We start from the raw sequence: 71,207 nt of genomic DNA, 5'->3' as shown, positions 1-71,207 counted from the left end.
ATTCGGAAAGTATTCAGACCCCACATTTTGGTATTCAGACCCCAGCCTAATTCTAAAATGGATTAAATTGTTTTTTCCCTCAACAATCTACACACAATAACAAAGCAAAAACAGGTAATTAGAAATGTTTGCAAATACAAATCTGAAATTTCACATTTACATAAGTATTCAGACCCTTTACTCAATACTTTGTTGAAGCACCTTTGGCAGCGATTACAGCCTCAAGTCTTCTCGGGTATGACGCTACAAGCTTGGCACACCTGTATTTGCAGAGTTTCTCCCATTCTTCTCTGCAGATCCTCTTAAGCTCTGTCAGGTTGGATGGGAGCGCCGCTGCACAGCTATTTTCAGGTCTCTCTGTAACACTCTGATCGGTTTCACCTGTCTTTGTGCTTGTCTCCACCCACTCCAGGTGTCGCCAATTTTCCACATTATTATAAACCTCTGCCTGCCCTGACTCCGAGCCTGCCTGCCGTCCTGTACCTGCCTGACTCTGACCTGATCATGAACCTCTGCCTGTCCTCAACCTTCCCTTTACTGCCAATGCCTTATGGAGGGACTCCATACCCTGGCAGAACGCCATGACCATGCATTCGATACATTGCTGGAGCAATTCCGTGGATTCCCTACAAGGCAGCAAGCCACACCAGTAATTTCCCAGACTCTCAGCAACTCCGCCACTAGCGACATTTATTCCCAGTCTACCCGTGTCCTGAGAACCCCGCTTACCTCCTCCGGAGCGCTACGCTGGAGATTTTGGATCCTGCCGGGCCTTTCTCTCCCAGTGCTCCCTCATCTTCGAGCTGCAGCCTTCATCGTTCCCCTTGGACCACTCGAGGATAGCGTACCTCATAACGCTGATGTCTGGGAGGGCACTCGCCTGGGCTACGGCGGTGTGGGAGCAACAGTCCGCCGTCTGCCTCAGTCTGAAGGAGTTTGTGTCGGAAGTACGGACGGTGTTCTATTCTCCGTTGTCCGGGAGAGAGGCTGCTCGTAAACTGCTCCAGCTACACCAAAACTCCCGTAGCGTGGCAGACTACGTGGTGGATTTTTGCATGTTGGTGGCTGAGAGTGCCTGGAACCCAGAAGCATTGTTCGACATATACCTTCACGGATTATCGGAGGTGACCAAAGATGAGCTCGCAGCCCAGGAGCTGCCCATGGACCTCAACCCCCTCACGCCTTGACCATCCAGATCGATGGGCGGCTACGAGAACGTAGGAGGGAGAGGGAAGCTGTTAACTGTCACCCTCACTCTCCCTCGATTCCCAACTCGCCTCAGAGGAATCCCGAAAACCCCCAAAGTACTTTCAGAGAGAATCCAATGTCACCCGAGTGCTCACGGGTACCACCGAGGGCGGTCGACTCGCCTCCTCTAGAGCCCAAGCTACTGGAAAAGGCTTTATTGTCTCCGGATGAATGTTTACACAGACTGAACACCAGGAGCTGTCTGTATTGCAGGACTGCAGGACATTGTATTTTCACCTGTCCATTAAAAAGACCAGGCTCATTAGTACGTATGACTACTCTGGTCAGCCATACAGGGATTTTCCAATCTCCCATTACTCGCACCCCTCTTCATGCCACCCTGTTGTGGGGTGACCAGTCCAAATCACTCCGGGTGCTCATTGACTCTGGGGCCGATGAGAACTTTATGTACACTACCATGGTGTTGGAGCTGGGCAACTCCTCTCAACCCCTCTCCATTCCTATGGACGTCAGAGCGCTGGATGGGCGCTCTATCGGCAGAGTCACCTGCACTAGGATTCCAATCGACCTACGAGTATCAGGAAATCACAGTGTGTGTATGCAGTTCCTGCTCATAGAATCTCCCTATGTCTCCGTAGTTTTGGGGAAATTCATGGCTCCAGAAGCACATCCCCTGGTCGACTGGGCTACTGGTTCTATCATGGATTGGAGCCCTTTCTGCCCTGCCTGCCCCGGGACGTCTTCCTGCAGGATTGAGAAACGCCACGGATCTCTCCGCCATTCACGCAGAATACCTGGACCTCCGGGTCTACGTCTCTCCCTCTGCATCGACCCTACGACTGCGCCATTGACCTTCTCCCGGGCACCACACCCTTTCGGGGGCGGCTTTCCTCCCTGTCGGTTCCGGTGACCAAGGCTATGGAGGAGTACATTGAGATATCTCTCACTGCAGGTAGTATTCATCCATCAGCCATTCCTGCCAGTGCAGGGTTCTTCTTTGTGGAGAAGAAGAACAAAACTCTGCGCCTGTGTATCGACTACAAGGCCATTAATGACATCACAGTTAAAAACAGTTTCCCTCTACCACTCATCTCCTCGGCTTTCGAACCTCTTCTGGGAGCGACCATCTTCTCTAAATTGTACCTTTGGAACGCCAACCATCTGGCTCAGATACGTGAGGAAGTTGAGTGGAAAACAGACTTTAACACGGCTAGCGGGCACTATGAGTACTTAGTTATGGCATTCGGACTGACCAATACTCCGGCGGTGTTCCAACCAGTTCGTGTTTGTCTACCTCTACGACATCCTTGTCTTTTCTCTTTCAGCTCAAGAACACGTCCTTCAGCGTCTCCTGGAGAACCAGCTTTTCATTAAAGCGGAGAAGTGTAAATTCTATCGCTCCACCATCTCCTTCCTATGATACGTCATCGCTGCAGGACATATACAGATGGATCCAGACAAGGTGGGAACGGTGGTGGATTGGACTCAACCCTCATCCAGAGTGCAGCTGCAATGTTTCCTGGGGTTTGCTAATTTCTACCGGATGAAGCGGGGGTTACAGCATCCTGGCTTCCTCCCTCTCAGCACTCACCTCTCCCAGGGTTCCCTTCACGTGGTTTCCAGCAGCTGACCAGGCGTTCTCGGACCTCAAATGTCGATTTACTACAGCCCCCATCTTAATCCAGCCCAGGACCAGAAGCTGCACCTCTGTGCTTTCCTCTCCCATCGTCTTACCCCTGCTGAGAGGAACTATGATGTGGGAAATCGAGAACTTCTCACTGTCAAGATGGCTTGGAGAAGTGGAGGCACTGGTTGGAGGGGGCGGAACACCCATTCTTAGTGTGAACAGACCATAAGAATCTGGAATATCTCCACACCGCCAAGCGCCTCAACTCTAAGGCAGGCTCGTTGACCCTGTTATTCACCCGTTTCAATTTCACTATCTCCTACCGCCAGGGGTCCAAGAACGTGAAGCCTGACGCACTCTCACAGTTGTATTGCCCCGCTGCTACTCCGTCTGACCCCAAGACCATCCTCCCTACCTCCTGTCTAGCGGCTGCAGCGACTGGGGTATAGAGAGCCTGGTCCAAAAGGCGCAGCGTTCCCAGCCGAAAACCGAAGGGGGTCCGGCTAACCAGATGTTTGTCCCGGTGCTGGAATGGGCACATTCCTCAAGACGGACCTGCCATCCAGGCTTTCGTCCGACTACGCTTTTGGTGGCCTTCCATGGTGCCGGATGTCTCCTAATTCGTCGCTGCCTGCACTGTGTGTGCACAAAATAAGACTCCACGGCAAGCTCCGGCTAGCCATCTTCAACCACTCCCTGTTCCTCACCGCCCCTGGTCCCATATATCCCTGGACTTTGTTACAGGGTTTCCCCCGTCAGACAGCAACACTACTATCCTGACGGTGGTGGATAGGTTTTCTAAAGCCACCCATTTTATGCCCCTTCCCATGTCTTCCGGATCCATGGACTTCCGGTCGACAAGGTCTCTAATCATGGTCCCCAGTTCTCGTCCCGGTTCTGGAAGGCGTTCTGCACCCTCATTGGGTCGTCAGCTAGCCTGTCCTCTGGTTTCCACCCCCAATCTAACGGCCAGGTGGAGGAAGCCAACCAGGACCTGGAGACGGCCCTTCGTTGCCTCGTCTCTACCACCCCACCAACTGGAAACATTAACTCGTGTCGGTGGAATACGTCTGTAACACCCTTCCCTGCTTGGCCACTGGTCTCTCGCCCTTTGAGTGTTCCTTGTGATATCAGCCCCCGCTCTTCCCTGAGCAAGAAGAAGTCAGCATACCCTCTGCCTCTGTTCATCCACCGCTGTCGCCGTACCTGGAAGAGAGCCCAGGACACTCTTTTGAAGACCATATCCAGGTATCGGCGACAAGCGGATCGCCACCAGACCCCTGCTCCCCACTATCGGCTCGGGCAGAGGGTATGGCTGTCCTCTCGGGACCAACCCCTCCGGGTGGAGTCCCATAAACTGACTAGTCTCCCAGTCCCTGCTGCTGAAAAATATCCCTACAGCATGATGCTGCTGCCACCATGCTTCACCGTAGGAATGGTATTGGCCAGGTGATGAGCGGTGCCTGGTTTCCTCCAGATATGAAGCTTGGCATTCAGGCCAAAGAGTTTAATGTTGGTTTCATCTGACCAGAGAATCTTGTTTCTCATGGTCTGAGAGTCCTTTAGGTGCCTTTTGGCAAACTCTGTGCCTCGACAGAATCCTGTCTCGGAGCTCTATGGACAATTCCTTCGAACTCATGGCTTGGTTTTTGATCTGACATGCACTGTCAAATGTGGGACCGTAGACAGGTGTGTGCCCATCCAAATCATGTCCTATCAGGTAAATTTACCACAATCATGTTGTAGAAACATCCCAATGATGATCAATGGAAACAGGATGGACCTGAGCTCAATTTCTCATAGCAAAGGGTCTGAATACTTTTTTTCTTCTGTTTTCACTTTGGAATTATGGGGTATTGTGTGTAGGTTGATGAGGGGAACAAATAATTTAATCAATTTTAGAATAAGGCTGTAACATAACAAAATGTGGAAAAAAGTCAAGAGTCCTGAATACTTTCGAAATGCACTGTGTAAATAAATATATATTTTAAATTATTTAAAAATAAAACAAATAAAATAAAATCTAAAGTTAAATTCGGTAGTTGGGGAAGTCCAAGGGCCCTGAGGCTGGGTTTCTATTAAGCTAGCCTTTTCGAGTACCAGGCTTCCCTAATATGGGTAAGCCTGGGAACGTTCATGGCAGAAAAATAACTAAATAGGGGTGTAGACCCAGTGTAAATCAGTGACGCCTCGCAACATGTTAAACCAATCAAATTCCTTGCTTGTCCGGCGCGCTAATAGTGCTCACTAGATTAGTATGTAGGTGCAACAGTGCGTGACGATTCATTTTACAGTCAATTTTTTTTCTTCACCTTTATTTAACCAGGTAGGCCAGATGAGAAAAAGTTCTCCTTTACAACTGCAACCTGGCCAAGATAAATCAAAGCAGTGCGGCAAAAACAACACAGATTTACACATGGGATAAACAAACGTACAGTCAATAACACATAATAACACCATAGAAAAAAAACACTATAGAAAAATCTATAAACAGTGTGTGCAAATGTAGTAAGATTAGGGAGGTAAGGCAATAAATAGGCCATAGTGGCGAAATAATCACAATTTAGCATTAACACTGGAGTGATAGATGTGCAGATGATGATGTGCAAGTAGAGATACTGGGGTGCAAAAGAGCAAAAATAAATAACAATTTGGGGAAGGAGGTCGTTGGGTGGGCTATGTACAGGTGCAGTGATCGGTAGACTGCTCTGACAGCTGATGCTTAAAGTTAGTGAGGGAGATATAAGTCTCCAGCTTCAGTGATTTTTGCAATTCGTTCCAGTCATTAGCAGCAGAGTACTGGAAGGAAAGGCAGCCAAAGGAGGAGTTGGCTTTGGGGGTGACCAGTGAAATATACCTGCTGGAGCGCGTGCTACGGGTGGGTGTTGCTATGGTGACCAGTGAGCTGAGATAAGGCGGGGCTTTACCTAGCAAAGACTTATAGATGACCTGGAGCCAGTGGGTTTGGCGACGAATATGAAGCGAGGGCCAGCCAACGAGAGCATACAGGTCGCAGTGGTGGGTAGTATATGGGGCTTTGGTGACAAAACGGATGGCACTGTGATAGACTACATCTAATTTGCTGAGTAGAGTGTTGGAGGCTATTTTGTAAATGACATCGCCGAAGTCAAGGATCTGTAGGATAGTCAGTTTTACGAGGGTATGTTTGTCAGCATGAGTGAAGGATGCTTTGTTGCGAAATAGGAAACGGATTCTAGATTTAATTTTGGATTGGAGATGTCTAATGTGAGTCTGGAAGGAGAGTTTACAGTCTAACCAGACACCTAGGTATATGTAGTTGTCCACATATTCTAAGTCAGAACCGTCCAGAGTAGTGATGCTAGTCAGGCGGGCGAGTGCGGGCAGCGATCGGTTGAAAAGCATGCATTTAGTTTTACTAGCATTTAAGAGCAGTTGGAGGCCACGGAAGGAGTGTTGTATGGCATTGAAGCTCGTCTGGAGGTTTGTTAACTCTATACACAGTGTCCAAAGAAGGACCAGAAGTATACTGAATGGAGTTGTCTGCGTAGAGGTGGATCAGAGAATCACCAGCAGCAAGAGCAACATGTACAGTATGTGGAATGTGTGTATAGAGCACACGTCTGACGAAACACAATTACGGTTTTCCTTCAGGTTTTCTTCAATTTTCTGCAATGTTGCAAACTAGAATATGGACCAACTCTCTGCAAACTGTGTCCTTCCCAGTCTGACAACAATGACGAACATATCGTAGCACCAACGGGCGTGTGTGGGGGAGGGTTCTTTAAATGTAACATCCAATCATAATCTTGCTGCTGGGAGCCTGTGTACCATTCAAAGGCGTGAGAGCGACATGATTTTGGAGGTATGGCAACGTGGGACTACTAATAAGATAACATATGGAATTGTTTTAAGATGGTCATACCAAGGATCATTTTGCTATTTGATTTAGAATTGTAGGACCCCTGTAGATATTTAAAAGAAATATTCAAAAAAAGTATTGGACGAAACATTGAATTTGGTCTTACTGCTATTAGCCCATAGAAATACACTTAATAACAGATTCACACATGGAAAAACAGATATTCAAACATATATCAAAAGGAAGAATGTTTTGAAGTGTCTTTCCTATATTTGAGAAAGATAAGAACGCTCAGGGAAAAAAAGTACAATCATTTTTATCCTGGAATTATCTGTATACCTAAATGCCCTTTCACATCCATTCATTTTTCGGCCCAGGATTTTTATTTTTATTTGTTTATTATGCCTCGAATGGACCATGGGGGAACCTCAAGCGGAGAAATTATTTTATTTTATGCCCAGCTCAAGAGGCCCCTTGATGATGTGAAGCCTGAGGCAATTGCCTCGTCTGCCAAATGGTAAATCTGCCAGTGTGAATGGGACACATTGGTAGAAGGCAACGAATTAAATTGCATTTTTACTTTAGATCAGAGAGACTTGAATCAGATTAAATCAAATAAGGGCATATGGTATAGCTCAGTTAGTCTCCATTGTCTAGTCAGGGTCATAGTGAACATCCCAGATGGCACCCTATTCCCTATAGTGCACTACTTTTGACCAGAGCCCTCAAAAGTAGTGCAGTATATAGGGGATAGGGTGCCATTTGGGATGGCAGAGTCATCGAGTCAGAGCGGTTGATTCATGTACCCCACATCCCATTTCAATCCCCAGCAGTGTCAGATTAAGTGTCCTCATTAACACAGCTAGCGACTGTACGTGACAATGTGAAGGCTAAGCCACATAGGATTTATTACACCTCCCGCTGAATTTATGATACACTCTCATCTATGATATTAACCAGCGAGAAAGAGGGGAGAGAGACAGACAGAGGGAGAGAGAGAGAGCGAGAAAGGGGGGAGATAGAGAGAGAGGAAAGAGGGGGTGGGGAGAAAGAGACCGAGAGGGGATTAGAGAGAGCAAGAGATGCAGAGAGAGCGAGAGAATGGCTTAGCCATTCAGTGCCATCTAGTGGACTTGCTAGGGCAGTTCAGTGTCCTACTCGGAAAGCACCAACTCAAGGTCGGATTTATATCTCACTGTAAATGTCAACTATAACAGTTTCATTTGTAAAATAGGTAATAAACACCTCTGAGCATAGTAACCTTGGACTGTGCAAAATGAAGGCTATGAGGTCTTATGAACCACTTTATATGGTAAAGAGTGTTTCAGGGGTATAGAAAACTAGATGGAAGTCTGTATTTGGAGGTAACCTAAACACATGGTATGAGTTAAGTAGGTGGAGTAGACTATTAAGGTAACACCCAAAATCGTATTGGACTGGTAATTCAAATGAGATGTGCAGGCTGAGGCTTGAACAGAGATCAAACGTAAAATGACGTTCAACATATCAAGGACCTTCCACTGGATCCTGGCAGACCTTATCAGTCTGACAGGATCCAGTGGAAAATGTTAGACATGGCTTAAAACCTGAATCATAAACAGATATGTGGAGAGAGACTGCGTCACACTGACCCTGTTGGTTGGCCTGTGAGATAAATCAGCCTTGAGCTAGGTAAACATACTTTGACAGACAGACATAGATAGTGAGAGAAAAAGACAGAAAGAGAGGAATACAGAGATAGCAAGAGAGTAGCAAGGGCGCAGTGCCTCTGGTGACTCATTCTGATCCACATTCCACGCCAGCCGTTTCAACTTCAAACTCCCACTGTGTGCAATTCCACAAAGCCCTGTGTTCTCTGAAGACCTCCAACTCTCTCTCTCTACTGTCTGGGCTCTAATCGCCTGGGATACGTCCCAAATGGAACCTTACTCCCTCCCACTCCTCTTTCTACTCTGGTTAGAGCCAGTTTGCGCTGTTCTGTGAAGGGAGTAGTATACAGCATTGTACGAGATCTTCTGTTTCTTGGAAATTTCTCGCATGAAATAGCCTTCATTCTCAGAACAAGAATAGACTGACGAGTTTGAGAAGAAAGAGTCTTTGTTTCTGGCCCTTTTGAGCCTGTAATCAAACCCACAAATGCTGATGCTCCAGATACTCAACTAGTCTAAAGGCCAGTTTTATTGCTTCTTTAATCAGCACAACAGTTTCCAGCTGTGCTAACATCATTGAAAAAAGGGTTTTCGAATGATCAATTAGCCTTTTAAAAATGATCAACTTGGATTAGCTAACACAATGTGCCATTGAAACACAGGAGTGATGGTTGCTGATAATGGGCTTCTATATGCCTATGTAGATGTTCATTTTTTTTTTTTAATCAGCCGTTTCCAGCTACAATAGCCGTTCACAACATTAACAATGTCTACACAGTATTTCTGATCAACAATGGTATTTTAATGGACAAAAAATAAATAATTTTCTTTCAAAAACATGGACATTTCTAAGTGACCCCAAACTTTAGAACGGTAGTATATATATATATATATATATATATATATATATATATATATATATATATATATATATATAGATATAGATATAGATATAGATAAATAAATAAGTGCATTCAGGCACCTTGACTTTTTCCAGATTTTGTTCATTACAGACTTATTCTAAAATTGATTAAATCGTTTTCCCTTCATCAATCTACACACAATTCCCCATAATGACAAAGCAAAAACAGGTTTTTAGAAATGTTTGCAAAAGTATTACAAATAAAAACCTGAAATAGCACATTTATAGAAGTATTCAGAGCCTTTACTCAGTACTTTGTTGAAGCACCTTTGTCAGCGTTGAGTCTTCTTGTGTATGACGCTACAAGCTTGCCACACCTGTATTTGGGGAGTTTCTCCCATTCTTCTCTGCAAATCCTCTCAAGCCCTGTCAGGTCTGATGTGGAGTGTTGCTACACAGCTATTTTCAGGTTTCCAAATGATAAAAATGCAAACCACACAATCTTTAGCTTTGCATACATTATTGAAGACAGAGTATTGAACATAGACCTAAAACGATTGTGAGGTGTCAGATTTTGTATGTTAACATTCTTTTGTTTGATAATCGAAACGAGGGCTATAAAATAATATAATGTACAGACAGACAAGAGAAACACGGTTCCAGCCCTTTGAATATCATAATTAGCAGCAGGTGGTTGATTTAAAAATATAAAGAAATTGCATAATAAAAAAGGTAAGAGCTAATTTTGCAAGACTACAAAACTGTACAATAAAATCAAGTAGCAAAATCAGATGTAAACTATGTAGCATTACTGTAGGCTATTCAGCAATAAAAACCATTGACTGAGAAAACATTACATTCCCCAAAAACAGTTCATGCCATAAGTACTATGCCTTAAATCTAACCTAGACAAACAATTAGACTAATACATGTGAGACAATGATTTGCTAAATATGTAAAAATATACACTCCAGTTATATTAGCAAAAAACAAAAGTGCAGGGTAAAAAAAAGTGTTAGAATATAGTGCAACATTGCATAAAAACAAATACTTTTGCCTGCACTGGCACTGCAGAAGGCTATATCAGTCTGCTAATATAGGACTATTAAAGGCCAAGTGCACTTCTGTGAAGAATACATTTTTCTTCAAAAAATTATATTTTAAAATGATTATTTAACATTTTTATTCCGATTTTTTCAGGGGGTGCTGCAGCACCTTTACTTCCCACGGCTATGAGGGAACCTATTGGTAGATGCGTAAAAATAAAACAGCAGACATTGAATATCCCTTTGAGCATGGTGCAGTTATTAATTACACTTTGGATGGTGTATCAAGACAACCAGTCGCTACAAAGATACCTTCCTAACTCAGTTGCCGGAGAGGAAGGAAACTCAGGGATTACGCCATGAGGCCAATGGTGAATTTAAAATGGTTAAAGAGTTGGTAGGAGAAAACTGAGCATGGATCAAAAACATTGTAGATACTCCACAATACTAACCTAATTTACAGTCTAAAAAGGAAGCCTGTACAGAATAAAGATTATTCCAAAACATGCATCCTGTTTATAAACAAGGTACTAAAGTAATACTGCAAAAAATGGCTAAGCAATTAACATTTTGTCCTGAATACAAAGTGTTATTGGTTTTGCCTGAAACATAACACATTACTGAGTACCACTCACCATATTTTCAAGCATAGTTGTGGCTGCACCATGTTATGGGTATGCTTATAATCATTAAGGACTGGCAATTTTTTCAGGATAATTTTTTTAAATTAAAATGAATGGAATGGCACTAAGCACAGGCAAAATCCTAGAGGAAAACCTGGTTCAGTCAGCTTTCCACCAGACACTGGGAGATGAATTCACCTTTCAGCAGGACAATAACCTCCCGAGTGGTACAGCGGTCTAAGGCACTGTATCTCAGTGCTAGAGACGTCACTACAGACCCTGGTTCGTTTCCAGGCTGTATCACAACCGGCCGTGATTGGAAGTCCCATAGGGCGGCGCACAACTGGCCCAGCGTCGTCCGGGTTAGGCCTTCATTGAAATAAGAATTTGATCTTAACCGACTTACCTAGTTAAATAAAGGTTTTAAAAAAACTTGAACACAAGGCCATATCTACACTGGAGTTTCTTACCAAGATGACAGTGGATGTTCCAGAGTGGCCGAGTTAGTTTTTCAAGTAGATTTAAGTCAAAACTATGGCAAGACCTTAAAATGGTTGTCTAGCAATGATCAACAACCAATTTGAACAGAGCTTGAATAATTTAGATAAGAATAAAATGGGCAAATGTTGCACAATCCAGGTCTGGAAAGCTCTTTAGAGATTTATCCAGAAAGACTCACAGCTGTAATCGCAGCCAAAGGTGCTTCTACAAAGTATTGACTCAGGGGTGTGAATACTTTTGTCATTGAGATATTTATGCATTTAAATTTTCAATATATTTGCAAACATTTCTAAAAACAAGTTTTCACATTCTCATTATGGGGTATTGTGTGTAGAGGCTCTCCTGGGTCAGCAAGCTGGAGCTTGTTGATATAAAACCACTGGTGCGTAACAGATCAGAGGGTAGCCTACAACTTCATACCAGACAACTGCAACCTTAGACAACTCAAAATAAGGAGCTATGATCAGAAGGTCATAAAGTGAGTATAACTGCATAGCATAATTCAAGGTGGACTGTGAATAGTTATGAGACCTGATCTTTCATCATAGCACTACACACAGCAGGCCTACCATACACTCAACAACAGCGTACCTTGTGACACATAAAGCTCCCCTACTGATCCTGATTACAGACTTAAAGGACCAGAGGCCTTTTCATTGGCCTCCAATCCTCCACTTGAACACAAAGAGGAAGTAAATTCCCATCTCAAGTCTTTCAGGTGGACTGAATGGCATCCACCGCAGGAAAGCTGGATCAATAACCGTTTAAAATCAAAGTGCTTAAAGCAACTCAAATATAAAGGGAGAATAAATTCATAGCATCACTAACAGTCTGACAGTAATACGATAGAATTGCTCCCAAGCATTGTGAAATCAATTACATTGTTTCTACCATGTGGTCAAATAACTTGAGTTTAAACACTTCCCACTTGGCAAAAACAGGTTGAGTCAACCTTGTTTCAATGCCATTTCAACCCCAAAAAATGTAATATGAAGACGTCAAATCAACGTGGAAAACTGATTGGATATGAAAAAAAAGTAATGGAAGATCATTTCATATTTTTAAAATCACCCAAATTTGAACCCAAATCCAATGACATGGTGTCATCTTTTGTCGATTTCACATTGAATTCACATTAGTTAAAAACTCTACGAAATGTAAATCAAAACTAGACATTAAACTGACATCTTTGCCCAGTGGGTTGCAGGCAGCTTTACATGTACATTAAGGGTTAAAGCAGACAAACTGTAAAACCTCCTTGGCTACTTCGGCATGATAAGAGGATTAAGACAGAAATATTTAGCCTAACCAGGGGTAGCAATCTGGCCAGTTACTCAATAGATCATGTAATACCATATTCTGTTAGTTCAGCATATTCATATAATGCCTGGGGTAAAAACCCTTAAGTATGTGTAACACCAGACTTGGCCTATGCCACAAAAAAAAAAAAACACTTGTAACATCAGACTATACCGCATTGTGTCAGTCATCCTGCACTGTAGTAGTTTATTTGCTCTTTGTCGAGTGTACTTAAGAGGCCATTCTTCAGCCAAACAGATTTGACATGGGTCTGGATTTAAATGAGCTTTTCCTGGACCCGTTAAGCTCCTCTGTCTCACAGTGTTCTGGGAACGAAGTGCTGTGAACTATCTGCGAAGATCTGAAGCGGATCTTCTGAAGTTTGGGCCTCATCTTGCTAAGGGATGATTTCCTTCGCAAGGGTTGCTGTCTGGCCTGCCCTGCTCCATCACCTGTGTCCTCCTCACAGTGACTGTGCAGTTTGAGGGGCATCAGATTAGACTGGAGAACTTTAGACAACCTCCAATGCCCCCCAGAGTCTGTGTTCTCTGAGTCCGAGTCGGCGACACCACCCGCCCCGATGATGTCACGGATATCGACGGCCACGCTGCTCGTAAGATACTGACACGCCCTTTTCCCATTGTAATCTCTGGCCTCGACGTCTGCGTCGTAGGCTCCTACCAGTAACTTCACCACTTCAACATGGTTGTGCATTGCTGCCAGATGTAGTGGTGTGTAGCCGGCACTTGACCGGGCGTTGATGTTGATGGGCACCGTGTGTTGTTTGGAAAAGTTCACGATAAGTGCCAGCAGTTCTTGTTTGCCTTGCTTGGCAGCCCAGTGCAGGCAGGTGAATCCAGTCACAAAATCCTTCTTCATGGCAAGGTTCGGTTCACAGGAAAGGAGGCGGTGGAGACTCTCCCATTGGCCGTCGGATGCACACATCATCCATTCGTGTTCCAATGGGTCCAGAGTGACTGAAGCCACAGAGGCAGAGTCACTGTCGCTCCGGGTACAGTCCCTGTACTTTGCAGACAGGTAGACGGAGTTCCTCAACACCATGCTGCGTCGCACCTGGGGGGAGCTGTTCATCATGAGCTCAATAACGTTATTATGGCTACCTTTAGGTGTGTTGCTGTCACTCCCTGATTTGCTCAGTAGCGAATCATAATTATGGCCTTCATCTGCCCCGTGCTCTGATGAAGGGTGATTGGACAGCAGGCTGTACTGTGCATTATTTGGGAATGGACGTCCGGGTAAGTGGAACATAGAGCCATCCGCGGCTGTAGGTAAAGGTGACGTCTCAATCACTGCAATTTGCGGTATGTCGTGCGGTTGCAATGTCTGTATGTCCTCCTTGGTCAATTTCTGCTCTCCATTGCCACCAAGGCCTAACGCATTTCCCATAATGTCTGATAAACTATTATTCTGAACTACAAACCTTGTTGACGCAGCTCTTTCTAAAATGTTACCTTCCAATATAATTCCTGAAATGTCAGGCGGTCTCACTCCTGCGGCATTGTCAGTTCCGTAACCCGAGCCAGGTGAAATGTCTTGTTGTGCGTCGTTTGCTGTGGTTTCCCAAGAGCGCACACCCCCAGCAGAAGATGCTGACAGATGCAGTTGTGGTGCACAATCTTCTATCAAGTTCTTATATGATTTGGATAGGACAGGGGTGCTGCTATCTTGTTCCAAAAAGGTGCCTGTCCCGTTGCCATTGCACGCGCTGTCTTTCTCCACTCGATACTTATTTTTTAAACATACACATTTAACTCCATTCTCCAATTTTACAAATGCGACGTTGTCCACGTATCCCTTGAATTTCTCCCGAACAATTGCTTTCTGTTCAGGGTCTTCCGGGAAAACAGCTTTGAAATAGTCAATTAATTCCTGTTTTTTCACTCTCCCTCCTCGATCGGTCAGAAATTGTACGACCACTTCTTGGGTGCACTCGGTCGCCATTACATTAGATTAGCTGATTAAAAAAAATACATACAAGTAGCCTTCGATATACCAAAAAAAATATATAAATTAGCTAGAGTTAAATCAGCCCGTACAATTACGGTTTTCACCTGCCCTGGTTGGTGTTGTCCCATCACATCATCCTCACAGAGCTTGTTGTGCTTCTTTGATACAGAATATAAATTAATAGAACCGTCACCACACCCAGAGTTGAGTCGGGAAGGACCCTCTTTTGCAAGACCTGTCTATCCGTTTTATTTATATGGTCACAGCGATCCACCCCAGAGATATTAGAGAAAGGAGGAGATAGAAATCATGTTGGACAATGAATGGAGGAACGTATAACTAACCCAAGAGCCTGTCGTTTCCAATGGGAACAAATTAATCATGGTGGGCAGAACAAGCAAGGAGGTGGGCAGAGGCAATCACGAGCTAGTGAGGTCCTATTGGCGCGTTCTAGCATATATTTGCTATTTTCGTTAGAAAACGCATACTTTGAAGTGCGCGTGTGCAATAACTCAATTCGCACTCCTTCTAAACAACGCTCTTTTTTTTGTACTTTGACAAAGGGTAAAGTCTGCAAAACGCAGTCCACTCTGTTTGTTACAGATTATAGTTTGAGAAACATACAACTGTATGAAGATCAAAAGTTTAATCGATTAGAAAATTAGCAGAATGTTGGCCAAAATCCATCTTCTCACACTGCCGGCCACGGTGCTTCCTCGCATCACCATATTTGGTAGTGCTTGGAAACGCCAACCGGATGCTTCACATTTATACATCCGGTTTAATATCTGTCTCATTGTTCTGTGGTATAATGCAGCGTTCAAAACACCTGGGAACTCGGAAAAATACGCGGTCAAATAGTTTTTACATTTTTTATTTAACTAGGCAAGTCAGTTAAGAACAAATTCTTATTTACAATAACGGCATAGGAACATTGGGTTAACTGCCTTGTTCAGGGGCAGAATGACAGATGTTTACATTGTCAGCTCGGGGATTCGATCTAGCAACATTTCGGTTACTGGCCCAAAGGCTCTAACTACAAGGCTACCTGCCGCCTCAAATCATGAAGTCAGAGATTTTAAGTTCGGAAAGTCAAAGCTCTAAGAGTTGGAATTCCGAGTTGAATGGCTGTTCAAATACATTTCCCCAGTCTGAGCTCGTTTTTTCCCGAGTTCCCAGTTATCTTGAACGCGGCATAACGCCCCAACAGCAGACTGTCAAACGATCGCATTCACTTGTAATGCGGCATATCGTGCAAACTAATCTTCTCAAAATCAGGGTATAAGTCGAGATACCTGCCTATTTTCCTTGAAAGTACGTAATGTCACGATTCCAAAGCTGTACGATATTTCAGAGAACAAGTTAATTATCTCACATATCGGAAAATACTTATGTTGTACTTATTGTTCACTAAATTCCTGCTAATGTTGTGTTATTGAGCTAGCGCCCAGTCGACTCCCATTCACTGTTTGTCCCAGAATTCCAGGAATGTACCGCGCGGCCCATAGACGATACATGGGCAACGTACACAGTGAACGTTATACGATTCCAATGGCGTTTTCCATCTCCTCAAAAGTATCTCTGTCCACGCCTCTTAGCAACCACTACATTGGGAAACTGTGACCCTTGAAACGCCATTTTGGAATCTAAATTAGCGGCCCTTCAGTCAAAGTCGCCCAAAGAACCAAAATGTCTATTTAGTTTCACACTATGTATGTCCAACGAATTTCCGGAAAATTGGTTTATACCATTCATTCTATGGGGGTCGCTATATGGTAACAAACAATCTTGCAGTTCAAAATAACTACTCTGTACTCAGAATTTGATAAATACATATCACAAAATCAGAACATGTAGTACCTCATATGTTTGTAAGATATGTCGTTTCTATTGTTAAACACAAACAAAGCTGTCACTCGTCTATCCCCAGCCATGGAAAAAGTTTGCAAGCCTACATTCCTTTCATGGCTACGTAGGGAGTCGATTTTTCAAAGTTTTTAGTTGAGGCTATTTTATTTACAACCTGCTAGTATTTGTAGCTATTAGCTCCTGTATTCTGAGATGACTACGTCGGATATTGCTCAGGGGGTAATTGTTGTGTTTGATTTAATCGCTAAATAATGTATGTTTACAGTTGTAAAACTTACGGCACGTTTAGCTTGCTAGTTAGCATGGTTATGTTCCAGGTCGTCTTTATTGCTGTTGCGCTGCGTGATCCTGAAAGGTAAAAACGTATCTAGGCGTTGTGAGATCTGACCGCCTGTACAGCAGGATTGCAATAAGACAACCTGGAACTGATTCAGTAACTTTTTTACTATCCAGCTAGCTATGTGGCTAACAGCGTAACTCCAACCAGAGTTTCTAAAAAGCAGGATTTTACTGCCGGAGATGGTTTACGCCCTATGAGCAAGAATGAATATATGAAATACATATAGAACACAATTAGCCATGATCTGTCTAGCTAGTTTGCCAACGCATGGGTTAGTTTGCCGATGTGGCAGCCAGTGAAAGTTAACTTTGTGTGCTAGCTACAAAATCTAGCCAAATGTATGCTGCTTAAACTGATCTGCCATCTATCTCCAGCCTTTCCAGGTCTATCCACAATCTGTGCCACAATCAGTATCAGTAAAGAAAGGGACAGGTCAGGTAGGGTGTCATTCATAGAAATAGGTAAATGTGTGTGTGTACTGTAGACAAATTTACATTTAGCCTTGTGTGGGTAAGTCGTGTACAGACAATGAAAACAGGAATATAAGATTATCTACCTAGGTTAACCAGTCCAAGCTGTAGGCAGTCAGATATAATCATATACTGAGTTGGCCTAATGTTAGGCTATGTCTCCCTATAACAGGACAAAAATGCCCGGCCCCTGTCCTTGTCTGGCCATGTTGGCTTTGACAGCCTACCTCACCAGCTGGTCAACAAATCAACATGTCAAGGTTTCTGCTTCAATATCCTCTGTATTGGTGAGTAACGTTGTGATGTTACATTAAAAGTTCAGCCAGCAGACTAGTATCCCTTTTTTAGATGGGAAAAAAATGTTGGCCCATTTCCTCTAAATTCATTTCTAAAATTTATTCTGGACCTCAGCCCAGATTCCTCAATGTCGTTCTTTGGAACTCTCTAAAATGTTTTTTTTTTCTTCATTTTCCTCAAGTTTGACCCTAATTTTACAACGCAATGTTATCACTAAGATTAGCAAACAATATTTCCCTCACTATCCAGGCGAAACTGGTATTGGCAAATCCACCCTAATGGACACACTGTTCAACACTAACTTTGAGAACTTTGAGTCGTCTCACTTCGAGCCCAAGGTGAAGCTGCGAGCGCAGACCTATGACCTGCAGGAGAGCAACGTGCGACTCAAGCTGACCATCGTCAACACAGTGGGCTTTGGGGACCAGATGAACAAGCAGGAGAGGTGAGAGAAGTGCAGTCATGATATACCTGGGTCGTATTCATTAGGCACCAACCCTAATAGCCTACCTGAACTTGTCCAATAACTTAATTAAGAAACCCTTGTTTTAGTGTTCCGTTTCAAAACGTTTTGCTACGGTAGCCTATGCCCTAATGAATATGACGCTGATGCTGAATGACAAAACAAAGCACATTATTATGTCTTTCTATCTAACAAAAATCACTTGTTTTACCACATATGCTACACAACTTCTGATGGAATTATGTCCTCTCTGAATGTTTCCTTTGGCAGCTACCAGCATGTTGTGGACTACATTGACACCCAGTTCGAGTCGTATCTACAGGAGGAGTTGAAGATCAAGCGGTCCCTTCACAACTACCACGACTCCCGTATCCATGCCTGTCTCTACTTCATCGCCCCTTCAGGACACTCTCTCAAGTCCCTAGACCTGGTCACCATGAAGAAACTGGACAGCAAGGTGAGGGCCTAAAACTAAAACTGTCACTATTGAATTTTGTTCTCTCTTTTGATTTTGTTTCTGGCACAGTTATACAGCATTAGTCTATAAATATAAACTTTCATAATTGTTGTTGTGTTTAAATGTAGAATTAAGGGGGTGTTTTACATTTTATTTAGTGTTATGGAGTATTTGGGCAGTTTAGGAAGTGTCATGGCGGTTGGTTAAAAACTGGGAGTTGCATGATGAGTAATTACTACTGTGTTACTGTGACAGGACTGAACAAGGCTGACAAAGCATAATGTTGACATTGGGCAATCACAGAAGTCTGTCCTGACTGTGCTTTAGTTGTATGTATTTTTATTTTATTTTTTTTACCTTTGTTTAACTAGGCAAGTCAGTTAAGAACAAATTCTTATTTACAATGACAGCCTACCCCGGGCAAACCCGGACGACACTCGGCCAATTGTGCGCCGCCCTATGGGACTCCCAATCACGGCCAGTTTGTGATACAGCCGAACCAGGGTCTGTAGGGATGCCTCTAGCACTGAGATGCAGTGCCTTAGACCGCTGCGCCACTCGGGAGCCCCAAAGTTGTGTTTTACAGTACTGTTCTTTCACAAAAGGTTTCTGTTTCTTCTTGAAAAATGAATTTCATGTCCTGTTTGATTCTTGAGGGAATAATGTCAATTTAGAAAGAACATGTATTATTTATAAGACAAACTGTATCTTTTTGTAGGTCAACATCATTCCTGTCATCGCCAAAGCAGACACCATCTCCAAGAGCGAGCTCCACAAGTTTAAGATCAAGATCATGAGTGAGTTGGTCAGTAACGGTGTCCAGATCTACCAGTTCCCTACCGACGACGAGACCGTCTCCAAGATCAACACGGCCATGAATGTGAGTTGTAGAACACTCCCTTCGTATTTTTCAGGATCTCTGCCCAATTCCATTCCTCACAGTGGTGAATTTGACTGTGCTAGACAGTGCACCTCAGTGAGTGGCTACATGCACACAGTAACACGATTATTGTGGGTAACATTTACATGCTTCGCAAGAAGAACGATTTCCCTAATAATCCTGTTTACACGGGACTACCTGATAGGACTTTGACCAATACAGAAAATATGCAATAAAAATAATGTTCTACGACAGCGACATGTTGTTGTTTTTTTAGAAAGAGTTTGGACTTCTAAAGTTTGTATGAGAACTACTTCAAATATTCCTACTTTCCTTTTTTCCCCAAACTCACTTCACTCACGCTAAAGAGGGAGGCTCGTTCGGCTGGTGCTAGCACATGCGCAGATAACTTATTCATACCTCGCCTATTCCTCTCTGATTTAGAAGATACTGTTGCACAAACTACATGCTGATTTAGGCCTACCACAGCCCTGGTATCAGGGTGTATTAGCTAGCTATGTTTGCTCTGACTCAGTACATTTATTAGCTAGCCAGCGGCTAACAATTAAAAACATTTGCTAAGTAAAGGCAAACTATCTGTTTGCAGACAGTAATATACACAAACTAATAGTGTCATTTTATAGAATGCTTGTGGATGTGACAAATACAATTGTGTTTTATTTTGATTTATATTAAGAAGCAAAGCAGCATCGTTATCATCAACATATTGATGAGAGAGAGAGAGATGAGTCGCATATCACATTTAACAAACCAAACATTGAAATAACACTATAGAAGAAAAAACAGTCCATGCATCAATACCGGTATATAGTAAATAAGAATATACCGCACAACCCCAGAGTAGGCTTTCTTCAATTTTGACCGTACTCCGATTTAAGATATGCCGAGTAAGGTGTTTACATTACTAATGCCATACTTATCCTACTGCCAAAATCTGTTTAACATTATCTTAGTGTGCATGTAAATGTACTCAGTGTCTTCTATGCCTATGATCTATTTGCTAATGTCAGGGTATCCTGCCTTTTGCTGTTGTGGGGAGCTCAGAGGAGGTGAAGATTGGAAATAAGATGGTCAAAGCTCGGCAGTATCCCTGGGGTGTGGTGCAAGGTTGGTAAACCTGTTTTACCGTGTAGGCTTCAGGCTTACGGCTTGCTTTCTTTGAAGTGAAGTGTCTATGGCTCTGCAGTACAAATGCCAGGAGGTAAAGGTATGTCTGCCTGTCTTGTTTCAGTGGAGAATGAGAACCACTGTGACTTTGTGAAGCTGAGGGAGATGCTGATTTGTGTGAACATGGAGGACCTGAGGGAGCAGACCCACACGCGCCACTACGAGCTCTACCGCCGCTGCAAACTGGAGGAGATGGGATTCACAGACACGAACCCAGAGAGCAAGCCAGTCAGGTACGGAGAGAGCAGTGTGTGCGCACACAGTTATCATCATTTGGGGCCTGTGATAACTAGATAAGCTGCATAGATTAAAAGGTCTGTGAAAAACCATTTAACGTTATACAGCGAGAGGAGGCTGTATATTTGTATTAAACTGTTGTCTGCAGCCTGCAGGAGACCTATGAAGCCAAGCGTCACGAGTTCCTGGGAGATTTGCAGCGGAGAGAGGAGGAGATGAGGCAGATGTTTGTCCAGAGAGTCAAGGAAAAGGAGACTGAGCTGAAGGAAGCCGAGAGAGAGGTACTGAACACACACACACAGGGTGACCTACTGTGACAGCATGCTATACAGGTCAGCAAGAGACATATAGGCCTAGACGTGGCTTTCAGACTCATGATTTGTAACAAAAAAAATTGTAGGGGAAATCATCACAGAAAACCCATCTTCAATGATCTTTCATATTAAATGCATGTATTTTTGGTTGAAGAGAAGCGTCTTTGGGTTTTAGAAAAGCACTAGAAATTTGAGGTATTAAAAACACTGACGTTTGATGTTTTCCCTCAGTTGCAAGGGAAGTTTGAGCAGCTGAAGAGACTGCACTCTGAGGAGAAGAGCAAGCTGGATGAGAAGAGACGGTCTCTGGAGGACGAGATCAACACCTTCAGCAAGAAGAAAGCAGCTGCCGAGCTGCTCCAAGGCCAGTCCTTCAACACTAACGCCAACCTCAAGAAGGACAAAGACCGTAAAAAGTAAGATGAAAGTTTTTGATACTTAATCACAGGCCTAAAGGGTTGCAAACAGGACAAAGACCGCAAGAAGTATGACGCATGTTCTTGTAAAATACCTTTCAGGACGGCTATTTAATTCCCTTCAAGATGTTTATTGCTGAAATGTTTTGGGACAGCTCAAAGCTCTATTACACATTGTTAATCACATTCAATCTATCCTAATTCAATCATAACTTATTTCCCCTATTCAAACTTTATTTCCCCTCTCAATTTCATGATGCATGTGCAGAGACTAACAAAAATGTATGTACACCAGAATGATATATTTTGTGTGTGGACTGCAGGCGTTATACAGCCATTTTAGTTAATCAGTGTGATTGCATTTCTGATTGACAGGAGTCCAGAAATGGAAGCTAAGGATGTTAACTTGTGACGAGGCTACTAACCAAAACCACAACTGTTGCTTCAGAAACCTGTGAAGTCAGTGAGATGATAGGGAGGGAAGTAGGGTATAAAGAAAACGTCAGTTTGTTTTTAGATGAGGAAACTATTGATTTGACAGTTGATAGGAAAGCTTAGTTAAGGAGTGTAGCTGTGTTGACATATTTTCTCTTTTTCGTTGGTTCTTTAGCTCTGGGTTCATGTGAAGAAATAAATGGACAAAGACCCCCTCCCACCATCAGTCAGAAGACATAAATACAAAATGGAATACATTCACCGATAGTCGTCATTGTTTGCCTTAGTCAAAGCACAAATGTTAGTCAAATACCAGCCAGAGTATTGATAAGGCTCTTTAAGACTGGTAACCCTTTGTATTACTTTTCACTTCTACAGCTAGAGGGCACCAAATGAGCAAGGTCTGGTTAGGGTTATCCTTTGAAAATACTGTACTTTACACTAAACAGAAATACAATTTGTTTGACATTCAAGATGTATTTAATTGTCCAATCTCGGAATTCGTTTTCTTACCGGGTTGTCTTGAGTATTCATTTTAAATGGGATATCAGATGTTTGTAAACCTTCACTTAATTCTGCAGATAGCAGAATATATTTGCATGTCTTTTAAATATGCTATTCACCAGTAGTGTGTATTATATATAGCTTGATATTTATTCCATGCATTATTATTGTAGACTCGTGGGTTTCTGGATGGATTCCATGTTTAGAAATACCTAGCTCTGATCCAGGACATTAGTGCACGTTCCTCATGTTACATTAGTGGAGGAACGTGGACCAGAGCTAAGTTCTACCCACCGCATGTGTTACATTCCAATCACAGGTATTATTGATATTACTTTTTAAAAACACTTATTTTATGTGCCTTACTGCCACATGCCTTCCTGGTATTTGATTCAAATGCTAAAGAATGAAGCAGCTGCTGACATGGGAATTCATTTTTGAAGAGTGAAACCATGTTTTTTTGTTGCTCAATGATCTTTCTAAATAGAGGTCTAGGTCAAGTGGTTTTGACGTTGTAAAGAACCGTCGTGCATCTAACGTCGTGTGTGTGTGGAATGATACTTGCCAAATTTCCCCCCCCTCTCAGAAGGGATAGCTTTGAAAATAACTTACCTGCAATATTTTTTGTACACAACATTTTTCTTAACTCATATGAACTGAGGTTTGTTCTTAGGTGTGGAGAAAGGGTTTATCACAAAATAAAACATATGTATGTCATGTTATTTTACTGTACTAATGAATTGAGATCTTGTTGTTGGAAGAGGTATTAATTCATGTTTATTTACATATCAAAAGTAGAACGCCATAAAATCACTCCAGCAAATACACAAAACATAAAAGCATTGTTACATAATTACAAGGCACCGGTGTTACTCTGCTCTTGACTCTAGTGACCTCAGAACGGGCATGATGTCATCCAGACAGTCAACATCTGTAAGATCAACCAAAATAGACGTACTAATAACCACATGATCAGTAAACGATTTCAAACAAATGCATTATTGGATGGTAATAACATTTCCCCACCTAGAGTCTGGAGCAGCTCCTGAACCAAAAAGTAGAATGCAGGGGGAAAAAACTCATGTTCCTTTACCTTCAAAATAATACTGACAAGCACACATATTTAACCCCAGGCAATAGGCAAATTTCATGACATTAACAACATTACTCAGAATAAAACAAAATAAATTCTGCTGCTTGTACCTGTCAATATCACTGGTTCCCAGGAGGACGTGGCCAACCGTGGCCTCTGGGGAGTCGACCAGACTGGCTACTTGGTTTACCACCTCACTAAGGGGTGCTCTGTCATCTGAAATTAAATTGTTAGAAGTGGGAAAGGAATTACATCCCTCAACCAAGTATACTGAACAAAAATATAAACAACATGTCAAGAGTTGGTTTCATGAGCTGAAATAAAATATCCCAGAAATGTTCCATACACACAATTCTTATCTCTCAAATGTTGTGCACAAATTTGTTTACATCCCTGTTAGTGAGCATTTCTCCTTTGCCAAGATAATCCATCTACCTAACAGGTGTGGCATATCAAGAAGCTGATTAAACAGCATGATCATTACACAGGTGCACCTTAAAATGTGCACCTAAGGTATCTGTGACCACCAGATGCATATCTATATTCCCCGTCATGTGAAATCCAGAGATTAAGGCTTAATTCATTTATTTCAATTGAATGATTTCCTTAAATTGTTGCATTTTTATTTTTGTTCAGTATTATGTTCTGGAGAACATGAATTGACCAGTACAGTATGTGCTAATGGTGCTGTAGAATAGCTCAAATGAGTTGTAGACAGACAGTCCTACCCAGGGCCAGGATGTCCCTGAGGTTCCTCATAGCGTTGGTCATCTCCCCAAGCCTGGTGTAGACCTCGTTCATACGTGGATACACCCCGCTGAGGGAGGTTATATCAAACAGCTTCTGGAAGTGGGACACCATGGACTGGAGAGTGTTCCTAGTGGGGCTCCTCAGCACCTGGTTAGAGTTGGTTTCACAAAGAGTTCGGCTTTCACCTATACGCAACTTTTCATAAATTTTTTTTGAAAGAAAAATAATGAGAATATCGCTGTATCACAAACATTGTACATGAGAAATGATCTGCGGTATAATGTTTTGCCTCAACTAAAAGTCTAAATTTCCATGGTTACTCCATCCACTGCTGTAAGCCAGGACTACTAACCTTATCCTCCCCAGAGTTGGTCTCCTCTAGCAGAGTGTCCACCAGTAGCATAAGGTCCTCCACTCGAACACTTTCCATGAGACTAGTAGCACCTGCTGGCTGCCATGGTAACAGTCTCAGCATCAACTTACTCAGGGCACAGTGCAGGTCCTAAGCACTCAGAGAGAGAGAGAGAGAGACAGACAAGTAAAGACTTGGGTCTCTAGACAAGAGACAATGATAAACAGACGTGGTTAAAGAAGCCTATTCTAGCCATACATATCACAGACAACTGAGATGTTGTAGATATGAAGAGTTCTTAAACTCTGGCTTTCAGTGACAGGGCAAGTTGACACTGGACTGTTGGACCTGGCTGCATACATGTTAGATGCGCTTTATAGACAGTCAGTGAGCTCTCACCTTCAGTGAAGCCAGTTGGTCAGCCCACATCTCCAGAGTGGAGAGGAGTTCGTCAAACTCGACCATCTCTGAGGCCCTGTTGGACAGCGGATGGCTGGTTGATGGCCTCGCTCTATGGAGCCTCAGTGGAGCCCCGGAAGTAGTCAAAACCGCTCTGATGTCATTCAGAACCTGAAAGTCAGGCAAGGCAAATAGTCCAGCAAAGTCTGATTCAAAAACATAAAGTAAAGTGAGTTGATACTCGCTCCCGCTTTAGACAAGGGGAGATAAACGGAGTACCTTCTCGTGTCTGGCAGCCAAGGCCCTTGCCTTCGCCACCTCCTGGTTACTTAAAGCAGCCCTCCCCTCTTCTTTAAACTCCTGAGCAGACCTGGGGTGGAGGTAAAGGAGATATGACTACCAATAGGACAGGCAGCATTCTAGGTTAAGGTAAGGAAGGTGTTAACTATGGGGTTAAGCTGTGGTGCTCGTCATATCCAAGAATGACAGTTGCATAATTTTTCCCCACCTCATGTTACTCTGGTGAATAAGTCTGTCCATGCGTCTCAGTTGTTCTTTGTAGGACTTCAGCTCTTTCACTGTGGGTCTAGATTCCAAGTCTTGCTTCAACTGCTGAATTTCATTCCTAAGCTCCTCCCTCTGAGCTTTGGTGTCCCTTAACTGTTCCCGATAGGACTATTGGGGAGAAGTAAGATTCAGAACTAAGATCATGATCATGGAATGTGGGGAAGAGGAACAGCCGTTACACTGTTCAAGACAAGTCATCCAGAACCATGAAGAGTTCTGGTGTTCATCATGTTACAAAAGTACATGAAGTCACCTTCAGGAGAGCTTTGTGATTGGGGGAGACCCCGGTGGTGATTCTCATGCTGCTCTGCGATTGGTCAGATGTTTTTGATCCCCCAGAATCTGCTTTGAGGGACCTGAGGGAAGAAGTGAATGTTGGTTAGTGACATCTGCCTACGTTTCTTTAGTCTTACAGTGAGAAAGGGTGTTGTCATAAAAATGATGCAAAACATTGAAAATAAGATTGTCTATATAATATTTACTTGATATCATCGCGGAGCTGTTCCATTTGGGCCTCATAGATGTCAATTACATCCAACACCCTGATAGAAAATAAAAGGTATTTGAAATCCTATAACCTCCTAGCCATAAATCTGTAATAATTTAGTCAAGCAAGGGTAAAATGTTGTATTATGGATCCTAATCTATGGTCTTAACGACAGCAGCGGTTTATCTTACTGCTGGTCCACTGGTGAGTTGGGCCGAGCTGATCTCAAGTGGATCTGCTGAAACACCTGGTTCTGCCTAGCAACCCGCCTCTCTTCCTCTGTCACAGTGAAGTAGAGCTTCCTCTGCAGCTGGGAAACCACATCTTTCTCCTCAGACAGCTTCTGCTCCAGGCCCTGGCACCATTTCTACCAGCGGCAGAGCAGACAAACAAAACAACAAGAAAAGACAAACAAGAAAGTTACAGTATAATCAGGGGATATCATGTGCTGTCGGAAAAAAAAGATTAGTGCCCAACTCTTGTCGCCAGTTCCCCAGACACAGATTAAGCCTCGACCTGGACTAAAAAGCATGGTGAATAGAGAATCTCAATTGAAAGTTCTTTTTAGTCCAGGACTAGACTTAATCTGTATCTGCCGGTTAAACCAACCCTGGCTATTTCCAGGGCACCACCTACCTGTGCATCTCTCTTGTCCTGCTGAAGTTGGTGCACTTTGCTGTGCTGCTGCGCGGCCGTGCCAATGTAACTGTCTTCCAGGTCCTGCAGCTTGCTCTTCACCCCGTCCAGAACTCCCTCCAACTCGGTCACCCTCTGGGACTGACGGGCAGCGCGGCTAATGTGCTGCTGAGCCTCCTCTCTGGAACAAACACCGGTAACACTTTACTTAAAGCTGACAGGTATAATGGATTATGATACAATACAGATAATTGTAAAGCAACACAAAGACAAAAATGTCACACTTCGAAGCATTGCTACTACTCCTTTGGGACACACAATTAACCCTTACTAAATGCTAGATAGGATTTAATAATCCTATGTGATACTACATTTACATTTGAACATTTAGCAGACGCTCTTATCCAGAGCGACTTATAGGACCAATTAGGGTTGAGTGCCTTGCACAAGGGCACAGACAGATTCTTCACCTAGTCAGCTCCGGATTCGAACCAGTGACTTTTCGGTTACTGGCCCAACGCTCTTAACCGCTAAGCTACCTGCCGCCTTTCTATTTTATTGGATAATAAAAATTGAGGATGGGGCATATTGAACTAATTGGGATAAGTACATATCAAACAGAAGATCTTTCGCAGGAAATAATGGTTAAGAGAATATACATAATTATTCAAGTGATCAACTGGGCAATATGAAATATAAAATCCAACTTTCAATCATATATTGATTCGTCAGATACATCAATAACCTATCCTAGAAAAACAGTCAAAAACCATCAATTATCTTTCCAGGAGAGAAGCTAAAGTGAGGTAGCCTGGAATCCAAACTGATGTTTTGGGAAAAAATACCATATCAGATTGAATTCCAGGCTAAAGAGAGGGTCTCTGACAAACAGGCTTAACATGGTGATAGATTGATGTTCAGGCCAGGTGATCTCCCTCTGTCACGCCCCAATGGTTAACACTTGCTGGCTGAGCAGCTGGTGTAAGCCGGCCCCATGTCTACCTCTTACCCCTCTCTGCCTCACTATATTAGGCTTACTACTCATGTCCACTAAGACTATTGTGTGACAACAGCTGGCAGGTACATGATCATGGATCTATATTATTAGGTAGATGGATGAACAACAGACCTGCCAAAAACATATTTCTTTCTGACATGGAGATTATTCTAATAAATCATATAAGGTGATGGGTGTGATGGAGGAAATGTTTTGAGAGGTTAGAAACAGGATCAAGTAACTGGGGGTTCAAAAATATTAGGCTTCAAGAAGTGAGGTTTCCTACATACTGGAAAAGCCATGTTCTGCATGTCCGTGAGTGTCTAAAATGATAAATATAACGATTTAATATGAATTTTATAACTCCTTACTTAAGTTGGTTGTTGGACTGGATGAGCTCCTGAATCAAGGTCTGTCTCCTCTCCGAGTCTGTAAGCATCGTCCGCAGCATAGTCCTGATGTCACAGGCCGACTTCTTCTCCAGAAGAACCAAGTCTATGAGCAAGATGACAGACATTAAAAGTTGAATATCTTATTGTCCATTTTCCGTCCAGTTCTTTTTTACCTATAGGCCTATATTGTTTGGGTACCATGACCACTGCCTCACTAAATAACATTGAGAAAACTAGCCAGAAACATTGAGACCCTGGCTGGCAGCCTACCGGAAATAGAAGAGCCAGTAAGTAGAATAGGAGCAATGCATGCGCCGAATGGTTTCCCTTTGGGAAAAGGCTCATCACACAGAGGGGCGAGTTTGAGTGCTAACTTAGATGAGATAATGCACACCTAGAGCCAATAATTATTCATTATTTGCACACACAGAAACACAAGACAGACAGTAGAATGTTCAGCGGTCTAAAGCATTTAACACTCCTCCTTATAGACTTGTTCAACATGATCCAAGAAGTGAGTTAAGACATTTAGCTAAGATATGACAGTTCAGAATGTTACAGCAAGAAGATAATACAAAAACCATACTAAACCGTTACCTGCAAGGTTCTTATTCGCGACGGGATCAGCAAAGTGAACCGGCTTGAACCCATGGTGCTGGAGGAGTCTGTTCACAGCATCCCACTCTGTCTGCTCCTGCTGCTAGGTCCAAACACACAGCAAAACCACCACATCACACAGTCCATTACAATACAACACACAAAGGATGTAGTATGATGCAGATTGTAGTATGATACAATGCTTAATATGAGCTCTGCTCTACCTGAAACTGGCTGTAGGTCCACAGAAACACGTATGTCTTGTCTCTTGAACGAAACACAGCGTTTGTGTTCTCCCTATCCATTTCCTCAGTATGTTATACACTTTAGGCTATACACACCACCCTGTCTGTTCCTGACGAGATACAGAAATTCTAAGCGTTCCTCTTGCTCCATCTTCTATTTGACAGGAGGCTGTCGGTGTGTCAGCCTCCTACTGTACCCTCCCCCCAGTCAACGCCTAACGTTATATGGGGTTATCGAATTACTTGGTCCCCCTTTGAGACCACCATGACAACACACAAACACATATAGTTGTAATACCTGTTCCATCTCTTCTCCACCCGCAGGAGTGAAAATAAGTTAGTTTACTAGCTAGCTGAGGTAGCAGTGATGTTGAACACATAGGCTACCTAGATAGCTATGTACTGTTAGCTAGCTAGCAGTCTACGTTGCTAACTAGTTAGCCAAGTATTGCATGTTTCACAAAACAAAAGATAGAATTCCTAAAACATTCTGAATACTAATTTCCTACAATAACGTTTGGCCATAACATATTCACCATGTGTGTGCTTGTGATGATTGGCTTCTCCCAAAATGTCAGTTCCCAAATTTCAAACCAAAAGCGCGGAAGTAAAGTAGAATTTATTGTGGACGGTTTCAACCAATAAAATAAAGCAAAATGTAGGGGATAGTTCATGTAGGATTTTGATTGGTGAAGTCAGATTTTTCTCAGACATGGGCGAGTTTGGTTTCTGGGTATAAAAATACGTTCCATATAATTGTATTGCAGTCACGCTGCGCAGATAATTCGACCGATGTCGAATATGACGAAGACTAGTTTGTGAATTTAACTATTATGATTTATGATCTTTTTACTATTGAAAGCAAGATGCAATGAGCATCTTGACCCACGATATGTCAAACTTGCTTCAGGAGAATAAAGCCATCTGCTATAAATCTCAAAATAACCTTATCTCAAAATGATAAACGTCTGTTCAGGAAGTTAGTGGCACCTTAATTGGGCAGGACAGGTTTGTGGTAATGACTGGAGCGGTATTATTGGAATTGTATCAACAATATAAATACAACATGCAACAATTTAAAAGATTTTACTGTGTTACAGTTCATATAAGAAAACCAGTCAGTATCTGGTGTGACCACTGTTTTCCTCATGCAGCACGACACATCTCCTTCACATAGAGTTGATCAGGCTGTTGATTGTGGCCTATGGAATGTTGTCCCACTCCTCTTCAATGGCTGTGCGAATTGGTGGAGATTGGCGGGAACTGGACAACGCTGTCTTACACGTATATCCAGAGCATCCCAAACAGGCTCAATCGGTGACATGTCTGGTGAGTATGCAGGCCCTGGAAGAACTGGGATATTTTCAGCTTTCAGGAATTGTGCACATATTGTGCACAAATGAGGCCGTGTATTATCATGCTGAAACATGAGGTGATGGCAGCTGGTGAATGACAAGACAATGGGGCTCAGGATGTTGTCATGTTATCTCTGCCTTCAAATTGCCATCGATAAAATGCAATTATGTTCGTTGTCCGTAGTTTATGCCTGACCATTCCATAACCCCACCATCACCATGGGGCACTCTGTTCACAACGTTGACGTCAGCAAACCACTCACTCACACAACGCCGTACACATGGTCTGCGGTTGTGAGGTAGGTTGGACGTACTGCCAAATTCTCAAAAATTACATTGGAGGAGGCTTATAGTAGAGAAATTAACATTCAATTACAGTGAATTAGGAAAGCATTCAGACCCCTTCCCTTTATCAACATTTTGTTACGTTACAGCCTTATTCTAAAATTTATTAAATACATTTCTTCCTCATCAAACTACACACAATACCCCATAAGGACAAAGCTAAAACAGGTTTTTAGAAATGTTAGCAAATTTATAAAAAATGTAAAACTGAAATAGCTTATTTACATAAGTATTCAGACCCTTTGCTATGAGACCCGAAATTGAGTTTAGGTGCATCCTGTTTCCATTGTCCACCTGTGGTAAATTCAATTGATTGGACAGGATTTGGAAAGGCACACAACTGCCTATATGTAGTCCCACAGTTGACAGTGCATATCAGAGTAAAAACCAAGCAATGAGGTCAAAAGAATTGTCCGTAGAGCTCCGAGATAGGATTGTGTCAAGGCACAGATCTGGGGAAGGGTACCAAAAAATGTCTGCAGCATTGAAGGTCACCAAGAACACAGTGGCCTCCATCATTCTTAATTGGAAGAAGTTTGGAACCACCAAGACTCTTCCTAGAGCTGGCCGCCCGGCCAAACTGATCAAATGAGGGAGAAGGGCCTTGATCAGGGAGGTGACCAAGAACCCAATGGTCACTCTGACAGAGCTCCAGAGTTCCTCTGTGGAGATGGGGGAACCTTCCAACAGGACAACCATCTCTGCAGCACTCCACCAATCAAGCCTTTATGGTAGCGTGGCCAGACGGAAGCCACTCCTCAGTAAAAGGCACATGACAGCCCACTTGGAGTTTGCCAAAAGGCACCTAAAGGACTCTCAGACCATGAGAAAGAAGATTCTCTGGTCTGATGAAACAGAGAGATCATTGATGAAAACCTGCTCCCAAGTGCTCAGGACCTCAGACTGGAGCGAAGTTTCACCTTCCAACAGGACAATGACCCTTAGCACACAGCTAATACAATGCAGGAGTGGCTTCGGGACAAGTCTCTGAATGTCCTTGAGTGGCCCAGCTAGAGTCCGTACTTGAACCCGATCTAACATCTCTGGAGAGACCTGAAAATAGCTGTTCACCGACACTCCCCATCCAACCTGACAGTGTTTGAGAGGATCTTCAGAGAAGAATGGGAGAAACTCCCCAAATACAGGTGTGCCAAGCTTGTAGCGTCATACCCAAGAAGAGTTGAGGCTGTAATCGCTGCCAAAGGCGCTCCAACAAAGTACTGAGTAAAGGGTCAGAATACTTTGCTGAAATTTGCTAAAGTTTCTAAAAACCTGTTTTACATTTTGTCATTATGGGTTACTGTGTGTAGATTGATGAGGGAGGGGGGGGACGGGACTATTTAATCAATTTTAGTATAAGGTTGTAACCTAACAAAATGTGGAAAAAGTAAAATACTTTGCAAATGTACTATATCTGGCAACAGCTCTGGTGGACATTCCTGCAATCAGCATGCCAATTGCACATTTCCTCAACACTTGAGACATTTGTGGCATGGTGTTATGTGACAAAACTGCACATTTTAAAGTGGCATTTTATTGTCCCCAGCACAAGGTGCACCTGTGTATTGGTAATGCTGTTTAATCAGCTTCTTGATATGCCACACCTGTCAGTTGAATGGATTATCTTGGCAAATGAGAAGTGCTCACTTACAGGGATGCAAACAAAATTTGTGCACACAATTTGAGGAAATAAGCTTTTTGTGTGTATGGAACATTTCTGGGATCTTTTATATCAGCTCATAAAACATGGGATCAACACCTTACATGTTGCATTTATATATTTTTTCAAACACATGGTTTGATTCCATTCCATTTGCTCCTTTCCAGCCATTATTATGAGCCGTCCTCCCCTCAGCAGCCTCCACTGACTTCTAGGTATGAATTTTACCCATCATTTCATAGACTAAAACACAGTATGGACATTTGAAAATCACTCTGTCCTAAGATAATAATGTTAGTAAGAAAGAGACTAAAAGGATATCTGTCAAACTCTTACACACGAGCTGGTGCAAGCTGGTGGCATTTGATGTCTTTCTCCCGTCACTGGACAGCCACACTGGAGAAAGGGCAAACCTGTAATTGTCTCAAGAAGGTCAAAATGCAAATCTTAGCCGCCACACTATCACCCATACAGTATACTCGTGAATAAATAGACGGTCTGTTTTTTAATTATTCTGTATGCTTCTTTTCAGACTTTTGGCCAGGCAAAAAAATATGAATATTGTACATTACCTGATGTCTCCCTTATTGGCCAATGTGGTGATGAAAAGAACTGTGGTCAGATACAGTAAACAACCACTTGAGACTATTGGATATAGCTGAACCATCTAAGAAATCCCATTTGTTATCCCTAGAGTATGTGTGAATGCTGTCAGGCTTTCAAATTCAGCTAGAGAATTTCTGTAGGCCTTATTCATTCTAGGCATCACCTGCTTCCCTGTGGAAGGTAGACTGGAGTTCATACAGGCAATAAGGAAAGGTCATCCCTTCCCTATACCATATGGAAATACATACTGTTGGAATAGAACCGTCCGAAGAGCCTCCATGGCTACTCACTGTCCCCACATACTGTACATCAAGTCCACCAAGCAGAACATTTTAATAGAAATTTAAGCCTTGAACTAGTGTGAATCCTGTTGACATAAGGCTGTGTTTACACAGGTATCCCAATCCTGATATTGTTGGAATAGAACCGAGCTGATCTGATTGACCAAAAGACAAATTAGTGAAAACAAATCTGAATTAGATCCGAATTGGGCTGCCTGTGTAAACGCAGCCTTAGTCATGGTAGATGGGTGGTCCCTATAGAATGATACCTGTGACCAAAGTGGATACTGGATATTGGATAACCACCATTACCACCAACCATATAAGACATTGGGCAATATAAATAAATGTCTTCAAATTTCGAGGAAAACGATGTTGTCTCATTAAATATTTACTTTGACACTTCTAAATGTGTAAGATATTTTGCAAAGAACTAGTTAATTAACCTCATGCTGTTATCTGAAATGCAGTTAAATGCCACGTAATGTCGCCAAACAATTGCCTCCTGATTGCAAATGCCAAGAGCTGACATTCACATCACCTAATGCCAAGGTCAGCTCTGCAACGTAGAATTTGGCATCCTTCTTTGTAAAAAAAAACGTACTTGGGGATTGTATAATCTTTTTTTAAATGATGCAGGTTTTTTATTGTAGTTTATTGTTTCTACTGCAAGTTGCCTATCTTCAGTTTGTTAATTAATGTAAAGAGCTTTTAATGCTGTCCTTGTATTTTAAATGAAACAGTTTAGTGGCATCTGTTTCACGTGGCCTGATGGTATAAATGTGTTTCCTTCTGCAGCCTCAGCAGAAAGCCTGGCATTAGCTTCTGTTCTGCGGTTCTTCAAGTCTCAGGAGACTTATTCTATGAAATAAACAACTAAGCAACGTGTAATGTGCCATCTGATATCTATTCTAAGGCTATTTGCATGGCACACTGGTTCATTCTGTTGTAGCTTTCTATTTTGCTGAACAATGACCAATGTACTGTATAGAAGTCAGCATTGTATAACCACTATTTGCAGTTGAGAATGAGATGCTCCCAAAACTAACATTAGGCCACACAGCAGCATGGTTATAGTGCGGGTGGTATACTGCTGATGAGGATGTCATTCTGCTGTTAGGAATGCTGCTATAGGAACTGAATGTTGTTAGGAACTAAAGTTTTGTTTTTATTGTGCAGTGCATGGGGCTGGGGCTAGGAGGGGAGAATAAACACTGCTGATGTAGAGTTCTGTCTGTTTCCTTACCATCTGTTAAGGACTAGTGCTGGATGTACGTTGGGTCCACCGCTCCATTAGGTGGGTAATGGAGGTTGATCATCATCGTCAGGGCAAATGAGCTGTGATAAATGAAAAGATGTCCAAAAGTATGGACCACTACTGTATCCAAGTCAAGAGGTGGAAAATAAAGGGGGGATGTTACAAAAGTATGCACAAGGTATAACACAAATAAATTGAAGCTATATGAATGTAAGTTTATGTCCATGTTGTATTATCAATGTCATGCAATTTAATAGACACAATATTATTGGAAAGCCAAGAAAGTCGTTTCCATTTTGACCATATTCTACAACCAAATAATACTGTATATTTACATTTGTTAACTTAAGAGCATTGTCTTTTACAATAATATAACTTGATGTATCGTTTTGGATTTATGAACTGAAATAGACAGGAGAGGGCTACAACAAATCTCCCAGCAGTCACATCTGTCAAGGTCATGGAGGGAGAACCGTTTTATTTTTCACCTTATAGAGACTTAACTTCCTGAAACATCATTTGCAGATAAAACATGAAAGTGGGGAAAGCATGAAGAGCTCTCTCCACTAATCCCACTTCCCCTTGACACACAGCCACTTCCCAGCGTCATTCTTTCATTTGTCAATTTTCATTCATTCATTAACTTCTTTCAACTGTAATGGGCAAAAAAAAACATATTTGCCACATTTCCATCTAACAATTTTTTTTCCTGAATTGGCATGGAACCTGATTACTGAGGTCTCTCTCGCTCCATTTTCTGTTTGTTTTGCTCCCTGTTGAGGCAGAAAGGACAGGTAATCCACGCGGAGATTATCTGGCTCTCATGTAGCACAGGTGCAAGAGGCTGATATGACACAAAGTAACATCCCTGCACCACCTCATGTGGAGATAGTGTTAGGGATTGTCCAGATAACATCTAAAGTCTCTGTCATGCGTTCCAGGTTTCTATGAAATATTGACCTAAAATTAAAGGTAGACTCAATGAAACGACGTTGCCACAAGCAGCACTGGAGATATTGAAATGAGCGAGATGCAACACTTCGCTCTCACACAGTATCTGCGCTTGTGCACGGGTTCGCTTCACACTGTGTATTGCGTGGTAGCCACAGGACCAAAACAGCGGAGAAATTGAGCCTCGCGTTTTAACGCTCTTAGTTGTTGCCGAAATTGACCCACTATAGAGTTTACTTTCTGCATCTATGTCATATCGCTGAGTCCACCTTTAATTAAAATATGAATTAAACAAATTATAAATAAGGATGTTAAAAAGCTATGTGCCCCTGCTTAGCCTGAGTGGGAACAACAGAGTGGTCTGGGGCAACAACAAAAAAAGCATACACTTGGATATAAAAACTAGCTACCAAATCCACATGGGGCAGGGCTGCACACAGCCTAGCAGGGCTAACCCTTCCCCCCCAAATTGCTAGTATGAATGTTCAGGATTTGGAAACATGATGGAACTACTAGATCACTTTACTATAACAGCAATAAATGCAGAGTGATTATTTTACAAGCGTGAGTCGTTTCCGTCCATTGCTTTCACTATTCTTGTATTTTTGTTTGTGGTTTCTAGGCGCTACTGTAAATTAGCTAGCTAACTGCTGCTACATATATCAGTCAATCACAGCAAACTAGGATTCCTCTTGGCATCCAACTTTTAACTACAAACCACAGGATTTAAAATATAAGGGAATGGCGATATGGTTGTTGTGTGGAGGATATACTTTGGCTAACTTTCTTGTTGGCTAGTCAGCTAGCTAAGTTAGTCTCGATAGCTAACGTTAGCATGCTAGCTTACTGTTTCTAAACAGCCAGCAGGCCAACTCTTACAAACCACAACATTTGAAATAGAAGTGACTGGCGAGATAGTTGTATAGGCTTTGTCCTGTTTGCTAACACTAGCCGCTTGTGCGCCCTCCCATAGGCTCCTTCTCCCCACCAAATAATTTGGGGGTAAAAAGGAAAAAGCTGCTGGACCCAATCACAGACAGGCCTGTCCCGGCCAAGGAGGATGATATCATTCTCCAAGCAAATTTCAAGCATTTTTTGAGATGGGGTTTAACTGAGTGGGTTTTCTCAAATGTATTATTTGTCCACAACTACAAGTAAAGGATGAGTCAACAACATTATTTGGGTATGAGCAAACAGAATATAAGCTTTTAAAGTTTGATTTTCACTGGACAGTTACTTTAATGCAAACAGAGCAGCTGCCTAGCATTGTGTTAACACCATTGCTATTACACTATTTTCTATAAAATCATCATAGTGCCACTTTTTACTTTTCATACATTTCTGTCACATTTTTTAAAAGTATTGTACTGTCAATATAATTTCTTTTTTTTTTTGTATAAAATAAGAAATTACTTAATGCAGTGAACTTGGCAGCAAATAGTGTATGAAATAAAGACAACTATATACAACATCTACCTATGTTACCATTTATTATATTTCTCATTTATAGGTCTTTTCTCATTTTCTACATGTATGATTTTTGTTTATCTGGTTTGTTTTATTTTATTTTTTCCTCATGCTTTATAGCGAGAGCTCATGCATTAGGGCCCTTATTCTAGAGACTACAGTGGACTGGGCACATCAATCAAACGGTGCATGAACCATTACAGGACGGCAAAAGACCCGGTCAAAGTTCACAGTCAACGCTCACAACTTGGTCAGAGAAAGCAAACATACGTAGAGCAGACCCCTCAGAACACCCAAAGGTTGGGAGGGAGTGATCAAAAGTTATTCACAATGGTTAACCAGCCATTCACTACTGATGCAGTTCAAGTTTTTTTTAGTTTTTTTTACATCCCAAGTTGTGCTTGGTCCCCTTTCAAAAACTGCAATTGCCTTGATTCTTGCAACTCTATTCAAAATAAACAAATAAGAAAACATGCCAGGTGCGAATGAGAAGTATGACAACACAGAAGGGGGAAAATTTCAAAATGGGCTTTTTCACGGGAGTTGTCTGATTCCAATGAGTATACTTAGATAAAGTACTGTACATTAACATTTCCGAGCCTGTTAGAAATACATGTTGGGTATATTTTCTTTTTTTGGTAACATGTTAATTGTTAAAAACGACACAGAACAGGTCAAAATGATCTACAGTTTCATACTTTTAAATTGCTACATTAACACAGGGATCCATTTCAATTCATTTCAAATAAATAGTCCAAAGAGATGACATTGAGCAGTATAAAACACAGTAATCAAAATGAAGTGACCAGAAACTTTGTTCAAACAAACATTACAGATTAAAGAAACAAAAAGCAAATAAAAATCGTCTTTGGTGAGGTAAGGCTTATGATGACAGACAAAGAAAATTTGCTCAAGTTACCTCAACACTCATGGCTAAATATGAGCTAAAATAATTTCAGTCGTTTTTTGTCAAACTCCCAACAAATGCTACATGATGATAGCAAAATGTTGTCTGTGTGTTCAAATAAAAAGCAGTACACAAAGTCCACTGCATCTGTCTGGCAACCACAAGAGCGTGAGCCATTCTGCAATTGCATAGCAAATAACCGCGCTGCAAGAATATCTTTCCATAGAAATGTACGTTTCAAAGGCCATATGCACTTTAGTATAATTTACGTCATTCACTGTAAAGGGACAAAGGAATCAAATATTTTTCAGAAGTTAATTAGGACCGACTTCAGATAGATTTAGATAAAACATCATTATCAGAAAGCATTCTCAGTCAAATTTTTGGAATCAAAAAACACACGTATCTACCACTATTCAAAAACAAACAAACATATCGTCCTCAGTTAGTGCAATGCTTTACATCTCACAGCAGAAACAAAGAAAAGACTGCACATGAAAAGTGCAAGAGAGGACATAAGCCTTCAAGACAAGAGGAACGGGCACAACACTAATACTTAGGAAAAAAACAGCAAAATAGTTATTGGTATGACCACTACTGGGAGGTGAGCTTGAACGCTTTCTATATATTTGGCATAATCATACAGTGAGTGTAGACAAGGTTTGTCTGTAGATAGCCAACTGATTTCAGTTGATTTTTGCATGTATTGATTTATAAAATGTAATCAACAAAATCCGTTTAAAAAATCCCAGGTTTCCAGTTGTACAGCTGTCGTATGTCACGTGTTAGGTTACTAGTGTAAGTGGAATAAACAACATTAAACTAACAAAACATCAATGACAATCGTTCTGTTGACGCGAACAATAATGAAAACAAGTCTTTACGGTGAGTCAATGAGGAAAAACAACAAGACAAAATTCAACCAAATTCAATGTCTCAACGGTGAAAAGTGGAGTGATCAGGAGAGGGAACAAGGGGTTGGGTGAGCGTCATCCACACACAGAACAAATAAAGTCGAAACAGCTGGTAGGAGTAGTATCTTCATCTGAGCCTCCTCTTCCTCCCGTGACAACAACCATACACATTTTAGAACAACATAGTCATCATATTTCTATGAAAACAACCCACTCAGGACTGGAGTGAGAACTGGTCCTGTTCGATAGGCTTCTTGACCCAGGCTCCCAGTCCTGCCTTGTGGAATTCCTTGGTCAGAGTCTGCTTGGCAGCATGGTACTCCAACGCTGCCTGTTTGGCGTCATGGTACAAGCTGGGTTTGGCACCTTTGATTCTCAGAGTCTGTGAAAGCTAAAAAGCAGGAAGAGAGACGTTTTAATTGGACAAGAATATAACACAGTAAGAAATGATTCAACAATCAAGTGAACAAACAGACCTTTTAAATGGAGTTCTTGGAACATAATAAGTCTCAACGACCCAGCCACGCACAGCAACAGCTACCTGAGAGTATATAAGGTGTTGTGCGGGTTAAGTAGCCTACCTTGCAGTATAGGCGCACCCAGCGGCTGTAGAGGGCGTGCTTGCAGAGCCTCGAGGGCCGTCCCAAGTCGTCCTTGCCTGTCATGGCGTTGATAACCTCCAACCCCTGGTCTCCCACAGCCCAGTTCACACTGAAGTTAGGAGCTTTACCCGGTTGCCGTGCTTCTGCGTTGCTTATTCCTGCAGAGAAGAGAAAGTGACGTAAAAAGATTCCTTTGTGAGATATACAGCACCAGTCAAAAGTTTGGACACACCTACTCATTCAAGGGTTATTCTTAATTTTTACTATTTTATGCATTGCAGAATAATAGGGAAGACATCAAAGCGATGAAATAAAACATGGAATCATGTAGTAATTTTATATTTGAGATCCTTCAAAGTAGCCACCCTGTGCCTTGATGACAGCTTTGCACATTCTTGGCAATCTCTCAACCAGCTTCTTGAGGTAGTCACCTGTAATGCATTTCAATTAACAGGTGTGCCTTGTTAAAAGTTATTTTGTGGAATTTCTTTCCTTCTTAATGCTTTTGAACCAATCAGTAACAAGGTAGGGGTGGTCTACAGAAGATAGCCCTATTTGGTAAAAGACCAAGTCAATATTATGGCAAGAACAGCTCAAATAAGCAAAGAGAAACGACAGTCCATCAGTACTTTGACGGTCAGTCAATGTGGAAAATTTCAGTGCAGACACAAAAACCCTCAAGCGCTATGATGAAACTGGTTCTCATTAGGACCGCCACAGGAGAGGAAGACCCAGAGTTACAGTACCTCTGCTGCAGAGGATAAGTTCATTAGAGTTACCAGCCTCAGAAATGGCAATGCTTGGGCCAAAATTCACAAGCAATGGACATTAGACAGGTGGAAATCTGTCCTTTGGTATGATGAGTCCAAATTTGAGATTTTTGGTTCCAACCACCATTTCTTTGTGAGACACAGAGTAGGTGAACGAATGATCTCTGCATGTGTATTTCAACCAGTGAACCATGGAGGAGGAGATGTGATGGTGGGGGGGTGCTTTGCTGGTGACACTGTCAGCAATTTATTTAGAATTCTAGGCAGACTTAACCAGCATGGCTACCACAGCATTCTGCAGCAATATGCCACCACATCTGGTTTGCGCTTAGTGGGACTATCATTTGTTTTTCAACAGGACAATGACCCAACACACCTCCAGGCAGTGTAAGGGCTATATGATTCCATGTGTTCTTTCATAGGTTTGATGTCTTCACTATTATTCTACAATGTAGAAAATCGAACAAATAAAGAAAAACCCTTGAACGAGTAGGTGTGTCCAATCTTTTGATTGGTACTGTATGGTTTTCAGGACAATCCAGGGGCTGTTGTCTGACATAAACTAAGTGGGAGCAGGATGTGGGATGAGTAGGACGACAGCCAGACCCCTTACCGCTCAGAAGTGGCCGGTTGAGGTTGAACGTCTGAGGCAGGTCCTCAATGTCAGCGATCCTCTGGTACATGGCTCTGGAGAGGTGGTCTGCGTGGTACAAGCTACCCAGGATGATGCTGGAGAAGTAGACGGGCTCTGTGAAGTAACACATCAGAGAGCCCTGGAGCCCTACTACGTTCCACCTGAGAGAAGGGCGGCAGTGAGAAGTGGTGTTCATAGGGAGGAGGCACTGCTTTATGAGTCACATGACCTTATGAGCCTCAACACCAACAAAGCACAGATGTTCCTGAGCGCAAGATATGAAAAAGACCCAAGTCTAAGTTTGAAAAACTCTTGACATTTCGGGATTCTACCCTGGACATTTTGATCAATCTGAACGCAGAGGTTGAATTTGAAAATGTCTACTTGTACCCGGTTTTTCTCCACCTGATAATGCAACCTGGGTTGAAGAAAATAATATGTAATAGCCTCTCAGTTGGACAGTTCCCATTTTTTGAACATTAAGCTCCACTTTTAGTGATGAAGGGTGTTTATTGCCTGGAGTCAGATGCTATTCAAATGATTCTGATTAGTGCATTCCTCAGGCTAGCTACCCTCGCTCAAGTCCCAATCACTTGTGTATCACTCTGCCAACAGAGCAGTGCTACAGGTGTGATTATGCTAGAGCCGTGATTAGCCCTTTGATTAATCTCCACGGAAATGGCATCCCTGCTGGGAGTGCCCTAGGAACTGTAACAGCTCGTCAATCCGCAGGTGTGTAATCATGAACAATATTGTTGATTACACACTTTAGATCTCAGTAAAGTTTGTTAGATTGTTCCTTCAAGGCTTGTTCTCTGGGCTTTTTTCTGTCCATGTGATTTGCTCAAGCAAAAGCCTTCGCGGCTATCTCTGACTTGTGAAAAGTCGGACAAAGTTCACAATAATGGCGTAAATGGTAGATTTACATTTTTGTTGTTTTTATGAATATCACATGTAAATTCTTTATTCCATGGAAATGACTGGACACCTGCTGTATGGTTACAGTTTGACTGGTTGCTAAACTGTAAACATAGTAACAAGGAGTGGTGTCAAAGAGAGAGACAGACCTGGCGATCTTGTCACTGCAGGACATGGTGAGCAGCCTCTCTCCCTGCAGTACCCCGTCCCAGGTCTGGATGGTGTTACTGACTTTCACAGGGATGGTCCCCTCCCCGGACTCTATCTTGGTCCTCAGCTGACCACGAGCCTTCCTGTTAGGGTGCCTGTCTCCCTGATCTGTGGATGAAATGGAAAGGAAATAAGAAGAAGCATTTTTAAAATGAAGAAGAAGAGCCACCTAGGGAGAAGTCTCACCCTCAAAGGCAGCCTCGTGGGGTGAGAAGATGCGTGCGTCTCCGCAGGGCGACGTGCTGATGTACAGGTGGAACTGCACGTTGTCCTTCAGACGAAAGCCCTGCTTGTTCTCACACCTCATGAATATCGACTTCTGCTGCTCCTCTCTGATGTTACTATGGCAGACGGACGGACGGACAGACAGACAGAGACGCGTGGTAAGAAAAGGGTAACCGTTTCTCTACATTGGCATTTGTTTCATCCGGTAAAATGTCATTTTTTTGTTGACCAGTCAGTTTCTACTAACCCAGTCTCCGTGGTTACAGTGACTTACCTGAGGAAGTGCTCCAGCTGTGCGTACAGGTACCTAAGGAGGGAACGACGAGCAATGATCTCAGCATGGCAGTCGTTCAAAGCCAGGCCGCGGTCGCTCATGTACTCGCCGTTTATACACTTGGTCCCCGTGGAAACACAGATCACTTGTGCCTCCTTGACATCGGTGCCTGGGTGGGATGCGTGGATTGTGCGACAAAAATGGTATAAAATACGATATAGTCTGCTGAATACAGTATATCATTTGTTCCTCTTGTTTCATGATGCAGTGATAAAAATCAGCTAGGAAATGTGAATTGATACCTAATTTACAATGTAAATTACACAAACGTCTTTTGTGATTAGTGTCTAATGAAACCCCCCCGTTGTGATCCATTCAGCACCAGCGGGGCTCTCTCGATTTGACAGAGAGTCAGAGATGAACAATCAGGTTGAAGTAAAAAAAAACGAAAGTTATTCTAACAGTACCTGTTGTCATGACAATGCCTGCTAGGACTTTCCGTCGCGCGTGAGGGGATGTGAAGTTATCCGTCAGCTCACTGAACTTGTCAACTACCAGACCGGACACAGCGTCAGCTAGAACCTGAAATAAACACCAAGCCGAGCGTGAGATACCGAGCTTCTGCATCATAACATCCGAAGAAAAACCCAGGCCTTAAAACCAGAGACTAAACCCAGACAGAATAGAACGTTCCTGGGGAAGTTCAAACGTTATGACGATGCCCTTCTGGCTCACCATGTAGCTCTGATGAAACATCTATGATCAATTGAAAATCTACATGAATGTGTACATTAGAAACCACAGAGGCAATGACAACCCAGGGTACCCCAAAGAGACACTGCTTTCTCAAACTGAAGCTCAGGTAGCAGAACAGAAGACAGGCTAGTGCAGTATAATAGATTAGCGGTGCCTACTTCTTCAGGGATCAGACATACTAACTGCAGATGAAAGGGTTTAGATAGGGATGAGTGACAGACAAGACACCAGGGAGCTTAAACGCCGCAACGCAAATCATCCATCCGCTTCATTGACTGATCTGCTCGAAAAACAGGCCAACGGAGCAGGCAGCTTGTCTAATCAATAGGTATGTTTGAATAGCATTCAGGAGCTGATGTTAATTAAGATTACAGTTTAATTTACCTTGCCTCGTCAGTCGTTATCTCAGGCAGGAGGGATTAGGGGTACGGGATTAAGTGACGTGTAAATAGATTTGAGTGTACACAATGCAACGTGGAACGTTCAAGGCTGTAATGCACCACTGTCTCTCAAAGCCTCGTCTCCTTTTCAATTAAGCCCTGTCAGAGGCTTATAATGAGCTGGTTAAACCATTAAGTCAATTAAACTGAGAATAGTTCATAGGAAGTGAACACTGAATACTGCCTGCAATGCAGGATGAACCAAACGGACATATCTGACCATTGCTCTCTTATTTCATGGGGTTAAACCACCCAGATAGAGTTAAGAAGAGTCTCTGCATACTACTACAATTGTTCTACTGCTCCACAAGATTTTTGATGGGGAGAGGGAGTTTGTCCTGCGTTATGAGTTTACTATGTGCTATTCTGTGCCATACATTCAAAGTAAAACTTTTCAAATAACCAAATGAAACAAGCATGTCATCCAACAGTCTCATATTGAACGTGGTGTCGGCAGTAGTAGTTCTTACCTGTGGCAGGTGCAGTTGCAGGCCCTCTCTGGGTATGGGCTGTCTGGACGGTGTCTGGTCCAGTTGCATGTTAAAGAGGGCAGAGAGAGCAGCCTGCGCCGCCCGGGCCTTGGCCAACTTCTTATTGCGCCCTGAGCCTTGGAACGTCTGTGTGTCCACCACCACGGACATGGCAAAGTTCTTAGCGTGGCTCTCTCCACTCTCTGACACAAAGTCGTACTTTAGCCCGGGTCGTAGTTCGTTGAGGATCATGACAGGGTTCTTGGCAATAGCGGGGGAGACAAAGGCTGGGACGGAGGGGGTGGGTGGTAGGCCTAACGAGGACTGACTCAGGCCGGTAGTACCTGAGTTCACTAGCAGGGGGTACTCTACTAGTCCCAGGGTGCTGAAGGAGCCATTGGTACCGTTAGAGCCCAGGTAGAAGGACTCCTCCGGAGGGGCCGGGGTCTCGAACCCATTAAACAACATGTCCGGGAAGTCAGCCTGGTCGGAGGTAAAGTCTGTGTTGACCGTTAGCGTCCGACCCATTGCCATGTGCGCCTCGGAGGCGTTGGGGAACTGAACGAACGACCGCAGGGCCTTCTCAGCCGAGTTGAGCTTAGCCTTCTTCTTGGTGGGGCCGGAGCCCTCGAACATCTGCCCATTGACCTCGACAGTCATGACGAACACGGGCGCATGGACCGGACCGGTCTGAGACAGCAGCTTGTACTGCAGTCCAGGCTTGATCTCATTCAGCTGCATCAGGGCATTTTTGGGCAGAATGGGCCCGGGCATTTTCTTACGCTTCTTGGGCCTGTACTTGTTATTGTGATGCCCGTTATTACCCTCTTCTAAGGGACGCTTCCTGCCCCCTCCACAACCTGCACTGCCCCCATTAGGGAGGTGAGCTGCCCCCTCACCCCCCAACCCCTCCTTGGAGGAGGAGACCACGTTGTCCAGGTTGCGGTTTTCCTTAACGTCGGTGCTGCTGGAACCTGCGGTGCCCAGAAAGAGTAACTTACAACGCCTTCGTTGCAGGATCTTGTAAATGTAAAATTTATAGATTCCTTTATCTCTCTTTGTAACTGGACAAGTGATCTGTGTTCCTTTGTATGTTAGATTTTCAAAGAGTCATAAGTAGTCATTACAGAAAACAGTGTATGTTAAATACACAGTAATATTAGTATCAACATGAACCTTCAATACAATCAAAGGGGGGCCTGAAAAGAAATTGATGAAAGGCCAGATTTCTGAGGAAAATCTTCATAGTTTATTTCTGTATTTTTCAGAATAAGCACTACCAAAGACATAGGCAGTGTAAATACAAAAGTAACCCCACCAAAATGTCTAAACATTTCAGTGTGAATCTATCCATCTGTGTTATTGAAGAACAGGCTCAAAACCTCTAGAAATGTCCTGTGAAGGACTGCATGACCAATTTAACTGTAAGGCTTGTATTAATCATGGTATCAATAAATTAGGTGTAGCTGTGGTTGAGGGAACACATATCGCCACGTCCTGATTATAAAGCTGATGGAACTTGGTGTAAATTTTCATTTATAACATCCTCCAGCAAAAGCTCGATAGGTTACTCCTTTCGGCGCTCAGGGATTAAATACATCCTTGTACAAAATGCAGGAGGAGAGAAGAAGGTAGCGACAAGGGGCTTGGAAAGAAGAGGGACAAAATAAGGATATCGCCACCTCCCAAAATGGAGGTGCTGGAGACAAACAAACAAGTGTTTTCTGGGATTTTCATGCACCACTGCAGTCAAAAATGTATTCAAATAATAACTTTATTTTCATTTTACTTAGCTCTGGACCAAGCTGAAAATCATAATTTTCTGAAACAAAGTTTACAGAGTATATATATATATATATCAGATTTTTTTTTCTGACTAGGCTGGTGGTTGTGGTAAAGTAAAAAACAAGCATGCAAGAGAAAATATAAACGGTGTAAAAAAACACAATGCATCTGTGCAACAGGAGGGGAGTAGTGATTACAACCCTGTTGGGAAAAAGATTTTTCAACAACAGAGCATTGTGATTGACCGCGCCACGACAACACTGTCCGCCGCCAACCATGCTCAGTTCTGACCCAGACACACACACATCCACCAGAAAGCTCTTGAGTAACCTTGGCAACGTCTGCCTGCCAACAACCCCTCCCTGCAGCGAGGACGTCCCTGACCAACACAGTAATCCAAGTGAGCTCTCGGCTGGGTTGGGCTTGGTGTAACAGGGAAGCAGGAGGATTAGGGTTGTCCTAACACATAACATGTCCTAACATCATAACTGTCAAGTGTGTAATGGGATCTGCATGATGTTCCTGGGGCAACGCACTGCCAGCCAAAGCACTGAATTCAACATCTGCTCCATACTGTGGGCATAGATACATACAGCCCCTCTCTCTCTCTCTCTCTGTGTACCTTACAACATGAGAAAGCCTCATTGGGATTGGGGAAAAAAATGTTTTGTTGCCAAACCCTGTATTTTGACTATAGAAAGAGCATCCTTTCCTCAATAACCCTCCCAGGCTTGTTGCAGGTAGTTTAAGACTGAACTATAACTGCTCTCAGAACCTAGAGGAGGTACTCCGTGGGGTTTTAGGAGCTTTGAGAAGAGGAGCAGGGGGTCAAGCTTCAAATCCGTCTCTTAAAATGGTCTGAAATAACGCAGGAGATATCCCCTCATCCCCCCCTGAATGGGAGATTTAAACTCTGATCCTACCCTCCTGAGCCAGGAAACCCAGTCTGATGGCACGTTCTCAAGGTCAATCCTACACAAACAAGTCAGGAAAAGGAGATTTAATAGGCCTACAATTCTCCTCCCTGGATTCCTTCCAATAATGTGGTGTTATTGGTAACAGTATCCAACTTGAAAACATATAACCGAGTAAATAGTTTTGCACAACTAGGGATATTCTACTATTGGTGTGTGTAAGCACTTCACAAGCAGAACAACAAGACAGCAAGTGGAGGAACCGGGGGTGTGTGTGTGTGTGGGGGGGGGGGGGAACTCACTCATGCTCTCTTCTTCATCTCCCTCCATGGTGAAGAACCTCGGCTGGTTACGGGGCTGCTTCACACCAGCTCGACCTGTAAGGCAGACAGAGAGAGACACACACACACATATACACCCATCAGAAAGGAATCAAGACATATCCTGCTATACAGCGCATTCGGAAACTATTCAGACCAATTGACTTTTTGTTCCACATTTTGTTACGTTCCGGACTTATTCTAAAATGGATAGATTTTTTTCTCTCTCTCTCTCATCAATCTACACACAATACCCCACAATGACATAGCAAAAACAGGTTTAGATTTTTTTGCAAATGTATTACAAATAAAAACTGAAGTATCACATTAACATAAGTATTCAGACCCTTTACTCAGTACTTTATTGAAGCAGCGATTAGAGCCTTGAGTCTTCTTGGGTATGACGCTTCTTGGGCATGACGCTAGGTTAATCTTAGAGTATATATTATACATATAGTACCAGTTAAAAGGGTTTTTATTTATTTTTACTATTTTCTACATTGTAGAATAATGTCAAAACTATGAAAAAACACATATGGAATCATGTAGTAACCAAAAAAAGTGTTAAACATATTTTAGATTTTAGATTCTTCAACAAAGTAGCCACCCTGTGCCTTGATGACAGCTTTCCACTCTCTTGGTATTCTCTCAACCAGCTTCACGAGGAATGCTTTTCCAGCAGTCTTGAAGTTGTTCCCACATATGCTGAGCACTTGTTGGCTGCTTTTCCTTCACTCTGCGGTCCAACTCATCCCAAACCATCTCAATTGGGTTAAGGTCGGTGGATAGTGGAGGCCAGGTCATTTGATGCAGCACTCCATAACTCTCCTTGGTTAAATAGCCCTTACACAGCCTGCAGGTGTGTGTTGGGTCATTGTTCTGTTGAAAAACAAATGATAGTCCCACTAAGCGCAAACCAGACGGGATGGCGTATCGCTGCAGACTGCTGTGGTAGCCATGCTGGTTAAGTGTGCCTTGAAATATAAATAAATCACTGACAGTGTCACCAGCAAAGCACCCCCACACCATCACACCTCCTCCTCCATGCTTCACGGTGGGAACCACACATGTAGAGATCATCCATTCACCTACTCTGCGTTTCACAAAGACACGGCGGTTGGAACCAAAAATCTCAAAGTTGGACTCATCAGACCAAAGGACAGATTTTCACCGGTCTAATGTCCATTGCTCATGTTTCTTGGCCCAAGCAAGTCTCTTCTTCTTATTGGTGTCCTTTAGTAGTGGTTTCTTTGCAGCAATTCGACTATGAAGGCCTGATTCACGCAGTCGCCTCTGAACATTTGATGTTGAAAGGTGTCTGTTACTTGAACTCTGTGAAGCATTTATTTGGGCTGCAATTTCTGAGACTGATAACTCTAATGAACTTATCCTCTGCGGCAGAGGTAACTCTGGGTCTTCCTTTCCTGTGGTGGTCCTCATGAGAGCCAGTTTCATCGTAGCGCGTGATGTTTTTTCGAGACTGCACTTGAAGAAACGTTCAAAGTTCTTGAAATTTTCCGCATTGACTGACCTTCATGTCTTAAAGTAATGATGGACTGTCGTTTCTATTTGCTTCTTTGAGCTGTTCTTGGTCTTTTACCAAATAGGGCTATCTTCTGTATACCATCCCTGCCTTGTCACACAACCGATTGGCTCAAACACATTAAGAAGGAAAGAAACTCCACAAATGAATGAGTAGGTGTGTCCAAACTTTTGACTGGTACTGTACATATTCAGTATCTGGACTAATCCTGTCCATGCCGACTGACCATATAGGTCTGGGCAGTCTTTAGTGACTTTAATATCTGTCCCATTATCCCTTGGTTTCAACTAGCTCAGCGTTTCCCATACTGAAATAAAATCAATTCAATTCAATTGCGCTTGGTTCATAGAGCCGCTAGATGCAGTCGTAATTAATAGAGAAGTTCCTGTTTCCTTCCGACAAATGTGGCTCTATCTTTTAAACCGTTTAAGCTAGAAAATACTATGACGCCATCGCTGAAAGATAAGACTCTCAGGAACACTTAGTTGTCTTCTGTTTCCCTCTACAAGCCGTACAGGACTCAGAATGGACAAGACCAGGCACTAAATCAGACAGCGGGGAAAAGAAAGATGTGTTCTTTTCTACACAGAAGATCATACAAAAGTATGGCCTGATGATCTTTCTGATGCATTTCAGTCACTTCCTTCAGATTGAAATATTGTCAAAAGTACTATCAGACTGATTTGTAATGAACTGTCATAGCCAGCCAGCCCCCCTCGTGGGACAAAAAAAGTTTGGCAACCCCTGAACTAGCTCTTCTGGAAAATTCTGCAAGTTCACACACTATACAGTACAGTAGCCTATGTTGTTAATTTGAGAATACACAGGAAGTCCTCCAGAAATAGAATACTTCAATTACATTTCCCCAGACAGCCATGAAAAAATGGCCATGTTAAAAAAAATACAGTATCAACGTGACAGCGTATAAGATTGAAACCCACTGACGGAATGGAGTAGCAGATATCTGAAAATAGTGTAACCAGAACAAATGTGCATGACAGTGATAGCAACTGTAGGAAGCTACGGGCCGAGAGATATACCCTTGCCATCGGGAGGAAACCACCGCTCATGGTGTTAATCTCAGATACTATATCAACCCACAAACAGACGGAGCGAAAAGTCAGGGAGAGAGGGAGGAGAAGAGGAGAAAGGAGAGAGAGAGTAAATCAATATAATAATTGTAAAACAGAGAAACAGCCTTAAGCTAATCTAACTCTACTGTTACATTTTACACAGGCCATTTCTCCAGCCAATCAACCCTACGGTCACAGAGCATTAAGGAAGCTGTTGCATATATTCGTTTGCTGAGGAAATCATATAATTAAATAGTGATTGAATCTACAGTTTATACATCAGTCAATACAAGCTGTATTGTATCGGGCATACTGTCGTTTTCCCAATACTCATCTCCACAATCTATCTTGACCAAAGACAAGAAATGTGGAAAAATAGTTGTCTGTTCTCTCTATTCCTCCCTGTGGGATTAAATAGGGTGTTAGATTTGTATTCTGTCCCCCCGTGGTCTGTGGTGTGGCGATAACAACATAGCACTTCTGTAGGAGGGAAGAGTAGCCAACAGGATGAGATGCAGTAACTTCATAGGAACACTGAGGGGGAAAACCAATTGCATTGGCGGGTTACAGAAACTCTCAGTGTTGTCCACACAGCTCTTCTTCAGAAGAGAGGGGAGAGACCCTCAAAGGACAATTGCAAATAGGCCCGAAAAAAAGCAGATTTTTTCAAATGCACATTTTCAGAGTTTCAGAGAGTGGATATATCCAACTAGGACCACAGCAGCACCTATTGCTCAAACATACCATTTCAAAACACTACTGGAGTAATCTCGACACGCTTGATTTATTTGGGGGGTGGGAATAAATGACTGAGGGTTTCAAATAGAAACAATAATATTTTGATGTAAATACTTCACATAGACCGGGAAAGTATAATTGGTGTCGCCTCTCTCGAAAGCAACCAAAATGCAAAGTCCTCCTGCCAGCTGAGAGAAAATGGAGGGAATTGAACGGAGGTGATCTGTGATTGCCGCAGAAGCATTTCTTTGGTGCCGTTGCCTTGAAGCGGTTGCATTTGATAAGCATTCCCACAGAAAAGCAGCCTGCTGAATCTATCCAATCAGGCCAGCCACTACAGACGGAGTGATTGAGGAATACAGACTCCGTATCACTTCCGTAATGACACTTTCAAGAAGAAGCGGGTGCAGACACAACTAGATATAGAACACATAAAAAAAATGTCCAACTGAAAAGTTTTTGCTTTTTTACAACTTTTCTCATTCAATGACAATGAGAAAGGAAAATACTATTTGGGAGCAAATGGCACGGTTGTTGTTGTCGTCTGAAAGCAGAGTAGATAATAGTAGATCATAGAAACCATTCATTTAGACAGCGCTTCTGCAACTGCCACCTTATTGAGTCAAATCAAATCAAAGTTGATTTGTCACGTGCGCCAAATACAACAGGTGTAGTAGACCTTACAGTGAAATGCTTACTAACCAACAGTGCAATTTTTAAGTTAAAAATAGGTGTTAGGTGAACAATAAATAAGTAAAGAAATAAAAAACAACAGTAAAAAGACAGTGAAAAATAACAGTAGCGAGGCTATATACAGTAGTGAGGCTACAACAGTAGCGAGGCTATATAAAGGCACCGGTTAGTCAGGCTAATTGAGGTAGTATGTACATGTAGGTATGGTTAAAGTGACTATGCATATATGATATATGAGAGAACAGTCTATGACTGGGTTAGCTGGGGTCTTTGACCATTTTTAGGGCCTTCCTCTGACACAGCCTGGTGTAGAGGTCCTGGATGGCAGGAAGCTTATCCCCAGTGATGTACTGGGCCGCACGCACTACCCTCTGTAGTGCCTCGCGGTCGGAGGCCGAGCAGTTTCCGTACCAGGCAGTGATACAACCAGTTAGGATGCTCTCGATGTTGCAGCTGTAGAACCTTTTGAGGATCTGAGGATCCATGCCAAAACTTTTTAGTTTCCTGAGGGAGAATCGGCTTTGTCGTGTCCTCTTCATGACTGTCTTGGTGTGCTTGGACCATTCGAGATTGTTGGTGATGTGGACACCAAGGAATTTGAAGCTCTCAACCTGCTCCACTACAGCTGCGTCGATGAGAAATGGGGGCGTGCTCGGTCCTCCTTTTCCTGTAGTCCACAATCATCATACATTGAGGGATAGGTTGTTATTCTGGCACCACCCGGCCAAGTCTCTGACCTCCTCCCTATAGGCTGTCTCGTCGTTGTCGGTGATCAGGCCTCCCACTGTTGTGTCGTCTGCAAACTTAATGATGGTGTTGGAGTGCCTGGCCACGCAGTCGTGGGTGAACAGGGAGTACAGGAGGGGACTGAGCACGCACCCCTGAGGGGATCCTGTGTTGAGGATCAACGTAGCAGATGTGTTGCTACCTACCCACACTACCTGGGGGCGGCCCGTCAGGAAGTCCAGGATCCAGTTGCAGAGGGAGGTGTTTAGTGCCAGGATCCTTAGCTTAGTGATGATCTTTGAGGGTACTACGGTGTTGAATGCTGAGCTGTAGTCAATGAAGGGAAGTGAGTCTAAGCTATTAAATGACATCGCTCACATTTCTTCTTATACCCCTTTCGCCTACCCCTTCCTGCCTGCCTGTCAGAGGGCCATCACTCCCCCCCCCCCCCCCCGCCGCCTTAAGCTGCCAGCGCTTGCCTTCCAGTACGATAAGGGACGCGACGGTGCTGTTATTCACGTTAGGTTAATCACCAAACTGCCACTCTACATGTCATCCACCAAGCAGGAAATGTATGAATGAACGAATTACCAGATAATTATCATCGCTGCTTTCTGGGCTGAAACAAACGTTGACGGGATGGTTTTTACTGTGATACTCTTAGCTAGGGATTAGGGACCTTGCTTTCATTGCTGTGGGGGGTGGTGACTGGACGGTCACTTCCTGGAGAGTGGCCTTGTGGGTAATCGCTGCCATTTCCATTACAGGGGTCAAGGGAGAGGAAGTGTCATATTTGCATCACTGAAGATTAATGGAGGTCTGGGTTAAGTTACAGTCTTACTCATTACTTTGTATAAATGTCATCTTTGTTTGGTTTGCTCTCACTTTCAAGTGGACAAATGCTGAATGAAGCACCAGGTCTATGATGGTTCATATTGCCTTGGCCCTCTGCATGAACAGATCAGTTTTGCTGAGTGATGAAGCATGTGTCAGTGCCAAAATGAGCTCTCACTGAACCAAGATGTCTGTAGCTAGTGATATCCAACCTTGCTATAATGGTATCATCCATCCAGACCCCATACAGCCACCCAGCTGCACCACGTCCTATTCCACTAACATGGTGCTGGAGGCAACTGCGTGGCTGTTGGCTCAACATGTGTCAGAGTCATATTGGCCAGGCGCAGGGAGCCAGATGGGTATTAAAGAAAGGGCAGCGGCCATTGCGGCCACAGCCTCCAGAATAGGTTTCATTAGGAATATAGTAGCTCTTTGTCAGCAGTCAGCACCATGGACAGCGCTAGTGCTGCACAGCTCTCAGCACAGCAGGCCACTGAATTGGCCAGAACCATAGCAATAAGCATATAGTGTGGTAATGTGCCCATTGCTATATTTCTCCAAGGCCACATACATAGCTGTAGACTGCTAGGGGCCATAGCTGAGCTAATATTCCATGTAGGGGAACAACAACAACCAGAATCAGCAGGGTGGTCAATGCACATTCCAGGAAGGGAAATCAGCAGGATATGTATGCTGCTCTTAGTGCTAGGAGCTGGTGGACAGGGATGAGAAGAGGGTCTTTACCTTCCTTTCTTTGACACATATGGTATTGCACAGTGCTACATACAGAGTGCTTTTGTTAACCATATGACTCCTTTATTCTTTATGGCAGTCAGCTTTCCCAGGGGGTTTTCTATGAGCCTGGTTTTAGACAGTCTTAGTAGGACGACACACAAGAATTATGCACACAACAGTGAATGGTGCACATCATAGTAAGTAAATCACATAAGTGAACCAAGTAGAAACAAGAAAGCCTTGTTGTTAAGCTGCTTTGGTTGTACGAAGACCAGAGCTGGCTTTTGTGTTAGCCAAACCAGCCTCTCTCTCTCAGCCTGAACAGTGTAATCTCGTCTCTCCGCGTGACAAGAAGTGGCCTTGTACCCCCGCCGCCACTCAACTCCTTCCTCCCGAACATTAGCACTGACAATGTTATCAGACCACCGAGCCCTGGCACCTCGCTCTGGAAATGCTGGCTGCTTGCTTTGTGTGTGCTGGATGAACGGAGACCAAGGCTTAGGTTGTCATTCGCTCACCAAGATAATGGGCGACAGAAATTAGCTGGGGCGGAATGAGAAAATGTCAACAAATGTAGCAATCTGTTAGGGAGTTTGTGTACACACATTTGAAGAAAAGGGAAGTAGGGAGACAGACTTCAAGGATTTGGAGTGGCATTCTGTTCACTGTCAAAGCTCACAGATATCAACACTGGATTGTATCCACAGCCTGTATAGCCTCTGTTAGCCATTCATGTTAAAAGGTTTCACATTGAAAACATGATTGAAGTTTTCTTGTAAGAACTTTAGCTAGCATACAGTTGAAGTCGGAAGTTTACATACACCTTAGCCAAATACATTTAAATTCAGTTTTTCACAATTCCTGACATTTAATCCAAGTAAAAAATTCCCTGATTTAGGTCAGTTAGGATCACCACTTTATTTTAAGAATGTGAAATGTCAGAATAATAGTAGACAGAATGATTTATTTCAGCTTTTATTTCTTTCATCACATTCCCAGTGGGTCAGAAGTTTACATAAACTCAATTAGTATTTGGTAGCATTGCCTTTAAATTGTTTAATTTGGGTAAAGGATTTCGGGTTGCCTTCCACAAGCTTCCCACAATAAATTGGGTGAATTTTGTCCCATTCCTCCTGACAGAGCTGGTGTAACTGAGTCAGGTTTGTAGACCTCCTTGCTCGCACACGCTTTTTCAGTTCTGCCCACAAATTTTCAGGGCTTTGTGATGGCCACTCCAATATCTTGACTTTGTTGTCCTTAAGCCATTTTACCACAACTTTGGAAGTATGCTTGGGGTCATTGTCCATTTGGAAGACACATTTGCGACCAAGCTTTAACTTCCTGACTGATATCTTGAGATGTTGCTTAAATTTATCCACATAATTTTCCTCCCTCATGATGCCATCTATTTTGTGAAGTGCACCAGTCCCTCCTGCAGCAAAGCACCCCCACAAACATGATGTTGCCAGCCCCCGTGCTTCACGGTTGGGATGGTGTTCTTCAGCTTGCAAGCCTCCCCCTTTTTCCTCCAAACAGTTCTATTTTTGTTTCATCAGACCAGTGGACATTTCTCCAAAAAGTATGATCTTTGTCCCCATGTGCAGTTGAAAACCATAGTCTGGCTTTTTTATGGTGGTTTTGGAGCAGTGGCTTCTTCCTTGCTGAGCGGCCTTTCAGGTTATGTCGATATTGGACTCATTTTACTGTGGATATAGATACTTTTATACCTGTTTCCTCCAGCATCTTCACAAGGTCCTTTGCTGTTGTTCTGGGATTGATTTGCACTTTTCGCATCAAAGTACGTTCATCTCTAGGAGACAGAGCGCGTCTCCTTCCTGAGCGGTATGATGGTTGCGTGGGCCCATGGTGTTTATACTTGCGTACTATTGTTTGTACAGATGAACGTGGTACCTTCAGGCGTTTGGAAATTGCTCCCAAGGATCAACCAGACTTGTGGAGGTCTACAAAAAAATGTCTGATGTCTTGGCTGATTTATTTTGATTTTCAAATTATGTCAAGCAAAGAGGCACTGAGTTTGAAGGTAGGCCTTGAAATACATCAACATGTACACCTCCAATTGACTCAAATGATGTCAATTAGCCTATCAGAAGCTTCTAAAGCCATGACATAATTTTCTGGAATTTTCCAAGCTGTTTAAAGGCACAGTCAACTTAGTGTATGTAAACTTCTGACCCACTGGAATTGTGAAACAGTGAATTGTAAGTGAAATAATTTGTCTGTAAACAATTGTTGGAAAAATTACTTGTGTCATGCACAAAGCAGATGTCCTAACCGACTTGCCAAAACTATACTTTGTTAACAATAAATTTGTGGAGTGGTTGAAAAACGAGTTTTAATGACTCCAACCTAAGTGTATGTAAACTTCCGACCTCAACTGTATGTTTACAAGGATATGTAGCATCAACATATTTGAGCTTATTGCTATTCACAGTCACTATCCCCAAGTTATCAATGTTGGGAGTCTTAGGACTATGAACATCAAACCGCGATATTAGCAAATCAATGCGAGTACACTATTTCATCCTAAAGACCAACATGTCAAAGCCATAAAGGATTGCTATAGCCATATTTACATTGCTGATACACCATCAAATATGTGGTTCTACAGTACAGTATCTATAGCAGCATATGCTGTCTGTGTGGTGTAAACATGCGTTTAATAGGAAACCCAGGAGAGTCTGGAGCTGTGTGTCTGATACATGAGAAGCCTGTCATTCACATCCTATGGAGAAACAGGCAGTATCTCACACAGCCTGGACCACGGAGACGAACACCTAGTTACCATGTCTGCCGATGTTGTTCACCTTCAAATAATACACTCCTGTCTCAGACATACATAGACATTCATGCGCCCCAGCACACAGATACGCAGGCGGAACATATCTTACAAATCGTGTTATGTACTCATAGTGTACTGTACAAACAAGCAGGCTTGCACGTGAGCGCACACACGCATGCTGTGAAATGGCAGGACCATATTAAAGTGTGTTGAAGTAGCATAGAACTAGACAATATGAGCAACATACCTTCTGTCATTGCTTTGCAGATAACACCTATGAAAATAAGAGAAAATAAGAATATTATTATTATTATTATGGAAATATAAAAATGATATTCCATAAAATCGGAGGTATTGTCCCCTGATAAGATAAACCCATTCCATGCTTTCTGGTGATGAAAAAGAATCATTCGAATTTTTGGGAGCGAAAATGCGGAAATATGAAATGTAATGTTATGATATACTAACATGAAGTTCACCACAATATGTATTTAACCACCTGGTACCCTGGTCTCAATCAGCAGTCAACCATCATCAGCCCTTGTCAAAAGCTGGTAATACCCTCAATAAACCACCGACTCAAATCCCATCAGAGAGGAAAACAATGCTAAACTCATGATGATGATGACGGGAGACGCTGTGAGGAAGACACCAGCCAGAGGTGTCAGAGCGAACCAGACAACGCATGAGGAGACACTGATGAATGGAAAGTTGGGGAAAGTTTTTGTTCTAGAAGTGGAATAGTAACACAGCTGGAGGGGAATTCGGAAACCAACTGTCAGAGGCACCCCTCGGTGGTCTAATGCAGATGGATCGATCCACTGGGTTTGGGCGGACTGGGGAGAAATAAGCTGTCGGTGCCGGCACAAAAAGCTTCCTTGAACATTGCCGGCAGCAGCGGCAGCATATATTTCTCTCTCACACCCTCCATTTTCTCCCCGTGAAATATCATTTTAGACACGCTGGATAGGACCCTCGACCAGGCACCGTCAAGCCACAGGCGTGACTTATCGATGTGCCATGGTGAGGTGATGAGATGAGATGGTGGAAGGGAGACGGAGGCAAGTGAGAGCTGAAAGGAACAGACAGACTCTGTTAAAAAAAAAAAATGTAACCTTTATTTAACTAGGCAAGTCCGTTAAGAACAAATTCTTATTTACAATGACGGCCTACACCGGCCAAACCCTAACCAGGACGATGCTGGGCCAATTCTGCGCCGGCCTATTGGACTCCCAATCACGGCCGGTTGTGATACAGCCTGGAATCGAACCAGGGTCTGTAGTGACACCTCTAGCACTAGAGATGCAGTGCCTTAGACCGCTGCGCCACTCGGGAGCTGTCTGTACCTCACTACTTTTTATTTGTCTTCCTATAACAGGTTGAGAGAGACAATCCAAACATAAGATGTATCAAATTAGAAGACCAAACCTCCAACCAAATCATCAGAGTTCCTACTGTATGTAGTACCTCATTGGCTATAAAATGAATCACAATCAACTACCAGATCGAGAAGGAACTGAGCAGTAGGCTAGTTCATAGCTTTTCCTTTTATTTTCTTCATCAGCAATAGTGTACAAACTGAGGGAGCTAATTGAAGATGTAACAATGACATGTTATTAAAATCACACAATTGTTGACCTTATAATGCAATCGGGTAAATCAACCTTATTGGTTGACCTTTTTCAGTTTGTCAGGTACACATGTTGTGGCTATTAAACTGAAAGTTCCAAGGGGAAAAAATCATTTTGCAGTAGTCAATGGAAATATGACATTTAGGGCAAAATCACATGAAAATCTAAAATTAAGAAAGCATACCTATTTAAACCCTGAAATGGGCTGAAACTGAACTGCAATAAATCAAAAAGCATTACAGTATATATCAATCTGTCTGATATACAGTACCAGTCCAAATTTTGGACACACCTACTCATTCAAGGGTTTTTCTTTATTTTTGACTATTTTCTACATTGTAGAATAATAGTGAAGCCATAAAAACTATGAAATAACACATATGGAATCATGTAGTAGCAAAAAAAGTGCTAAACAAAACAAAATATATGTTATATTTTAGATTCTTCAAAGTAGCCACCCTATGCCTTGATGACAGCTTTGTACAATCTTGGCATTCTCTCAACCAGCTTCATGAGGTAGTCACCTGGAATACATTTTAAATTTTTCCACCCAACCTTCTTAGTAAGGGTGAGTCCTGTCCATTTTATTGTAAATGGTAGCCTTAGCTAATATAGATCAATGCTCCCATTGCTGCACAGCAGCGGGCTAGGGTCTGTGGGGTCAGCCCCCCCTGTGGGTCTTCTCCAATGGGAGAGAAGTCTCCAGATCTATGCTGATGACAGCCTGGCATTCATACGCAGTATTCAGTCACCTCTCTCTCTTAACTCACGCACGCAGGCACAAACACACACTATGCCATCACCTCTCACCTTCACTCTAAGGGCTCAGCAGAGCAGAGGGGTCTGTCACTGTCATGCTCAAGGGTAAACAAGGGTTAACCTTAGGCTTATATCTCTCAGCCCCTGGTCTGCAGGTCTGATGACGACAAAGGCAGAACACACAATCATAATCACAAGTTGATATTATTTGATCTTTCTGGGAATACCAGGTCAGACTGGAAGCCAATATTCCGGTTCAATTCTTCTAGCTGCCCCGAGTCCTGAAACCTTGATGCAACCCACCGGAGCAGCCCCTCGTCCTTCCTATCCAGCTGGCTGACTGGCAGTTGGATCAAATCCATTTAACGCCATCACAGGTTGCCCTGTGGTCCCTGGCCTTCAGTGCTGAAAATTGCTACTGTGTAAATGCCCTGTATGTGACGGTCCAACTGTGTCCCAGGTAGCCAGCTACCTTCCTAGACTCAGGCAGGTGATTTTGTACTCTCTCCCACACTGTACATTGAGGAGGCACACCATTTTTTTCATGTGCTCAGCAGGTAGGTACACGACAGATGAGAGATTCCAGGTTCCTAGCTCTGCCTAGCTCTGCCGCTCTCTTCCCATCCCCAGCCATTCTCTCCGCACCACTACCCCCATAGCTCACAACAGATGACTATCGCTGTCTTCCCCTGCTGCCGCTGCCATCAAGGCCGGGCTAGGTGCTCCTCTATCTCTGGGAGAGAAGGGAGGGAATGGAGAGAAGAGAAGGGTAAGATGTTGAATTTCACACCTCAAGGCTCCTGGATTAACCAGGTCTGGAGGTAATGTTGACAGACAGGCCGACTACTCAGGAGAGGGGTGAGGTGGGGGACGGGGAGGGAGAGGTGGCCCCTATTTGAGAGGGTCAGCTGCATGTAACATTATAGTTAGTGGTGTAGTGGAGGTTATACGCAGGTATACGGCGTATACCCATTTATTTTTCAGTGGGCATTGCGTATACTCACTTCTTAAGCCCCATGATGCGTATCATGGTAGTGTAGTGGAGGTATATGCCATATCAATTAATAAGGCTGATAGATCAGATCAGAATGTTTAGCTTAAAATGTTGGTGAACTATTATTTCTTCACATTTTCAGCGCAGCAATGTGCACATGGCAGTAGGCTAAGCACAAATGTTCTAAAATACAATTTGCAGAAAACACATGTTCTAAAATGCAAGTGGTTCCATAGACAGAAATATCCATTCAAAATGTAGAAAGAGGGGAGATCTAAAGATGCAACAACTAATATGACGAGGATAATGCCTTCTAGACAATGAAAGAACGTTTAAAGAAAACCAATAGAACAGGAGAATGCAAATGAGGAAGTCTTTATAAAATAATTGCTTCCACATTTCTATGGTGGGATTTACGCTATAGGCAACTTTGACGCAAGGTAAGATGTCTTAATAAAATAATATGAAGTAAAACGTCCAGGTTACAAACAATTAAAGAACTGTCACTGTTTCCTTCGCTGAGTGGGACAATTTTTTTTTGTGTGTGCAAAATTGGATTATACCCACATCTCCAGCTACCACTGATTATCGTGGCGGTGGTATCAAAGCCAAAGCTACAACACAACCTAGGTTCATTAAATCATATGCCTAGAACAACCTAGAACGGAACGCAGCTATCTTAGGGTTCACTGGAGACCAGGATTATCTGGATACAGCAGAGCCACTTCATCAAGCATCACTATCAACCCCCACCTATCAGAGAAGAGGATACTGTTATGTCTGACAGACAGACTGACGGAGATTCGTGACGTACGGCTCAGGCAGACTAGACAGACGCATTCCTTTAGCGTCACGGGGCAGCCAGGTACGTCTCGCAGAGGAGCCGTGTGCGCTGTCCATCCGCTGACCTTGTCTGGAATTCACTTTCCTCCCCGGTAGATTAAACTCAACAGGTCACGTCACCTCGCAGCACACCAGTTAGCATGAAGGTACAGCGGAAATGACGGTACGCATAGCTTCCCAGTGTGCAGGGTGTAAACAGTGGGGAAATTCTTTGTAATATTGTTTTAAATATTTACCTTGTTTTTACAATGGGTTAGAGCTACATTTATGTATTTTATACATGGGGCAGAATGAGACAAAAGTCATTGCTGCGTTGCCTTTTGAGTGTTTCAAGATGACAGGGAATCTGCATTCAAATATTATGTGAGGGTTGTGCTGAGTAAGCTTCAGAGTTATTAAGCCACTGAAATATTAGCAGCCATTGACAATCATGTCTAAACCCAACGAAGCGAGAATATTACAAAAATGACTTCAGCAGGCAGCACAGCACATTACAGATAATGCTCTGAGAGACAACAATATCTTCAGTCCCAAATATACTCACTAAATGTTCCACTACAATAGATTTGATTTACTTATTCAGTCACGGGAGGCTGCTTTATGCCAGAATATTAAACGTGTCTAATAATTAAAAGGTTCTGCTGAACTTCCCTTTAATTAATTCATATGATTAATCTGCCAAGGTGGCAACTCATTGTTTACCTCTTGACAGACTATTATAGCAACAATGTAATAATCCCTACTGGCGGCCTTCCTCATAATGCATCAACAGATAGATTATTATGTCGCTCTGAGGAATCAGACCAAGCACTTCAAGAAATCATTGGAAGACTGGGGGAAACTAAATTCCTCTAGTTTCTTATAAAGTTAGACATTGTCTATAGCGCTCGCGCTGTCTATAGCGCTCGTGGATGTCGATTATGGCAGATTCAGAGGGGTTGGGTTTAAATGCGGAAGACACATTTCAGTTGAAGGCATTCAGTTGTACAACTGACTAGGTATCCCCCTTTCCCTTTCCTAAAAAACGGAAACGAGTTACCTCTGGTTCGTTCAGCCTGTCCTATGGGGAAAATGAATGGAGAAAGAATAGGGTTTTGGCATAAACGCCAAAAATCAGGTCTGAGGTCAACACGGCCTTAGGAGATCTAATACGTTTTGTTCTATGAGAAAATATCTGTCAGTTAACATGACCTTTATGAAGTATGAAGCCTTTACGTTCTTTACCTGCTTTTTAAAATTGACATAAATGCAACAAAAAAAAATCACAAAAAGTGACATTAGCTGGTGAAGATTATCTCATAGAACAAAACATATACGATATCCTCAGCCTGTGTTGACCATAGACCTTATTTTTAGCATTTATCCCCAAAACCCCCCTCCCCAAAAACATTTATTTCCCCATAGGCTTTGACCAACGAGGCATGGCGGAGAGACGCTATTTGTCACGACCCATATATGACGAATGAGTGGACCAAGGCGCAGCGAGAAAGAAAGCCATCTTCTTTTAATGAAGAAAAACAAACACTTCCTAAACGAACAAAAAACAAATGTGAAGCTAAAACGAACTAAGTGCACACATGCAACATAGACAATTACCCACAATCACCTAAAGCCTATGGCTGCCTTAAATATGGCTCCCAATCAGAGACAACAATAAACAGCTGTCTCTGATTGAGAACCAAACCAGGCAACCATAGACTTTCCTAAACCTCTCTACTGAACACAACCCCATACACTATACAAAACCGCTAAACAATACACACACCCTAAACTAGACAAAACACACAAACATCCCATGTCACACCCTGACCTAACTAAACTAATAAAGAAAATCAATATAACAGAGGCCAGGGTGTGACACTATTACTATTTCTCTCTATACCTTCCAGACTCTATATAGGGTGAACAACTGAAGAAACAAGTGCACAAGAGTTCATCCACTTCAGGAATATTATTTGATTTGTGTATTTTTTATAAATCAACATCAGATTTAAAAGAATTACTAAACCATCACATTCCTAATCTACTTTCAGTTTCCCCTTTCTATAGTCGAGCTTTGGATCTCAAAGACTGTGTATGACGGGGACACATTACAGTACGCAAAGAAACAAAACTGCCTATCGCCATGCTGTACCCACGCTCCAGAGATTAAAGCCCAGGAGTTGAAGGAGTGTTTATACTTCCCACATGGACACCTCTCTGAATTGAAACTCCTATCTGCTCGTCTTGCAACAGACTACCGGTTCCCCCATCGTTGCAGAAAGTTCATATATCTGCCTATTGACATCACCCAAAGCAACGGGCGTGGAACTGAGCCTGTATCCTGTCATAGAAAATTACAGAATATAGTGTGTGAAGTCTGAGTGGCACTGACAGTACGCTTCAGAGTTAAATGTACGACAACAATAGTGCTGTTTAAAGGGGAAAAACGAGATCCATAGAGAAAGTGACAACAGATGTGTGGCCTGAGGCAGGGCCGGTCCTGGCCGTTCTGCCACCCTAGCATGACGGCAGCTCCTACTAGAATAGTCCAAGTAAGCAAGATTACATGTGATATAAACACAGTTCTAGATCCTTCTAACACAAATACGACAATACAAATAGATGTTTCTGTTCCTGTGGAAAATAAAGTAATACTATTCTACTACAAATACAGGTTTGCCTCAAAAACTTTGAACATGCATTTAAGGCACTCAACCACAACATTGTACATTTCTACGCCTGAATTCTCCACCATATAAATCATCACAAACTCAATGACATATTTCCAGTATCTGAAAACTGCCTGCATCACTCTCAGACACAACATACGCAGTAATAACGCTCACAACTCTGTAAATACCAAATACACAAGCGCAATCCTTGCATTACGCAATCAACCAATACATCAACGTTACGTACAGTCACATGAAAAAAACAGAACTACAGATACACACACAAGCCCACACGAGCACTCCCCTCCACACTCACAATGCCTATCCCTCCGAGCTATCCTGGAGAGGAGTACCTTTGCGCTCGGAGCGTTTCTTGCGCCTCCTCTTGAACCTCCTCCGGATCAAGCAGTAATAGGCCCCCGCGGTTCCCACGGCCTGGGAGCCATCCAGAAACAGAGCCATGCCAAACAGGGCTCCTCTGTTGCCCCTAAGCAGTCCTTTTGCCCCTTAGGCTGCCCTGTTGCCCCTAGGCTCTAGCCTGGAGAGTCTAGGAGGCACTGCACTTCCCCTCCCTCTCTCACTCAGCTAAGTACTGTACAGGCGCCAGGCGCAGACCCTCCCTCCTTCCCCTCACACTCAACTTTGGGAGGAGGAGGAAGGGCGAGGAATAAGTGGAGGAGGGGCAGTCAGGCTATGACAGAGGAGGAGGAGGAGGGTGATGTCTGGCATGTTGATCCAGCATGGTAAACAGCTGTCAAATGAATATAGCAAAATACGCCTCTCTTTCTTGCTCTCCTCTCTCTCTCTCTCTCCTGTCTGTCGTTCACACCATCAGATGTCATGAGCTTTGCCAGCCGGTACTTTTACATGAATGCTGTAAAACGAACCAACGTCACTCCAGTGGTAGCCAATACTCGCCCTCTCCTTACGGACCCTCGTGATCTGAGGAGACACATGTCACAGTCACATATGTCACATTCAAAGGATCTATATTGTCCCATTGCTGTCATGGTGTCACAGTTACCCCAGTGTCACATTCAGGTATTGCCTAACACCTGTCCCCCATCCAGACCTCTCTAATCCTGGGGGTAATTATTGTCCTGACATGCACCAGTGGCTCCCTGGCTGGGTGTCTGTAGAAGCGCCACACCACTTAGTGTCCATGTCTACTATCATTCAGGCATCAGCTAAATCTGGCCTGTAATTATAATGAAACTCCCCACCCTTATAAAGAGAGGGAGATTAGCTGTAATTGTATTGTATAATTGTAGATTAATTACACATACAGTAAGAAAATACATACAAGTAGTGCATTGTGGGTTTCGTGAAAACACCCAAAAGACTAACTTACTAGTGGACCTCTGTCTCCCTCCAGTGAACGCGATCCAGATATTTTGGAACGAAAACCTGACATGGTATCACAGAGTTTCTTAACCCAGAGGCACAACATCGCGAGACTTCCGGGAACGCTTGCGAAACAGACCAAACAGACAAGGCCGGAGTTTTGGGTTTGAAGAAGTCAATGAGAGAAGTGAAGAATTCTACCTTAGTTGTTACTTTTCTCGAAATCTAAAGGCACAACCCTCGATTATAGCCAATGTCTTACATAGTTGAACATGTTACTCCTCCAACCTTCGTGAAAGCGACAAACTAACACGTTTTCATTTTCGACAAAGACAACTTCATATCGAAGGAGCGCCTTTTATTTGACGGCCTGCACATGCACCGTTAGACGCGATGACGGCCATCTACTGATAGTAATGCTGTAACAACGCCAGATGAGAAACAGGTTCTCAGGCCTACACTGCCACCCTGTGGGATGTCTTGGAGTGGTGTACCACCACAAAGGAACCAAGCCCATTTGAACAACATCATAAATCGACCCATTTCCCGGCCGCGTCATGAAATGTTGCACGCCGTTTCGAATCAGAAAGGGTCTTGTCTACATTGAAGGGAATGTGAACACATACAACTTCAGATGCAGCTCATGTAAGTTAATATACTTGTACCTGTATACGGGTTGAAAATGGCAGATTTGGGCATTAATAAGTGCCTGAATTGGAACACATTGGTTGTACAGTAACGTACTATCAATGACGTCAGATCTCACGCTCTGCGATTCACAGCATTGTATGGGTTTTGACTGACAGACATTCTGATCTTGTGCACCCCATGGAGAATTTGCCCCCCATCTTTTCCGCTAATTGGGCAACTTTTGCTAATGTTTTGCTGTCTGAGTGATGGAAATGCTGTATATTAAGAGGACTCGATGTCATTTAAAAGATGAGACGTCGAAGATTATAATAAATACCGCTTTGACGTCATACAAGCAAGCCAAACACCCGTCCAAAGGTGCACTTCACATTTCAAATCATACAACTCATGTCAAATACAGTGTCAACGTTCATGATCCGGATGTTTGATGTACAGTTACAAGATGACATGGCTTTATACCCTGGGTTGTTCTGAACAGAATGAGCCTGTGTTTGTCTATTGTAAAGAACACCCACCTAAATGCACCTAAATGACTCCTTTCTATGCTCACCAAAATGACAATTTGTTTCTCTGATTTGCCCTGTGAAAGCCTATCACTGTAAGATTATATTTTATAACTTAACTAGTCATGCTGGCAATAGAACAAGCTTTCCAATGATGCCCACCTGGTCCAGATTGCGATTTGTAATGGGCCGCTTTTCGATTGCGTAAACAACAAAAGTAATTGTGTGTGATGGGGGGGGGGGGTTGTCTTCCAAACAAAACAACTACAAGTGTGCTTGCTCTAGTTCCTCAACGGCACAGCTAGGAGACCTCAAAAAAGCACCGGAAGACTATTCTTTGAGTCATAAAAGTGCATTGAAATTACATAAGAACTGTGCACAGGTGTGTGGCGGTGTGTGGCTACCTCTCACTCAAACCCTTTGTCTTCTCACTCAAACCCGTCATTTTTTTTGTCTTATGTTGCACCTACTCCACATTTTCCAGGAATATTCTTATCATGTTACTGAATGTATCCAGAGTATTTTCCGATGTTGTTATCGACAAATGCGGCAAAAAGTACAGCAAATGTAAAACGCACATCAAATCAACAGTGTAACGTTTGGACCGAGTCTCACGTGTGCCCTCAACTTTGGTCGAATAATTTCCCCATAATCTCCAAACTGTTCCCTTTCTATTGCGTGCATGCTCATGTAACGGATGTGAAAAGGCTAGCTAGTTAGCGGGTACGCGCTACTAGCGTTTCAATCAGTTACGTCACTTGCTCTGAAACCTAGAAGTAGTGTTGCACCTTGCTCTGCAAGGGCCGTGGCCTTTGTGGAGCGATGGGTAACGATGCTTCGTGGGCGAACGTTGTTGATGTGTGCAGAGGGTCCCTGGTTCGCGCCTGTGTCGGGGCGAGGGGACGGTTCAAAGTTATACTGTTACACTCATGCATATGCATTTCATATTTCTTCTGTAAGAAACATTTCAATTTATCCCTTTCCATATAGGCCAATTCCACACAAGTCTAAAGGGTTAACAAACACGTAATAACATGGTTATCCTCTACAACATTGCAGATGTCAACGGATGATTGATATACCTAGCAAGCTAGCAAGGCAAGGTGAAATATCACAAATAGAGATAGATTAAGCCAGAAGAAGAATATACTTGTCGATCATAGCTAATCAGTCTTGTGCTTTTACACAGCAATCATCCACTCACTGCTAAGTTTGTCAAGGTCCCGACATCAGTGTATAGCTATTCTGCTACAGGGCATTTTGATGCAAGCATGCGCACGTATGTATCACTTAACGTGACATTTGCTTGTAAACAAAACATTTCTCTATATAAGTTGGCTATACAATGCCAAAGTCGGGACACAACTATTTTTTTTATTATCCATTTTGTATTTATATTTTTAAAGCCTGCTATTTTGTTAATCCATAGAGAAAATGACCACAGATGAGTGGCCTGAGTAGGGCCGGTCCTGGGCGATCTGCCACCCTAGCATGACTAAAAAACTGCAGCCCCTACATGAATAGTCCAAGTAAGCAAAATTACGTTGAAAAGACAAATAAAATATGGATTTTTCCAACCGTTGAAGTTAGGTTCAATTTAGGTTCTGAATGAAAGGTGAAAAGAAGTCTTTTCCGGACGTTGAAATCAGGTTCATTTTCGGTTCTGAATGAAGTTGAAAAGACGTAATTTATAGACTTCTATGTTAGAGCCAAAACAAGGCTGGTCCAGACCGGACAAAATCGGAACCAAAAATAGACGTCTATGATTGGTTCAAATTTGATCTGGACCAATAACCGACGTCCTTGGACGTGCAAATCAAGGCCGGTCTGGACTGCACCAAAAAAAGACATCCAAAAGGCGTCAGTGTCAGTCCGTGCTTACTGAGGTATAGCCTACAGTGTCGCCTGAAATGGAATTTTAGGAATGCCCACCTATGTGGTAGGCCTACCTTCTATAAAACACTGCCGATCCGGTCAGGAACAAAAAAATAAATCTAAAAGACAGAGTGTAGTCCATCATGTTGCCCACATTGGAATTTGATGAATGCCCATCTATGTGAATTTGATGAATGCCCATCTATGTGAATTTGATGAATGCCCATCTATGTGGTAGGCCCACTGTTTGTAAAACAGGCCGTTGCCTTGGCTTTATTAGTCCTGATTCCTGTGACCTAATCAATTTGGCTATTTAAGCTCTGAACATCAGCTACATGAACATATTTGCAATGTGTTTACACAGCAGGAAATGAAGCAGTATTTTCTTTTTCGCTATGATCAGCTCGTAAAAAACTTGAAACGTGAAACCACTGATCATGGCAATTTAGCCCATGGGACCAAACTCCTGGACATCAGTTGTGAGTAGGCTGATTGTCCATTCCATATTGTCCATTTTACTTTGACCTGTCCTGTTTTTAGGATATACTGTTTGTTAACATGTCAGTGCATTTTTGTATTTGATTTGGCACCATTTAGTTTCGGCAATTTGATCTGAGAAACTTACATGATGTAAATGTTTCTGTCTCATTACATTGTCATCCATTTTATCTCCAGCCTGTAGGCTACAGAAAAGACCACATACTCTTTCTACCATATGCTTCATTTGCTACGTGATTTATATTCGATTCTTTTTTGGACGAAATGTTGGCAGCGATGCATCCTTCCAACAGCACCCTGGAGAGGAACGCTGGGAATGGACAAGATAAATATTTAGTGTCCCTGACTTTGGCAAAGCGGGCACTGCTTATCACAAGGCGGCATCAGTGCTCACCTAAAAAGACCAAATGCCACTGGTTGAGAGAAACTGTCATTGGTTTGGGGAAGAACTTTGTGAGGTTTTATGTGTTGATGGAGGTGCATCCTGGTCAGTTTAGCTCAGAAAATGCTGCCACAGGCAGCCGCCTAAATCCTGCCTAACGAGCGGGCCGGCCCCTGGGCCTGAAAACTAAATGAAAAGTCAATCAAATTAGAAAATGGGTCACCCACCTGATTTATACCTGCTGAGGGCTCTGGGTGTAATTGGTGGATCCAGTGATCTGAAAAAATGATAAAAACAGTAAGTAAATCACTTGTACAGTTCAAACTGCCAAGCCTTTGCAGTCCTCTGGCTGTGGTAACAGTGGACAATCATGTAGTAGCATCAAACACCCACTAGATGGAACTCTTGAACTACTCACATCATCGCATTCTATGACATTTTGGTATATCACATTGAAATGCAGTGGTGTGGTGTCTGGGAGCCACACCGGGCACATTCATTAATCATGCTCCTTGGTCAGGTGCAGTATGATGCTGAATCACACCATTAATGCAGGGTCGGGGCTAGATCCCAACCTCTGACAACACAGCACGGAATAGCACCACACGACAGTAGGATCATTTCAGTGGCTGCTCGGTCCTGTTGAGAATACACTATAACAAACAGAGTGTGATGACGATCAGAAGTGGACGCGCTAGGAGGGCGAGTGTATGGGACTCCGCTCACTGCTCGGTTTGTCAGTGTGCCACGTGGGTCGGTCTGACTTGACGGCGGAGATGCCTCTAACCCCAACCTGAAACCTGAAACGAACTAAGGACTGGACAGAATGACACTCTCCCCTTATCTAATATCAACACAGTTACAGCCTACTCTGGCAGCCCACAGAACTCAAAGTCAAAGTAACAGTTGTAGGTGCAGGGAGCCAGGGCCGGCCATATTCATCAGAAAACGAGAACAATTGAGCATAGCATTGGTACCGTTACGGTAACGGGGTTACCCTCACTCGTGTCCTGTGAAGGAGTCGAACGCAGTGTGTGCTCTTGTTAAGCAGCGAATCAAGCAAAAATACGCGTGTGTGTGTGTCTTATTCACAACATCTGAATGTAATTCCAGGGCACAGATGCTGCCTGCTGGACATCACAGAGACGCACTTCCTTTGACACATCACAACTTCCTCCACCGAGACAGAGGTAGGCATTCACGGCTCCAGAATAATGCTAACGAGGTCCTCCATTCCTTCATAGATCTACTGCGTGCTCCACTCCAAAACGGCAGCTTAATTTACAGCACAATGGCTTGTGCCATGGTTCCGATGTTTAAGCAGGACGCACTCTTGTGTTCTCTTGGCCTTTTCAACATCACCATGTATTAATTGCTTCACTTAAACAGCTCCGAATCTCTTGTTTGCCTCGATTTTCATCATAGATCATTCCAGGTGTCAAAACAGTTAGAAGCATTCTGGGATGCATTGCACAGACAGTAATCTGCAGATAAGTGGTGATGAAGAAAAGGCACTCTATAGCAAACTGCCTGCTCTTTCCCCTCCTTCACTATCCTATCTGCATGCAGGTCTCGTCAATACTTTGACAGCTTAATCAGTTACTGGTGTCAGCTGCATCATTTCTCTCCCCCTGCACATCAAAATGCTAGGGACTAGGTACAGGGTAGAGTAATCAAGTAGTATTTCAGTATCCAACCCGCTCCGAGGGCCTGCGTCCCAAACGTCACCTATCCGTCTCCCTACCTAGTGCACTAGTTTTGGCGTAACACAGGTTTCTTGACCCCCCGCAAGGTTAAAGTTCGCCCCCCCTCCCCTCCATAAAAAAACTAATGTGGAATGCGTCAGCTAGACTTACATCGATGATAGTCTTTCTGTGGTACCAGGGCATGTAGCCTATAGCCGTGCTTTAGGCATTTGACATTTTAGTCATTTAGCAGACGCTATTAGCAGACGCTATTTAGCTAATGGATATATATTTATTGGTAGGCCTATTTGGTCATTATTTTCTCATGTTAAGCCAAACATTTCACGAAGCTATACATGGTGTCGCAAAGCTGCCATGATTTAATGAAATGAAATACAGCATACTAATCAGCAACCAATATTTTTTTGGTTTGTTTAAGCCCTTTAAGAACTGTTCTCCACTAAAGATGATCTGTTTGCACCTGCCAATGAATTGCCTGTCCAGTATCCAGATGACATATCCCAGAGCTCCCTATACAGTTCATCTCTTTCCGTAACGTGCTGAGGCCGGAAAATAAGGAGAACGCGAGAGGCTCAATTAAAGACGTTACAAAACTGCGGCGTTTGAAGCACCAATCCCTTCTGCCCATTTTCCCTGATGTTGCTACGGCAATCAAGCTGTTTTTACCATTCTGTTACTTCTGCGGAGAGATCGTTTTCTAAACTTAAACTCTACCTAAGAACAATGCATTAAACTCCCGGTCTGATTTGTGCTTTTGAACCCCTAAGTAAGCTCCACTCATTCCACCGGCACCGTCGTAGCCGTTACCCCGGCATTTGTTCACCGATATCCCCTTACTTTCAATCAATTATTTCTATTTCAAGGCCTGAGGCACTATGATCAGTCACATTCTTGTGGCCCAAGAAACAAATACTTAGCTTCCTAGTGCATATGGAAATTAAAAATGTTCATTAATGACTCTTTTGAGGATTTACTTTTTTTTTTTTTTACATCGAGAGAGCTTGTGGGGGCTGCAGTACGCCAGTGGTTCTGGTCAAAAGTAGTGCACTACATAGGGAACAGGGTGCCATTTGGGACACATCCCAGAGGGCTCGAGGGCTATGGGGTAGGTTACTCAGGCAGACCCACATGTGCTGAGGGTAATTTGCTG

At 43.0% G+C, this 71,207-nt stretch overlaps 4 protein-coding genes across 14 annotated transcripts; 1 reads left to right on the top strand and 3 right to left on the bottom strand.

Moving 5' to 3' along the window:
• Positions 1-9,106: 9,106 nt before the first annotated feature.
• On the bottom strand, positions 9,107-15,083 carry LOC129859571 (ankyrin repeat domain-containing protein SOWAHC-like). The gene has a single exon (XM_055929493.1). The coding sequence runs from the start codon at positions 14,617-14,619 to the stop codon at positions 12,904-12,906; it is 1,716 nt and encodes a 571-aa protein (XP_055785468.1). The 5' UTR covers positions 14,620-15,083; the 3' UTR covers positions 9,107-12,903.
• Positions 13,887-23,217, top strand: LOC129859572 (septin-10-like). Of its 2 annotated transcripts, none has more exons than XM_055929494.1 (10): positions 13,887-13,913; positions 17,477-17,591; positions 17,851-18,046; positions 18,335-18,521; positions 19,240-19,401; positions 20,433-20,529; positions 20,654-20,822; positions 20,975-21,107; positions 21,372-21,556; positions 22,167-23,217. In XM_055929494.1, the coding sequence occupies exons 1-10, from the start codon at positions 13,902-13,904 to the stop codon at positions 22,180-22,182; spliced, it is 1,272 nt and encodes a 423-aa protein (XP_055785469.1). In that variant the 5' UTR covers positions 13,887-13,901; the 3' UTR covers positions 22,183-23,217. The 2 variants fall into 2 exon arrangements, with proteins under 2 accessions (XP_055785469.1, XP_055785470.1); XM_055929495.1 differs by lacking the exon at positions 13,887-13,913 and adding an exon at positions 16,574-16,713.
• A 26-nt stretch (positions 23,218-23,243) lies between these two features.
• On the bottom strand, positions 23,244-29,685 carry LOC129859570 (centrosomal protein of 70 kDa-like). Of its 9 annotated transcripts, none has more exons than XM_055929485.1 (16): positions 29,547-29,685; positions 28,990-29,262; positions 28,766-28,868; positions 28,148-28,271; positions 26,780-26,960; positions 26,335-26,510; positions 26,139-26,198; positions 25,910-26,012; positions 25,598-25,764; positions 25,369-25,459; positions 25,090-25,260; positions 24,691-24,840; positions 24,317-24,485; positions 23,699-23,804; positions 23,522-23,601; positions 23,244-23,426 (listed from the first exon to the last, which is right to left on the bottom strand). In XM_055929485.1, the coding sequence occupies exons 2-16, from the start codon at positions 29,068-29,070 to the stop codon at positions 23,365-23,367; spliced, it is 1,824 nt and encodes a 607-aa protein (XP_055785460.1). In that variant the 5' UTR covers positions 29,071-29,262; positions 29,547-29,685; the 3' UTR covers positions 23,244-23,364. The 9 variants fall into 9 exon arrangements, with proteins under 9 accessions (XP_055785460.1, XP_055785462.1, XP_055785458.1 ...); XM_055929487.1 differs by having other exon boundaries at positions 28,766-28,865; positions 29,547-29,683; XM_055929483.1 differs by lacking the exon at positions 28,990-29,262 and having other exon boundaries at positions 29,547-29,680.
• A 6,995-nt stretch (positions 29,686-36,680) lies between these two features.
• LOC129859568 (double-stranded RNA-specific editase 1-like) lies at positions 36,681-64,013 on the bottom strand. Of its 2 annotated transcripts, XM_055929479.1 has the most exons (11): positions 63,452-64,013; positions 56,465-56,491; positions 47,055-47,129; positions 44,054-45,027; positions 42,855-42,969; positions 42,388-42,556; positions 42,075-42,229; positions 41,828-41,996; positions 40,740-40,921; positions 39,336-39,514; positions 36,681-39,145 (listed from the first exon to the last, which is right to left on the bottom strand). In XM_055929479.1, exons 1-11 carry the CDS (start codon positions 63,558-63,560, stop codon positions 38,969-38,971), a joined length of 2,331 nt encoding a protein of 776 aa, XP_055785454.1. In that variant the 5' UTR covers positions 63,561-64,013; the 3' UTR covers positions 36,681-38,968. The 2 variants fall into 2 exon arrangements, with proteins under 2 accessions (XP_055785454.1, XP_055785455.1); XM_055929480.1 differs by lacking the exon at positions 56,465-56,491 and having other exon boundaries at positions 63,452-64,011.
• Positions 64,014-71,207: the final 7,194 nt, after the last annotated feature.

This window comes from Salvelinus fontinalis, chromosome 7 (assembly GCF_029448725.1).
Source record: "Salvelinus fontinalis isolate EN_2023a chromosome 7, ASM2944872v1, whole genome shotgun sequence".
Taxonomy (NCBI): Eukaryota; Metazoa; Chordata; class Actinopteri; order Salmoniformes; family Salmonidae; genus Salvelinus; species Salvelinus fontinalis.
This window is presented reverse-complemented; position numbering and strand designations above follow the sequence as displayed.

What these genes read in the sequence shown, in the direction of transcription:
- LOC129859571 (XM_055929493.1), bottom strand. Translation starts at nt 14,619, where the DNA reads ATGGCGACCGAGTGCACCCAAGAAGTGGTCGTACAATTTCTGACCGAT.
- LOC129859570 (XM_055929485.1), bottom strand. Translation starts at nt 29,070, where the DNA reads ATGGATAGGGAGAACACAAACGCTGTGTTTCGTTCAAGAGACAAGACA. An exon ending in AACTCACCAGTGGACCAGCA is followed by an intron (nt 26,199 to 26,334) that starts GTAAGATAAACC and finishes ATTTTCTATCAG; the next exon opens with GGTGTTGGATGTAATTGACA. An exon ending in ACCAACTGGCTTCACTGAAG is followed by an intron (nt 24,841 to 25,089) that starts GTGAGAGCTCAC and finishes CTGAGTGCTTAG; the next exon opens with GACCTGCACTGTGCCCTGAG.
- LOC129859572 (XM_055929495.1), top strand. Translation starts at nt 16,687, where the DNA reads ATGACTACGTCGGATATTGCTCAGGGG. An exon ending in CGTCGGATATTGCTCAGGGG is followed by an intron (nt 16,714 to 17,476) that starts GTAATTGTTGTG and finishes TCCCTATAACAG; the next exon opens with GACAAAAATGCCCGGCCCCT. An exon ending in CCAGAGAGCAAGCCAGTCAG is followed by an intron (nt 20,823 to 20,974) that starts GTACGGAGAGAG and finishes TGTTGTCTGCAG; the next exon opens with CCTGCAGGAGACCTATGAAG.
- LOC129859568 (XM_055929479.1), bottom strand. Translation starts at nt 63,560, where the DNA reads ATGGCTCTGTTTCTGGATGGCTCCCAGGCCGTGGGAACCGCGGGGGCC. An exon ending in GAAACGCTCCGAGCGCAAAG is followed by an intron (nt 56,492 to 63,451) that starts GTACTCCTCTCC and finishes TTATTTTCATAG; the next exon opens with GTGTTATCTGCAAAGCAATG. An exon ending in AGATGAAGAAGAGAGCATGA is followed by an intron (nt 45,028 to 47,054) that starts GTGAGTTCCCCC and finishes TGGGCACCGCAG; the next exon opens with GTTCCAGCAGCACCGACGTT.